Source organism: Gymnodraco acuticeps, unplaced genomic scaffold (genome assembly GCF_902827175.1).
Source record: "Gymnodraco acuticeps unplaced genomic scaffold, fGymAcu1.1, whole genome shotgun sequence".
Classification (NCBI taxonomy): Eukaryota; Metazoa; Chordata; class Actinopteri; order Perciformes; family Bathydraconidae; genus Gymnodraco; species Gymnodraco acuticeps.
In genome coordinates, this window is record NW_022990125.1 from 1 (window position 1) to 61,824 (window position 61,824).

Genomic DNA, 61,824 nt, shown 5'->3' on the forward strand with positions numbered 1-61,824 from the left:
CCAAAAAAGTACTCTTTCTCAGCGTACCACTGAAACTGGTTTACCCTAACCCATGGAACAGGAAAATAAGGTCTGCATATGAAATGTGTGCCTATCTAAACAAATCCAATAGTAGGCTTACTAGCTTCTACAGGCTAAAGCAACTACAATCTCTCACCAGCTAAATACCTCGACAGTTAAATGCCATTTTACGTTTCATTACTATACGATACAGTATTTATTATCATTATAGTATTACTATTTCGGCGATTAGATAAATATCAATTATATTTGATGCAACTTTAGTTACATTTCCATGACTTTTCCAAAACTTTGGGAAAATATTGTTTTCCATAACTTTTCCAAGGCCTGGAATTAGCATTTTGAATTTCCCATGACTTTTCCAGATTTTTAATGAAGTAAGAACCCTGTACTGTGACTCAGCTTAAGTAGCCTTAGACTGAAATCACAAGGGGAACTCAGCACCTTGCTAGAAGGTTAGTGTCCTACTAAGGAGATGCGTTCAAGATAAATAAGGGCTTTTCATAGATCTACAAAGGTTCATCTTTTAGGTCCCCAAGGTGTTTGATGTCCACAGCTAGTTGTTCAGGTGAAAAAGGAATTATTCCAGTGTTGCCTCTCAACCAAATACATAAATCCTATTTATTTTCCCTGTGTGTCTTGAGACTAGCTCCGCAATGCTTTGTCTTTCAATAAAACAGAGACACATTGTCATCAGTGAAATTAAAATGTCCTCCAATTCATTGTTTACATTAATTCCAGTTGTGAGGAAGCTGGAAGAAAGATGGCTGTCATGCAGGGCCCAACAATAAGCTCTGCCTTTAGGAAATCTGGGGGGGATTAGTTTATATTCTGCTCTCTAATGAATGGTAATGAGGTAGGGGGTGAGGAAGGGAAGACTGATACTGTAGACATAATACCCATAATCCCTTCTTAACAGTAGAAACTGAAACTGAGCCAGTTTTCCGGGCCTTTACAATGGCTTCACTGCTATAGCATAACATCAGACCAATGCATGGTCATCGAGACTTATGTATCCGTTTAGTTTGAAACATTACAGTTTATTTGTATAGCTAGATATTCCCACTGTCTTTATAAAGACTAAAGGATAAGTCTGATTTTACACTGAAAGCCTTTTTTTTTTTTTTTCTGAAAACAAATATTCTGGTTAGTACTGAATGATTATTCTTAAAGGTTATTGAAGGATTTTTACATAAACTACTTACAAATAAATCTGTATTTTTAGTGGTTGTCAGGAATGCATCGATATAGATCAATGGCCAAAGAACAGGTTGTATGTGTATGTTTTTGGAAGACATACCACCTGTTTATGAAAATCGTAATCGGTTCTAGGCTCATTTTGAATATTACACTAGCAACACTTATTGCGGGATTGCTGGTGTCTTTCACCTGCAGTTTCAAGTCCGAGACCCCTCCTCTCTGCCTTACCCGCCTGGGTGTAATCCTTGCTGGGACTTTTTTAAAGGGACTGAGTGCAATTTCAAGTCTAATGCAATCACATCAGCAGCCAGCCACGTTACATAAAACACTATTTATGGCGGTCTGGGTCTCTTTTTCTCTATATCTCTTTCCTCTCTGAACATTTTGGCATAGTTCCTATCTTATACTTTATTTTAAAGTTGGCTCCGCGCCAGTAGCTGAATTCCAGCTATTTCTTAGGAGAGACAGAGGTCCTAGCCCTGGCCTAGCACTTTTAAGTAAAACATCACGTCCTTACAAGTGGACTTCTAAAGCTGTCCCTTGAAAAGCAATCTCACGTTTGAGGCGAGGTTTGCATATTCAGCACTCTAGCAAGGAGCAATATGAAGTGATAAAGAATCACTACAGAGTGATGTGAGAGTGGCATGAATGTGCATGGTGTATTGCTGTGCTGTTGTTCCTCCTTCCAAAGGCTCCTTGTTACTGAGGAGAAGAAATGGGTCAGAATAGTGTCAAGTTCATTCTGGCGTATTCTGTGACGGCTTGGCAGAAGAGAAGAAGACATGAACCGAGAGCTGAGAAGAGAAGACTGCTATGTTGCTAAAATAGCTGGTGACAAAAAGGGGAAATCTCTGTGGAAACCTGAAAATATCAAAAGGTAGCTTATTTTGAGCCGAAGGTGGAGAAACATGGGGGCACCCCTTACCTTGCCCCAAATTACACATGAAGCAAGAACAGAGAGGAGAAAGAGATCAGAAACACAATCACAACTATACATTAAAATCAAGCAAGATGCACAACTGCAGGAGAGAAGCAAGGCTGGGCAAAGATTCACATGAAGGTTCGGGCGGTAATCAAACCAAACATGTGACCTCTAATTCGAGACTTTCTAAGAAGCTTTTTCTACACATCGCATTTTGAAGGCCTGGACATAATTTAAGATACTATCACCCTCGTCCTGAATGAGGAAAGGGTGAGGTCAAGTAGATAGCGATTGTATTTGTGTGTAGGAATACGCAAGATAAGAGCGATGCCTCCAGGAAGCCAGTGAGGCTGATAGGGCGAAGCAGTCCGCTATTAATATTTGATTGGAGCCTAGTGATGGCTCGGGGACACAGAGAGGACTGTGGAGTCCCAGTGGGCCACAGAAACAAGGACACTGCCACAACTTCTGATTCCTTAGCTCAATGCTAGACTGTCATGTGAGGTCTTTTTTTGTTGTTGCTTTAGGCCAGCAATCATTCCTGCAAACCCAGTAAAAACGCATTATGTTGGGACGGGTTCACATATCTAAAATGTCCAAATATGTGCAGTGTTAAAAATACCTAAATCAAAAAAGTGGATGACAATGTTCTGAAACTTTTCTTTGGTTTACTAGCACACGCCTAAAAAATATAGTCTATTTTCCAAAACTGCTAGAGAAGCTACCTGCTAAGGATGACTAAAGATACCATGTGGTCTTGAGAGGTGCCGGACCAAGGAAACAGTAAATAAACATTAGATTTGTCAGGGGTGCAAAAAAAAGAAAAGACAAATGTGCTAATACAAGTAGCTATAACGCCTTAATATGGCAATGGCATCTCAGCGTTTAAAGTAAAAACAAATGGCTTAATGCAGCACTTTATATGCTATCCCAACGGTTCTATAATATGCGCTATGTCTGAACATAAGAGAGTTAGGTTATAAGGTACATTTAAAGTTCACAAGATGTTTAAAACAGTGAATACATCTAGTGGGAACATATGTATAAATGATGAGCTACATGTACAGTATGTGGCCTGGATGAGAGTTCATAGCTCAGTCAGTTGGCTACTATGGGTTATATCTCCACTGCAATACATTTAAATAGTAAAACAACAGCTTCAATAGTTGTGGACATCATGAGAGCCAGCCCAGCCTGCATCTCCCACAGTGTTCACCATGCCTCGCCCCCCCCCCCCCACTCGCTGGAGTGCATGCACCAGTTCAGTGCCCCATGCAGCATTCACTGACAGCTCGTGGGCAGCTCCATCCTTAAAGTGACAAGGGTGAACTTTCCAGTGTCATTGTCAGACAGAGAAAAGAAGAGAGGGGAAGAGGAGTGAGGGGGAAGTGCAATATGAAGAATGATGGAAAGTGAGACTGATGCTGGTGGAGTTATAGAAAAGTGACTTGCTAGAAAACTGTTACCAGAGAGGACAGCTTATAGGAAAAACAATGGGGTAAAAGTGGAGTGTTCATGTGACAGAGGTGAAGTGGGAGGAAGAAAGTTAGCAGAAAAAAAGCGAGACAGGAGAGCAGTTCTGTTAGGTCGAGGCCATGCTCTGTGGCTGCGTTGGGATGAATATGGGTGGGTCAGCGAGCCTATCAGATCGCAGACAGGAGGTGACACGTGTGCTGATGTGGAAAACGACAGCAGTAGTTGGGCTTCCATACATCAACATCGATTGGGCAAATGGAAAGTGAAATATTCACTAAAAAATTATCAAAGATGAATCACTGATTTATTTAAGTGGAAGAGCTTTTGCTAAAAATAGCAACCTGGTCACATTTGTTATATTTAGTTTAAAGGAGGTCTGAAATGATGGCTTTATCTATGATTAATTCCTACTGTCACTTTTATTGCATATTTTATAATTAGTTGTCCATCAGCCAACAGCTGAACAACACAAATCCTAGTTGACACTTTTCCCTTTATGATATTTTTAACATGTAACAATCCTCAACTTGTCTGAACTAAGCAACTGGAAAAACACTAGTTGAAATTAACTTTTTTATGATTTATCAAAAGGTTGTGTAAAGCCTGCTATATAGTCAAATGGAACCATAGCTAATGCTGCAGGTGATAAGTGAATGGAAGATGTGGTTAGTGAGGTGGTCATGCGCTGAGCCCCCCGTGCTGAGGAAGAAGAGGCAGAAAAGGGGGGAAATGGAAGGACCATAAAGTGTGAACGACAGGAACAGAGAAGGGTTAGAGGCGTGGCATGCCCTGTGTGCTCCACCGTGCTACCTTGTTCCATCAGGCCTGCGGCGGTGCCGGCAGCTGCAGCCACTGCTGCTGCTGCCACGGTGACCGAGGCTGGAGTGGTGGTCTGCCTGCTGCCCACTGTTAAGAGTCCAATAGCCAGTCAGTTGCAGAGCAGGGAGGAAAGGAAGGTCAGAAAGAGTTGGATGAGAAACAGGGGGAAAATGGAAAAATGGTGGAGTGAAATTTAGAAAGGGAGGGTTTGAGTCAGAGACAAAGCAGGTAGGTGGCAGGGTGAGGAAAAATGTAAAAAAGGTGAGGCGGAGACAAACATAATTTATGAGTTCATTAGGGGGGTTAATTAATTCGTATACACAACTAGAGACACAAAATCTGTCACGTATGAATCTGCTGCTGATAGAAGGATCACCAGAGAAAAATGTCAAGGAAAAACACAAATCTCAAATTAATTTGAGAAGCTTTGACGCTTGCATTTTGTCTCAAAGCATCCCTGGAAACAGTGTTAGAGTTAGGATGATGACAGTGATGAAGTTGCAGGACTTGGTCAATGTTGGTACATGTTAGATTTGTAGAGCTTGTTCACCTCTACAACAGTCAGAAATATGTTAAATGCATAACAGGCGGTCGTACTTTGTATTGAAATTAAAACATATTGTAGAAATAATAGTAAACTTTAATTTAAACCATGACCTTATCCTGATACATTTTGAATGCTACAAGATATAAACATGTGGATGGACATAGAAGCTCCCCTGTGTCAGCACAGGGACACTGATACACTGCTCTGTATAATGTATGATTCATGATGAGAGTACAGTAACTCGTTTATGTGCTAATGTAGTGTTATTAAGTTATGTATTTGTCACCTATTGACCTCACACTTCATAAGAGGAAAGAGAGAAAGGAGAACAAATGTGTTTAAGAACTTGACACAGCAGGGCCACACACCTGTGTGTGTGTGTGTGTGTGTGTGTGTGTGTGTGTGTGTGTGTGTGCGTGTGTGTGTGTGTGTGGTGTGTGTGTGTGTGTGTGTGTGTGTGTGTGTGTGTGTGTGTGTGTGGCCTAGCATTACTATACTTGTGGGGACCTAAATCTGTTTACACAGTCACGTAGGACTCCTCTCCCTTATGGGACAAATTGGAGGTTCCCATGAGGGTATCATTAATTTTAGGTTGAAGACTTGGTTAGGTTTAGGATTAGGGTTAGGGTTCAGGGTAAGGGTTTAGGGTTAAGGTTAAAGCGAGTAAGGGTTAGGTATGTGTTGGTTATGGTTAAGGTTAGGATAAGGTCTCCAGGAAATGCATGTAAGTCAATGTCAATGTCCCACTGACGTGATGTATACATTGGTATGTGTGTTGTGGGGGGGTGGTGTGTGTCCTCAAATTGAGAAAGTGCTGAATCAATAGAAAACTGTCTCCCCAGCTGTAACATCTCCACATCATAAAAGGTTCCGTAAGTAGAAGCTAAAAAGGTTAAGCGTGCTCTAGTTCTGTTAATATCATGAAGGATCTTCTCTTGCTGTGATCTCACTGAACAGGATATGCTCTAAATGAGACCAAAATAAATGTATTTAACAGCTATATTTTTTAATATACCATTTTGAATAAGTTGTACAAGACTATGCTTTGTATTATAACGGTCTAGTACCTCTAACCTGGATTACAAAGACACCAAAGGGAAACACTGAAGTTGCACTGAGATGAACTTTACATAAATATATATTTTACGGATCTATTGACCAAGGGAGACAATCGGTCTGTTACTAAATGTCTAATGTTACCAGTGTTTACGAGGCACATGCCACCATTTGGGCAGACATCAAGGATATTCTTGACATATATTTGAATATATGCTTATATTCAACAATCTTTCTTAGTACTTAATGTGTATTAACATATAACTGGCATGCAGCAAATACAATCCCAAAATGTTGCATGCGTAAATAACCTTTATATTGATGGATGTTGGTCCACTGATATAAATGGTAGAACAGTTCTACAAGATTGTGTTCAGGCAACACTTACCAGAGAAATTTCGAGAAACCAGCATGGTAGTAAGAATGGCCCCCTGAGAAGAAAACAAAAAAAAGTTCAAATGTAAACACTTTAACTAGTAACATAATCATTTTGAAGAATGTATGTGAATAGTTTTTAAGAATATGCCACATTTTTATATATCTTTCTATTCAAAGAATACTGTATGTTCCTGCATCATGGTCCCTATTTTAAATATCTTACATTCTTTTCCTTTTTCTCGTTTGCTCGGCAGTTAAATGTCTTACACTGCTAGTCCATGTTTTTCTAAAAATGACAAGACACAGACAACTGGTACATGCCAATGGCAGGTTGGTTGCATGTTGGTCACCCATTTGCTGGTATTTGAGCCATGCCAAGACTGGCCAAAAGCAGCATGGTAACAATGGTCTGCTCCAATGGCTGAGGTGTTGTATTTGCACACTGTCAGCAATAAATTGGTGAAGAAGGGAAACCAGGAATTGAGGATAAGTCTGGATCTAGACCACCTTTTTTAATAACTTTAAGCATATGCCATCTTCATAAAAAAAAAATATATATATGTTTTAAACAACAGGCCATGAATTTGTAGATCACCTTCTGGCAGTAACGCTTAAAGAATGAAGTAGAAATAAAAGAATAAAGTTATCCTTTTTATCCTGAGCTTATCAGAGCAGAAGTGGAAGATGTGGGGGAGACTGAGCAGCAATACAAACCTTGAGTTTCCTCTGGCGTTGAATTTCTTCAGGCACTCCACGTTCTCCTGCTGTGCATTCATCGACGCCACTGTGGACCGTTGCTGGGAGAAGGAAGAAAGAGAAAGAGGAGGAGAGAATGAGGCGGAAACACAGGAGGAAAGTTCATAAAAAGAAGAAGAAAGAAAACGACAAGATGAAATCAGTCACAAGTCTTTTCAATGCGTGCAGTAGATGTGTGAAAAATAATTGCTGTCTGATTGTCCATCTCCAGCAGGGGACACTTACGCAGACCCACGGGTGCTTGAGGGCCTCCTGAGCAGTGATCCTCTTGGCTGGGTTGATGGTCAGCATCTGGTTGATCAAGTTTTTGGCCTCAGGTGTAACTGTGTCCCACTCCGGGGAAGGGAACTACAAAGAGAAGCAGAACCACGTCTTCAAATTCAATGTGGAGCTGAAACGATCTGTTGAACAATCCATTCTTTGATGGACAGAATTAATCATTATTTTGATCATTAAATCCTAATTTGTCATCAAAGATGCCAGATATATGCCGGTTCTAAATGTGCAGGATTTCTCTGCATAATATCATTTCATATGAAATATCTTTGAGTATTGGACTATTGGTCCGAAAAAAATAGCAATCTGAAGACAAGACTTTGGGCACTGGGAAAATGTATCCAATCAAATCAATAAAGACACTGATGCTGGTTACTACTGTTAATCAGAGAATTTCAATGGTGCTGGAATCTGGCAAAACAACAATTTTACAATAACTAAACCAAAAGGTTTACATGAAAATGTTCATTATTACTGTAATAATATCGTTATTATCCAGCTGCTTTTGAAATATTCACAATTACGAACAGCACTTTTAATGTTCATTTTTTAGATGCAAGTTTAAATCTTTTCACCCTCCAAACATTGAAAGACAATCGAAATAAGTCCTTTGGCACTTCTAGATGTTGAAATTCTGTTTGATCTAACATAGGTAATTGCAGAACCATTCAAGCTTGCATTTAAAAGTCAAGAACGCTCCCCTTGGTTTGCTATTTCTTAGACTTTGTTGTCACCCAAGTCATCAAATCTGAATCAGTTACTGAATGTGCATGTTTTTGTTTTTAAATCATATATTAAACATGCAAATACAAGCGAACCAATCAGAGCAGACTGGTCTCTGGTTTCAGACAGAGGGTGAAAAGAGGTTCTTTGCAGCAGTATGAGAAAAATAGAGACCTTTTTGAACATTAAAGCGTGTAAACATGTAACAGTAGAGCAGAGTCCTGCTTCGCGGGTGTTATTTTTTCAAACGCTTTTTTCTGGGTTCGGTTCTGGGTAAAACAAAGATGATTGCATAATAAATATATTTATATATAATAAATATATTTAAATAATAATAATTTAGTTTAATGTTTAAATCCTCAGACCTCTCCCCGCGGGGCCGCGCATAATTATAACCTCTGCAGCGCATCAATCTGCTGCTGAGCACGCCACATTCGAAATGGCTGAGGTGAAGGTGGAACTCGGAGAATACAGCATTTTCAATAACACTTCCTCAAGAGCGAAATCCATCCAATTGATAGTCCATGCTTTGAACATGACAGCCACTGTGCCCCCCTGTGTATGTTTTTCAACAACATCTAAAACCTAGTCCAAGCTCGGCCCCGGACAATTTCTTTTGGAATTCTGATCCCATACTGTTGTGTTCAGGCACAAATGTCGAAGTCTGTTCCCTGAGCCCAGAATCCCTGCCAGAGAATCAGTCCGCCTGTCTCTCTCCATTTGACATGAACTTAAATATGATCTAAGGTGAGCCTCCCTCTCTTGCAACCCCTGAAATATGAATGAGGCGACTGAGTTATGTAAGCACATCCAAAAACGAACGGGGGCAGTGGGAGGAGAGGGTATTACAGCAGGAGGGGAGAAATAAGAGAGCAAGAGAGGAGAGGAGACTCACATCGTAAGCCCCCGCCTTGATCTGCTGGTACAGCTTGTGCTGGTCCTCGTCCCAGAAAGGAGGGTAACCCACCAGCAGGATGTAGAGGATCACCCCTGAGACATGAGCAGAAACATATAGGGACACAAACACACACACACACACACAGAGAAAACGTGTTAGAAAATGTGCTTCAGTATGTTATTTTGTGTGTACAATTATCAATGAAATACCATAGTGTATGTAAAGTGTGTTTCTCTGTACAACTCACCGCAGGCCCAGATGTCCACAGGTTTGCCATATGCCTCCTTCCTCAAAACCTCAGGGGACAGATACCCCGGTGTGCCAGCAAATCCTGCAGATAACACACACACACACAAAATGGATTGATTGTGACTCAAGGCACCATACAGTATGTGCTATCCTTAGATAAGCTTGTTTAGAAAGCAAGATAGTCTTCCTGTTACCATGACCTATTCATCCATACAGTGGACTGAGATCTAACAAGAAGATTCAAAGCTCGAAGATCTTCTTGACTTACTGCACCTTGCTTGACCTTTATGATCAGAGTTTGACATCCTTAAAAAAAGGAAAAGTGCACATATCCTTAGGGGAAGTGAACAAAGAGCATTAATGAATGACCATCGTTGGTACCAGATCGAAATGGGTTCACCTCTTATACCAAAGTTCTGATAAAGTGTTTTCTCCGAAGACAAACTGGGCCATTTTGTTGTAAAAAGGACGGAGGTCTGATTTCAGTACAATACAAGCTAGGGTGTCACCAGCAATGTCAGTTCGAATGTATAAACTAAGTGTACATTTTCTAAGGAATGCATCCTAACATCACAACTTAAAGCATGAATAACAATTTATCATAACTATATACTATATACTCAGGCTGGACCCTCTATTACTCCATTACCCTTTATTATATGTAGGTCTTTGTTCCTTTACCAAGTATTTAACATACATTCGTAAGCCTAACCTCTGACAGGAAGTGAACTAATTAACTGAGCTTTAAGTAACTCCTGTATCTTCTGTACCTACCAAACCAGGCCTGCTGATCCCCCTGCACCTCAATGGCCAGGCCAAAGTCGGCCAGCTTCACTGCGGCATTCTTACATTTGCTGGCTAGGAGCAGGTTCTCTGGCTAAAGTGGGAAGAAGGAGATAAAGGAGATCACCAAACATTTTTGAAAGGAAGGTTGGGGGCAAAACAAATTAACACTGTCCAAATGGGGGAAGATAGCTGTTCATGCACAATGTTTGTAATTGGGTTAATTAAGTTATTATCATCACACACATAAAAAACATACATACACACATGGACATAGATGTCACTTAAATTACTTGTTTGAACACATAAAATAAAAGTTAAACCAATGCATTTTTGGCCTAACTTTTAATGTACTCTTTAGCTCACAAAAAGCTGCAGTGCTTTCTTGTCCTAGCCTCATGTGGTGTGCTGTGGTCTATAGGCTCCATCTCTATGGCCCAGATAATGCGTTCAGCCTCATTATTCTCTGTCAGAAGAGGGCTCTAATAATGGGCTGCTATTCCCACTGGCCCTGCTCATTTTGTCTCTCGACATCTCTCTCAACTCTCACTTAATCATTGCCTCTGTTACTGCAGCTGGTAATCTCTAATGACAAATAAAGCATTCTGGTGGAAAATATTAACACAAAATAATAAGTGTTAATAAGTTCTTTGACTCTTCCCATTACCATACCATTACGTTCAGCCTTTGTTTAACAGAAACTGCCAGACATGGTTATCATCTGCAATCCCTGATTGTGTTTTGCACCCTTTTTAAATGCTACTACCTATTTTTTATCAACAGTAACACCTGCATTCATTGCACTTATACTGATGTGCATTTAAATTCATGTCTAATAATTTAAGTCCACAATATGTGTTACTTGTAAGAGGGACTTTACTGCACACCTTCTGATTCCTTCTCTCCCCTCTTTTCCCTCAGCTAATTTGTGGTGCCAGCCCGTCTTAGTCAATTACTTAGTAGGTTTGCTAAGAAATTCTTAGTTGACGAACACTGATATGTTGATTTAAACAAACTCAAAATATTCTTGGAAATAATTAATTCTGCATTAGAAATTATTACAATGACTAATAGACTAAAGAAATCTTGGTCGAGGATAGCATCGCCGATTTGCAAGAATATATTGCATGCGCTTATAGCATTTGAGCCCATGTATAAAAGAAAGGGAAATAAGTGATAGAGACTTAAGTTAGCAAACCGGTAATCCTGAGGTTCAGCAACCTTGCGTCATAATGTTCTCTGAGCTCCACCATTTGGCTAGGCTTTGCCCCTTTCTGAACGAGGGAGGTAGAACTTGCCAACACTGCAGCCGTAAGATAATCAGCGGAAACTAATGTGGGTGGAAATTCTGATGAAGCATGCACTTCCATCGTAAAGGTGCATAAACGCAACCCAATACGTGCACATCACCATGACTTTTTGATACAAGCGCTCCATCTCTTGAGCACACACATACACTCAGACATGCCCACACAGAGAAGCTGATGACAAGGTTTGGGTGAAAGGCAGAAAGATGGAAGGTTACATAGGAAAGAGAAAGCTGTTTTCGAGAGCAGTTCATGCGTGGGTGTTTTATATGAAATGATTCTCCTCTTTCTTTCATTCCGTTCATTTATATGTCGGTAGAGGATTTGGCGCTGCTGTGGTTTTCCTACTAAATCCTTTAAATAAGTGGAAGAGATGTGTGTGTGTGTCTAGATTAAAGACAGGGATATATTTTCTTTTACAATGTTTACACACTATTGCGAACCAGATACCTTTAAGAAATGCCTTAAAAAAACTATTTTGGAGTTTTTCTATAACATTTCATCTGATATGTTGCTTAACACTAGTAGCATCATGAGATGTTGGAAACCTTATGATTCAAATCCCAGCTCTAACTTAATTAGTGTGTCTATTAATGGAACTTTCATTACATCCATTACTTGTGTAGACTCAAAATAATGACCTTCCTGAGAAATACTATTTGCTGTACTTTCTAAACATTGTAGAGCTAGCACACATGTGTTTGCTGTGTGTTGTCATCTTATTTATCATAACGCAATTTCTAACTCAAGCGATCTTGTCACCCAGGCTGTCCTCAGTCATCACACTGTGACCTATTGCATGAAATGCTCTCCGACGCTTGGGTATGAAACCAGATAGGCGTGTCGGCTAAAAAAAGAATTGGCCACAACAGTTCTGATAAACACAACACGGCTTTGCTGGAATGCTTGGACTGACATTTGCATAAAGGAGGTCTACTCAACAAAGGGCATCATGCAAAACCAGATGTGAAATACAAGCATGCACATATACTGAGACATGGCGGCGAGAGGACTGGAGAAAGGTTGTTTTGTATCCGTTTGGAAACAGATTCACACATAGTTCACTATATTTGAGGAGCTGCTTTGTTATTGGGAAATGTTTCCACAACAAAAAGCAATAAGCCACATTTAAAACACTAACAGACTTAAAGAGCCTGTGACACGAGTTCCCCCCATCATCCAAACCCATCAATTTGAGTAAATATTGTCCCCTTGAAAACCGTTACTGAACTGATTTTGGATATTTGTACTTTGATAACCATTAATCTGCCCTTCAATGTTGACCATGTTGATTCTTCAAGTCCCGCCAAATTATGTGTGACGTCATTGCGGGCACAGCGCTCCAGCTGCACCGTTCAGGATCCCAGCATCTGCATGTAAACACACAGCAGCAAGCGATGACAGCGATGACAGTTTAATTTTGAACGTGTCTGAGAGCTCATATGAGGCTGAAGGATCAGTTTATGTTGTATCTGTTAGAAGTTTAGGAATTAGGTGCGTCAATATGGGCGATCATACGGTCATGTAGCCAGTGGGACTAAAAATCATCCCGGGACTCTCGACCGGCCCACTTCGGTACCGCTAGTAAGTTGTCAACGGGGGGATGTCAGGGGCGGCGGGTGCTGTAGATAGTAAATGTAAATATGTAAATATTTGTGTCACTGCATCCTGGTAAAATACAAATATAATGCAATGTCTGTGTCTTTGACATTAGCGCTGCCAGCCACCTGTGCCCTGTACTACGAAGCCAGTTCAACAGACCCTGGATATGTTTGAGTAACAAACAAACTAACAACGACAAACTAACAAACGAGATCTCGCTAAGCGGTCCTACGACGCTGGTTATCAACTCGGTAAATCAAGCCAGGGTTTCTCTCTCCAGCTGAGAGCGCGTTCACGTCTAAGACACGAGTGGATCTGACTTTAATTACATTTGACTCGAGTGTTTCGTCAACATAATGTGTTGCTTAAAATAATACTTCTCTTCTGCATACAGTATGTGACACTGTGAGTGTTGCACGGGCAGATACGGCTGGAGAAGCTGACTCAGATAAGGAAATATATGATATATTATGATATTATATGATCGATGATCTGATTGATGATGTAATATGAATGATAAGTGCGACACGTCGGCGTCTTCTCTGCATACGGCAGTTTAAACTGTATTTCCTTTATCCTGTAATATGACTTGAGAGATGTAAACTCCGCACACTGAGCTTTGATTGGTCAGCAGGCGGTGCTTTCACTGAGTTGATCTCTTTTCTATAGACGCCGGAGGCGGGCAGCGTCAGGTAAAAAAAGTTATTTAGCCTTCCCAAACCTGAGCCTCACGCGCCGCCTATGGGGGATGTGCTAGTGACTTATCCGACCGGCCCACTTCGGTACCGGCCCATCGGGATTCGTCCCGATGGCCAGTCCGCCACTGCACCCAGCCCAGGTAAACTGTCAACGGGGGGAGCCTCGCTGCGGGGAAACAGTGGACCTAGTGTCCCGATCGGAGTGGGAATAATAATAATAATAATCCGTGCATTTTATCCATTAATTTCCCCAACATTGTGGTAAAAAACCACACGTTTAATCCATGTTGGTGTACTACAACTACAAAAAGCATCGGTTTGTTTTCTCATCAGGAAATGCAGACCGGCTCAAACAAACGATTTTTAATCATCATCCTCACGATCATTTAATGTATCATATGTTCGCCGAATTGACATGAAAGCACTAATAAATGTAGTTTCATCCACTTGAGTTTACAACTACAAAAATAATCGATTTGTTTTTATATCACATCCCACGGGAGGAAATTCAGTAGCTCTCACTACCGATTTGTAATCCTAATGTAATCATCATCTTCACCACGATCATTTATGTTTATGTTCGCCGAATTGACATGAAAGCACTGACAAATATGAATATACTGTAGTCAACTTCATTAAAACGTTATTAACGTGCCTAAACTCAGTAATTCACCATTTCTACGCATGACAACACACTTTGTCCGTGTTTGGCTCTCTCGCCGCACAGTGAAGCGTTCCCGCATTGACGTCACTTCCGGCTTCCCCCAAAACTTCAAAATGAGTCGAAGGAATTTCCCCGCGATGTTCGAAATTATTGATATTTATCGGAACGGTATCGCACCTTCTTTTTTAAACTGACGGTTCGAGATTACTAGTAGCCCAATATTTCATTGCACAACAGTTGTTGGGATGCTGTCACAGGCTCTTTAAACAAAACAATCTTTTGGTTTCTAGTGAATAAACAGTCAACACAAATAAATACAACTATGAAGCAATCCTAACTTGTTACCAGTTCAAAATGTTTTCCAACCCTATAAAGAGTGTTTTATGTCTAATATAAGTCACCACATGGCAGATTACAGAAAATGAGCTGTCCCATTTGAAACACTGACAGTCCAATCAAAACCCAAGAGGGTGTGTAATGTTCAATATGCAACACAATTCTCTGACAGAAAGTAAATTGACCAGAGGTTAGATTAAGTATCCTCCTAAATCATCTTGGATTGATCAATCAACAAAAGAAATGGGCCGGCTATGCAATGACAAGAACCTTTTCTAGAAAGGGAACAGAGCAGCTGCATTGGTCAGTTAGTAACAAGATTGCATGCCTGAAATCTCCACAGACTGGGGTGGAAGTGGTGTTCACAGAACAGATAGAGAAGGTGACTGCACAGACTGGAGGCTGGGTATGGCCGGGCAGAGCCAGACAAAAGGTCACCGGTAGTATTTGACAGTCTCATGTTGATCGCCACAAAGCTGTAGGGACCGTGAGTGGGGAGAGCAGCTTAGGCCAGACTCTAAATGGCTTTCTTACCGCCCAACCAACTATTGTGTATGCCTACATTGTATTATATAAGGTTACAAAAGGAGACATTGTATTTCGGAATTCAGGGGGAAGGAGATGATTCATCCCTCTCGATGTCCTGAGGCTTTGTAAGTGACACACAAACATTACAGACATTCACATGTTTTTTTACATTACAAATATTAAAGCACACTCCCAAGGGACAGCAGGATGACCCCCATCACTCACCTTCAGGTCCCGGTGCACCACGCCCATTTGATGGCAGTGAAGCACTGCCTCCAAGATCTGCTGGATGCAATGACTGCATGCAAACACCAAGGGGGGCGCATGTTAGTCTGAGCAGCGCTACAATCCCGTGCACAGGCCAAGGGCGGGGAGGGTAAATTGGGGGGGGTTATGATGGAGGAGTGGGTAAGGGGTACAACAGGATTTGAAAGGGCTCTTATGTTGCCAGCTGTGACACTCTCAGATTTGATTAGCTACAGCCAAACCACAGCTAAGCACACACCCAGGACTACACAAGGCAATCAGGGTTCAATAGCTTCTAAAAAGTGACATTGCTAACAACTGTGGCCCAAATATAAGGCTTACTTTAAAGTACATTTTATGTATCACCAATTTATGATGTGAATCCAATATAAAGCTTAAAAAAAATGGGCCGTTATCTTGTTTGAGCTACTGTGTTTAGCATGGAGCCTATAGTGCAGAAGATGTCATTAATGGCTTTGACTTTTTGGGGGGTTCGCTGTAGACCTGGGTTTGACTTGGTTGGCCTGGAAGTGCATAGCTGTTTTGTCTTTTATACTCTATTCTTCGTAGATGAGGATATCCAGGGACACACTCATCTCTGACAGATATTTCACTGGATTCTAGATGCCCCACCTCCCTGCATGTTGTAGTCTGCAGGCATTAGGTGATGACAGAGGGTGTGAGAAGGTGGGAAGGAGTGAGTCATTGTGCAATTAATAACATTTAAAAGATGTGTCTGGGATGAATGCCATGTCCACTGGCCTCTGCTGACAAGAGCTGTCATTCTGATGTCAGATACCGGACACTAAAAATTAAAAGTTAAAAACTAAGAGTGATGCGGAGTAATGACGGAGTCTTTGCAGATATTTGAGCGGGGAACAAAAGCCCCTATGTGGCGTTGTGTGTGTGGACAGAAGCTTGTGTGTTTCCTGTGCACTGACAAAGTTCAGAGTGAGGGGGGTTGTGTTTCACAGTTTTGTATTTCCGAATATGAGTTGCAGCTTAAGAGAAGCTTATGGATGATAGAAAAAAATACGCTCTCTTGATCTTTCCACCTACACTTTTAGAAATGATGTGTAATGCCTATTTTCTGCAATAGTGTGGAAAATGAAGGATATCTTTAGAGGTAGAATTAGATGAGCCTTGTGGGGGAGGAGGTTATTACAAGTCATTTGCTCAATGACTTTCACAACTTAAACGTAAATACAATATTGAGTTTTTACTCACTTCACGGATGATTCAGGCAATGAAGACGTGCCATAGTTAATACTTATACATACTTATTACTTTGATTACTGCTTTGAAAATGATGCGCAGTCATTGATTAGCACCTTATCACAAAAATACCCTTGCCGTTTGGCAGTGTCTTTTAAATTTAAACACTAGGCTAAGCACTTATTTTTGAAGTTGTAAATAATCTTGTGTTTTTTTTACAGACAGAAATAGGTCTAAACATGGAAAACTGCCAGAATGCTGCTCTAGGCGGGCATCGCCTGTGTGTGACTGACAGGCCATTACTATGGTTTGGATTATTTACGTTGTCTTTTTGATTTCGTCTGCATCCAATATAAAGGCCCTTCCATTCTGGCACCTGGACTAACAGCTATCTAAGGTTATCTCACAATCTAACCATTTAAACGTTGAAATAACAAGTAAACTAGCTGCCTAACAATTAACTTGAGCAGTCTCAAAGGCTGACTTACAGTAGTCGTTTTCAATTAAGGAAGAGTCTGGACTGTCAGTCTGCTAGATTTTATAACATAAGAGAAAGCCAAGAACATGGAGAGAAATAGAGAGAAAGGAGAGCAAGAAGAGAACGGAGGAGCGAAGAGAGAGAGGAGAGAGGAGAGAGAGAGAGAAGGGAGGAGACTGAGAGCAGAGAGAGAGAAAGAGAGAGGAGAGGAGAGGAGATAGAGAGAGGAGGAGGAGAGAGAGATGAGAGAGAGAGAGAGAGGAGAGCACACGAGAGAGAAAGGAGAGCGAGAGAGGAGAGAGAGAGAGAGAGATGAGAGAAAGGAGAGAGCAAGAGAGAGAAAATGTAGACTGGCATGGCTGTAAAGTTCAGGACTATAAATTGAGAATCCTGTGCTCTTGGTTTCTAAAGGTCTCACCAATAAATATATACTTGGCAAGTGGTCATGTCTACAGTGTGTGTGGGTGTGTGTGTGTGTGTGTGTGTGTGTTGTTGTGGGTGTGTGGTGTGTGTGTGGTGTGGTGTGTTGTGTGTATTTGTCACGTTGCATGTAGTGGGGCTAATGGGACTTCCATCTATGGAAATGGAGTGTATGGTCTCTTGCACCCTCACTCACACATGTGCCTGTGTGTAGGTATGCAGTGCAGATCAGTGTGTGTGTGTGTGTTGTCTATCCTTCCCCCACTTTGTCAGCTGTTGAGCTCTGTAACCAGCAGGGGTGAAATCCTGTGTGTGTGTGTGTGTGTGTGTGTGTGTGTGTGTGTGTGTGTGTGTGTGTGTGATTGTGTGTGTGTGTGTGTGTGTGGTGTGTGTGTGTGTGTGTGTGTGTGTGTGTGTTGGAAGGAAGTTGGCCATGCTGCAATCAATATTTAAAAGATAAATTCTGTTGTATTCCTGTTCACTCTATATAACAAGTAGGCTTTTATCCACACTGTGTATACATGTTTTTACTTTGTAAGTATGCAATCTGCTATATAAAGTGTTTGTTTCTGTTTCAGTTTGTTGCTTTACAGTATTTCCTTCAAAGAGAAACAGAATAATAAGGTCTCCAGATCACAGCCACTATGGGACTTTTGATAACGTTTTTAACATTGATGTTCTTGAAAAAACTTGACAGAATGACAAAAAATGCACCTATCATATTTCTTGAATTGTAAATTTTTTAGCAAACTCATAGCTGTGTTATAGTTCTTAAAGTCTGTTTGTCTGAGGTTGTTCTATACGTGCGGAATTATTAGCAGCACACACGTGAAATGTGTTCAGTGACAAATCGTGAAATGACCTGATGTAGCGGTTGCAGATTTTGTGTGAGTATTAGTTATCTCTCATATAATACGTATACAAATACCTGCCAACTAAAAGTAAAGAATTACATAAATGCTTCAGAGCTCATTCGAACGTTGGTTTTATTATATTCTGTAGTCGCTGAACATAGATTTTACTTATGCTTTCTTTCGAGATCAGTGTGACCAATACACTACGTTATATTTAATAAAATCAGATATCAAAATGTGTCCAACTGCTACTGTAATTCTGTCTAAAGAATGGAGAAAAGTTAAAATCCTAGAAATCTATTCTTAGGTTAATTCAGGGCCAAAGATAAAGCTTAACAATACATCAAAAAACACCTCGGAGATGCTTATAAGATAATATTCCCATAAAAAGATTTGTTTTATAGGTAGCGCACTTTGTTTGTCTTCTCAAAAACAGCTCTATAAAGATACTGTTGATGTTAATATTAGACTGTATTGAAAATAGAGAGATCAATACAATACATTAATAACTCGGAGCAAGAGAGGAGGCGGGAGAACAAAACAAAAAAGAAGAAATCAATAAAGACAACAATAAATATAACTGTGGCTTCTTTTAACTAGCCTGGTGGGAGAAATTGATGGCTGTAAGGGCATGTGTTAACACTGGATATGTATTACACCTGTGTGTGTGTGTGTGTGTGTGTGTGTGTGTGTGTGTGTGTGTGTGTGTGTGTGTGTGTGTGTGTGTGTGTGTGTGTGTGTGTGTGTGTGTGTGTGTGTGTGTGTGTGTGTGTGTGTGTGTGTGTGTGTGTGTGTGTGTGTGTGTGTACAAGGCTCATTGATTGATTGATCTAGTTGTCAGTGCAACAGGAGTTTGTTATAATGTAGTGAAAATGATGGGCGGAGGGCATATGGAGCAGGGGGACGGGTGGATCAGGCCAGGATCCTTCAATTAAAATAATAACATATCAAACAATAAAACAGCAAAAAAGGAAATACAAGTAGCATAACAAGAAGACAAGTCGGACAGGCGGGACATTAGACACGACACGAACAAACGAGACGGAGGAGGGGGAGGGGAGGGAGGAGGAAGTAATTAAGGAGGAAAGGAAAGGACAGGGACGGAGGAGGGAAAGAAGTCGGGATGCAGATGCTCCTCACATATACTAACCTTCAGGTCCCTGTGCACCTATGTCATGTTGGTGAATGTGATGGACACTGTCTAGAATCTGATGGATACAGTGACTGTGAAGACAAAACAGAGTGGAGGAGGGGTGGAGGGGGGGGTGAAGGTGGAGAAAAATAGGATGCCAGGTGAACAGAAGTGACGGCCAATGCAAGGTGAATGAGACAAAGATAAAGAACAGAGGTTTGCAGTTGGTTGGATTAGTGGAGAAGGGACATTGTTCAGAATAAATGAGAAGGAGAAGAAGAGGTGAGGTACGATTGATGCAGATAGAGATGTTGGAAGGGAGGGGGTATATGCGGGTGGAGGAGACAAAAACATTTGGTTTTGCTTTTTAGACATGATGAGAAAACAAGAGCAGCCACAGCAGAAACATCTGCCAGACAAAAATCACCACTGACAAAGGAAGAGAGGAGAGGAGTAAGAGGAGAGGACAAAAACCAAAAGAAAAAAGGTGAGAGGGAAGATAGGATGCGTTTGAAGAGCAGAGAGAGATCATCATTTATGAAATAAATAGAACGCGTATAGGATGACACTGAATCATAATCGACTAGTGGGCTGATGCCAGGCTATTTTTCCATCACTGAAAGGAAAGCACATCACCCTGTGCATAGCGAGGGATACATGTACCTCTATTGTGAGTGTGTGAACATTTAGGCTTGGTGCAATGAGAGATTGTAATGTTCACAATATGTGACTAATAGCAAAGAGACGGGCAGCCTGCAGGATCCACGCCCACAGTGTCTAGTTAGTGGGTGGACTGAGAGAGAGGTATACTGTGTATGTGCATGCTTGCTCAGTACACAAATGCAGAGGAAAATATGAAATGTAACCAAAGGTATATGCGAATTATAGGCCTTAAACCTGTGAGGAAGCATTGACTGTATTATTTTTTTATCTTAAACTCTAATCTTTATATAAAGTCCCTCTGGAGGGAACGTTGAGCTTTTAGCCCTTACAGACCATTTACATGCACAAAAACCTATATAACACACACGATGCTAGGTCCCCAGCGCGTGCACTACGCTCTGCATCAGCCAAACGACTCGCTGCACCCTCGCTGCGAGGGGGACCCAAGTTCCCATCAGCAAAAACCACGTGGGTTTGCTACCTGGCTCCAAAATGGTGGAATGATCTCCCCATTGACATCAGGACAGCAGATAGCTTACACATCTTCCGGAGCAGACTGAAAACTCATCTCTTTCGACTCCAGCTTCGAGCGATAGAATTACTAACAGAGCACTTATATACTAATAAAGGACTGGCTTATCTAAAGCCAGTTGAGTAGCACTTGAAATGTTTTGCTCTATGAAACCTGATGTACTTATATGATTCTGTTTTCTTCAAGGTTGTATCTTCTTGGTCGAACGCACTTATTGTAAGTCGCTTTGGATAAAAGCGTCAGCTAAATGCAATGTAATGTAATGTTATATTTTTAGGACCCTACAACTTCATACTGCAGTCCAAACGGAGACGAAAGGAAAGTAAGAAACCTTTAAAGTGGAAGCTCAATGCTCAGAAGTAAAGGAAGCAACTGTGAACAAACACATTCACGTAACTGACCAGATGGTTCACTTAAAGCATCGTTTTGCTCAACAGACGATAGTAAAGCTTCACCCGCTTGACATGCAGGCCCTTTGCCCTTAATTACAGTGCCAGCCGATTTATTTAACTTCAGAATTAAAAAGAAAATCATGGAAGGGTGGATCCTTTTACATTTTTCACAAGATGTTATAGTTTATTAATAATAAATAATACATTAAAAACACAATAGGATAAAGTACAACCACTTCCTTATTCATCGTTCAGGTTTTCAACAAGAGCCAAGAGAGCAGATGTCATATATCATGTCATGTATATATGACATAGATGTAGTAATTTGTTATCGTTAATGTATTAATGTTTGGTCTCGTTTCCCTCGTGTGCCTTCAATATCCCACTGTCCAAAAGATGATGTCATTCCAAAGGACTCTTTGGTCTGTCTATGAACTCTTTGTAGGTCAGAGGGAAAACAGTGACTCGACAGAGAAATCAAATACAGAGCCAGTCTACCTTCAGGCCACTTTCACTCCCTGTATGAGTATCCTTTAAATGGTAAAATACTCACTTTAATGAAATAAATCATGTCCAAGCTTGTGTTTGATAACAAAATAATCGCAATGAAGATCGAGCAAGGTAGAGAGGTTGTCAGTGAAAATATGATAGGAGGAAAATGTAAGTATGTACAGACAACGAGAACATCTTTTAAAAATACTCCCATTGAAACAAAAAAAATCAGATCCATGGCAGCATCTAGTGTAACTAACTTTATGTTTTAGTCTGTCTGTTCCCTAGGGAAAAGTCCTTGATTCCGCAGCAGGTGTAATTCCCTTCTACTCAAAATGGCCCCCATCCAATCAAACACTTCTGAGGAGAAACTCTGACAGGGGGCAACAAGGTGTGATGCAGCACAGTTTCGTGCTGTGTGTGTGACACTAATTACTGTCGCTAATTAAAGTCCCAGTTCTTGCTCGTTTCCAAGGGAGTGAGGTAGGGAGATGGGGGAAGGATTGGCCTGGATGACTGGCATGCATTGTGTGTGTGTGTGTGTGTGTGTGCAGAATGAAAACAGAAAGGGTTATAGTGTGGCTGGGAATGATAGCGATCATTATGGGGTTTAGATTAGTTGTTAGTGCTGTAGCATGCCGTACGGTAGGTACATGGCAAGCTTACACACACTCACATACCGTGGGGCAAAAAAGTATTTAGTCAGCCACCAATTGTGCAAGTTCTCCCACTTAAAAAGATGAGAGGCCTGTAATTTGCATTCTAGGTACTCTTCAACTATGAGAGACAGAATGAGAACAAAAAAAAAATCCAGAAAATCACCTCTTCACAAGGTTTTCACACACTGTTGCTGGTATTTTGGCCCATTCCTCCATGCAGATCTCCTCTAGAGCAGTGGTGTTTTGGGGCTGTCGCTGGGCAACACGGACTTTCAACTCCCTCTAAAGATTTTCTATGGGGTTGTGATCTGGAGACTGGCTAGGCCACTCCAGGACCTTGAAATGCTTCTTACGAAGCCACTCCTTCGTTGCCCGGGCGGTGTGTTTGGGATCATTGTCATGCTGAAAGACCCAGCCAGATTTCATCTTCAATGCCCTTGCTGATGGAAGGAGGTTGTCACTCAAAATCTCACGATACATGGCCCCATTCATTCTTTCCTTTACACAGATCAGTCGTCCTGGTCCCTTTGCAGAAAAACAGCCCCAAAGCATGATGGGCTTCAGATGGGCTTGGACATGTACTGTGTGTACAAACTTCCGATGGGCCTGGACATGTACTGGCTTAAGCAGGGGGACACGTCTGGCGCTGCAGGATTTGAGTCCCTGACGGCGTAGTGTGTTACTGATGGTAGCCTTTGTTACTTTGGTCCCAGCTCTCTGCAGGTCATTGACGAGGTCCCCCCGTGTGGTTCTGGGATTTTTGCTCACCGTTCTTGTGATCATTTTGACCCCACGGGGTGAGATCTTGCGTGGAGCCCCAGATCGAGGGAGATTATCAGTGGTCTTGTATGTCTTCCATTTTCTAATAATTGCTCCCACAGTTGATTTCTTCACACCAAGCTGCTTACCTATTGCAGATTCAGTCTTCCCAGCCTGCTGCAGGTCTACAATTTTGTTTCTGGTGTCTTTTGACAGCTCTTTGGTCTTGGCCATAGTGGAGTTTGGAGTGTGACTGTTTGAGGTTGTGGACAGGTGTATTTTATACTGATAACGAGTTCAAACAAGTGCCATTAATACAGTTAACGAGTGGAGGACAGAGGAGGCTCTTAAAGAAGAAGTTACAGGTCTGTGAGAGCCAGAAATCTTGTTTGTTTGTAGGTGACCAAATACTTATTTTACCGAGGAATTTACCAATTAATTCATTAAAAATCCTACAATGTGATTTCCTGGATTCTTTCCCCCCATTCTGTCTCTCATAATTGAAGTGTACCTAGGATGAAAATTACAGGCCTCATCTTTTTAAGTGGGAGAACTTGCACAATTGGTGGCTGACTAAATACTTTTTTGCCCCACTGTACATGTACAGAGACAAAATACTAAAACTCTGCTCTCCAAAATAAAATCACAATGTGGCTACAAAAAATTGAAACTTGTCTAGACTCTAAATAAAACCCATGAATACTCCATCAAGCATGCGTGTCTGAAACCAAAGGCATCAGAGACTCTTGGCATCAGGATAAGAGACACTTTTTCTGCAAGCTGTTCAGGACTACGAAATACTCAGTTTGGAAACAAACAACCCTCCAAAATCCCTGATAATCAGCTAATGGAAATCCTTTAACTTAAAAGGTGACGTCAACAATTATGGAGACACATTGAATGTTGATTATTAAACTCAATACCCAAACAAATACCCCACATCAACTCCAACTGTTTTTCTTTTTATACCGCCATGACCCTTGCCTTGTGTGGCTGCCTGGGTGTTTGTTTCTTGGCGATTATATCATTCTATATTGCTGATTTGATGGTGTGCCCCGGGTAACACACTGAATTAAGGGAAAGCTTGCCACTCTCAGAATAAAAAATTATATCATTGAACATTTTAGCTACAAAGGGATAGATTCTGAAGAGGCAATGTGCCTCTGAATAGGACATAGAGGTACAGAAAAAGATAGATACTATTAATCAAAACTTTTGCATTCGATTTATAGCAAGCTGACAAAAGAAGAGCACGAGCGGTACGACTAATTTGTATAATAGTAATAATATAACAAACAAGACTACGAAACCACTGTTGTGCAATAACACTTATGTGCAATTTGATAAATAATCTACTTCGAATGTAGCTTGTACAGCTGAATAAATGATCCTTTTATTTTCATTTTATATTTTTTCTAATAGTGTTCTATTTGTATTTGTGTGTCTCTATCTTAACTTTTGCTGTAACAATGTACATTTCCCCTCTGTGGGACTAATAAAGGTATTCCGATTGTATTTAATGGAACAGAATAATTAGACAAATGTAGTTTTTGGACTAAATTGTGCTCCACAGCTCAAATGTACAACCCTGGCTTGGGATCACTTTTTACCCAAGAATATAAAAGTCTGGACAAAACCAGAAACTAATCATATTCAAATGCTGATATGTAAGGCTTCACTCAAAGCATTTTAGACATTTTAAATACAAACTGGTTAAAAATGCCAGTTATAGACACCACTTTGCTTAAATTACCAAAGTTCTCTCATTGTGAAGTTAAAAGTGAAACTGCTTTGGATTAGAGACAAGAGTTAAAGGTGACATGTCATGCTTTTCCAGTTATTACCCGTCCCCTTGTGTGTTATGAAGGTTTTTATGCATGTAAATGGTCTGCAGAGTCAAAACCCTCAAAGTACACCATGTAGCGAGTAAAACTCTAACACAGAAAATACCTCCCCAAAACCCCTCGTTGGAGATACGTCACTGTCCATTTGATTCTTCCGGGTACATCATGATGTCATGTCGTCCCCGGAACGAAATGGACCAATCCGTGGAGCCGTTACGTTACGTCCGCGGAGCCGTTACGTTAAGCCCCCGCTGATTGGTCCAAATTGACCAATCCACGGACTTCCTCACACACTCAGTGCAAGCAGCTCTGCTGATTTCTCCTCCCTGGCTGCAGGCTGATAACAGACAGTTGGGATCACAGCGAAATTCTCTCCGCAGACCCATTCTCACAGCGTTTATCAACCTTTTTCTTACTCAATATCAAGCCACACCTATTGTTTTTACTTCGGCTGTGACTTTGTGTGTGCTCAGCTGTGTTTCGCTGTGTATCGCTAAACAAGGAAATCACACCTCCACGGAGCTCAGCGCGATTCACAACATCCCGACTGGTCCCGACCAATCGGAGCACACTGGGCTCACAGGGAGGGGGGGGGGGCAAGAGCTGCAACAAGCCGTTTAGTGGAGAGAGTGAATACTGCTGAATACACAGACTTTACAGAGATGCTGTATGAGAAACCAATGTGATTTTGGAACATTAAACAATGTAAATCTATTCTAGTATACCTCAACAATGGAATTATGATCAGTGGAAATGGCCATGACATGGGACCTTTAAAGACCATTTACTGTGCCGTCGGCCTCAGCACTACCAGACTATTCAGTGTCTTTGTTATGTTGCTGAATGGACTTACACCCACACTGTCAAGTATCTCTCTCACTCTTCTCTCAGTCTATTGTCTGTACATCCACCCCCCCCACACTACTCGATTTCCTCTTGGTTGAAGTGAACTGTGTGTGTTGATAAGACCAAAGTGGTGGGAGTGATGTTAGAAGCATGTGTGGTGGTGGAGGGTGAAAGAGAAAGGAAAGAAAAGAGCTGAATGAACATTAAGAAAAGAGAAAGATATGTTGAAACTGTCCACATAGTGATACAGTAGGGTTTTAGAGTTTTCTGTAAAATGCTCCAATAACTTTTTTTCTTGATAGATACATACTTGGGATAAAGAGTTCGAAAACAGCATTTTGAAACCTTGTTCAAATCAGAACCCTACTTAATTTTAGCAGTGATTCTTGCTGTAGCACATTTTACAAAAATATAAACTCATGACAATTCTCACTACAAGATGTAAGGAAATAATGAAAGTTGTGATGCACTTTCAAATTGAACGAGGCACTAACTCAGATTCTTAACTTCCATTCAATTATTTTGAAATTTGGCCGAAATCTACATTGACCGCACCTGGATGATTTTTCGCTGATTTATAGAAAAAGCCAAATTGGTCAAACCTTGGATTGGGCATTAGGTTCGCTGCTGTGTCGATGTGAGAGTACTTTGGCATTGACATAAAGAAAAAAGCTAAGGACAGAAAGAATAGTGAAAAGAGGAGAAGGAGAAACAAGAGGTAAAGTGGAAAGGAAAAAGGGCGCAGAAAGGCAACAGAAGCAAAAGATGACAGTTAAAATAAGAGACGCAAAGAGGGAAAACAAAAGGAATGAAACAAAAAAACACATTCAGAGTAGGGATGTGCGGAGCAGGAAACGGGAGAACAAGTAAAAAGGAAAGCTAGAAGAAGAATAGCGAAGAGTACAGAAAGAGTAAAGCAGTCAGAAAAGAAAAGGAGAAATAAGTCAACATTGAAAAAAAAAAGACGAGAAGACAACAGAAGACAGAGAACATTGTAGGTCAAGGAAGACACACACGCACACAAACACACACACGGCCGTAATCCTACCTTGCGTCAGCCTCGCTGTAATACTCTCTGGCTACGATGTCCTCAAACAGTTCACCTCCGGTCACCCTGCACACACACACACACACACACACACACACACATTAATAATAGGATGCGTTGATTGTTAGGAGGAGGGGGGGTATTAATGCAGCACCCCCCTTCCCCCAATCCTCCCCCTTAACACATTGTTACCATGGAAACTAGAGGATGTGCCAAGAGATGGATGTGGAGGGCGTGTGTGGTGGTGGGGGGGGGAGATATGCAACAGAGAGACTTATATAATTGTGTTTTGAGGCAAAGGTGGGGAATCAGGGTGGAGGAGGAAGGAGGAAAGGGGGCAGAAGATGAGCAAGCTGAGAGGAGAGGATAACAAAAAGTAAAGAGGAAAGGAAAAGAGAGGAGATGAGAGAGGCCGACTTACAAGTCAAACAGGAGGTAGTGGAAGCCCTCCTCTGATATACTGTCATGAAGACGAACTGTAGGAGGAATACAAAACGATTGACAGATGAATGAATGTCTCTTCATCTTTTAATTGTGTGAGTACAGTTTGAACACTATATACTTTATTTTTAATTGCCCCTGGCTTTGCTTGTTTACTTTAAGGTAAACGGTAATATATGGGTTTGATTAGATGTTTGTGGGAACAGGTGCAAGAAAAGAGAGACACGTCCTCACCAATGTTGGAGTGTTTCAACAGGCGACAAATCCGAGCTTCTCTTTCCAACTTTTGGTGATCTAAAGGGACACAGAGATAAAAAGACAGAGAAAGGGAAATCATTAGGCTTCATTCTTAAATGTGACTTGGAAAAACATCATTTGTTTTTCTAGTCATTGTGGCAGACAACATGGGACAAAATGTCTAAACACTGGCATATGCATATCAAAGATGGATTCAAGAAATCCTCTGTTGTGACACACATATTGAACTACTGCATGTACACAATCAAATAAAAGTAAGACAGTCATTAAATCCATGTATTGAAATTGAGAAACCCTGAATTTGTTTGCATGTAACTGCCTTATCTAGGTTACTGGAGTAGTGTAAAACCATGTGAGATTGCATATCCCGCATGTGCGTAGGTACATGTGCGTTGTTGTGAAAGAAAAATATTTATACACTTATACAAAAATTCTTCACAGCACTGCTAGAGGTTAGATTCATAGAAAAACCAGGAGATGGACAAACATTTTTTTGCAAAACACATTTTAATTGATACTTTTCACTTTTTAAACTATTTTAAACACACTGTACCATGCTAAAAAGATGTTCCCGGTGACCTACATACTTTAACATTCCTTCTAAAAAATACAAATAAGCAAATAAGTTAACGTTCCAACATTATTATTTTATTATTCGTTGTGAGTCAGATGTCTCATATGAAAATGATGCATGTGTTTAGATCATAGCCAGCCATGATCTTAGCCCACACACACGTCACACACCCGTACTTGCTGACATGCAGAGCAGAGATCAGTAACATAGGAATAAATACATGTTCATCCCGACTCATCTACAAGTTGCATGGGCTTAAAAACAGACAAATGTACACATACACATACCGTACATGCATGCACACAAATAAACTAGCAACACAGAAGCGCACATGTTCACGCTGGCATTGAGCAGTGACAGTGAAGTGTAAGCCCAGTGATTACAGTCACAGAAGAACAGAGGAGCGAGGCGGAGAAAGGAGTGGAGGAGTGTAAAATGGGGACAGAGGAGGAGGAAGGAGGGAGGAAAGAAAAGGGCCGATTAATATGCATAAAGCTTGGTTACTCCATTTCTGTTTAAAGAATAAGAGATTGCCGATTGCTGCTGTTTTTTCACCGACCACCATCACCGACTGTTACTTGATTTATTTTCTCTTACGTTATTGATTTGTTCTTACATTTTTAATCTTGTTATGGGAGGAGGCTATGGAGAGGCTTTTGTATTGGTTTGTTTCTTTGTTACAAACTGCATTTCAGACACCTCTAATGGGAGGGCAGCAGTTTAATCTAAATACATGATGGAATAAGATGTTTAAATGATGGCCCCAAATAGTGCTTTTGTCCAAAAAGGACCACATCTTTACAATTGAATCACTAAGCACCAAGCACATGCTTTCCCAGACTGAAAACATGTCACAAGTGGAAGCATCGCATTTCATTCTGTCAGTGGCATCTGCTGACATTACTTTGCAAGTACAGAATTGGCTCAGAGTAAGCGCAATGGTTCATCTTAGCTTAGTCTACCAGATGGCCGGACTGGGCCTTTGTTACCTACAGGTCTGCGTAGGACTGCATGACTGAGGAGGAGTAGAGCTAAATATTGATTTAAGGGCAACAAGGAGCCTCATGCATCAAAATGATATTGAATGTTTCTGATATTATTTTGGGATTTTCGGTTTAGAGAAAATATAAGAGAGCAGAAAGCGAGTGTTTGCAACTAGTGTTGTATGTTCTGGCTAATAGCCAACCCTCATTAACGGATAATTCACGGTTAACCGTCAAGATAAATGTCTTGTAGGCTGGGGGGGCTGTGATCAAAGTGCCGAACAAGCCGTAGCTGCACCTATAAACCAAAGCACAAACAGTTTCATATAAAATCCAGCTGTAGTAAAGGCAAGAAAAAAGGCAACAAGGTCCCCAATTCACCTGCCCGGGAGATGTATTTTGAGTGGATTGACGTGACAACATGCAGCTACTTTCCTAGTCAAATGTAGTTTAGCTGCCAAGTTGTCAGCTGCATGTCTGCCTTGCATATTGTTACTCTGTTAGCGTATTGTAAACCCCGCAACCCGCGTTAAGGTAACAACGTAGAGTACGAGGTCAGTAGTAACGTTATAGCCGTGAAGGTAGCAGTGAAGCGTCTTTACAGTATGTTTGTCGTATCAAGTCCCTGTTTTTCTTGCTTGTCCTTTCTGATTAAAGTGAAGGATAACCACCAAAGTAAGCAACAACTGGGTCAAGGATTTCTTAAGATGGGTTGGAAGAAGCTGCTCTAACAAGTTTTAGTTTTATCCAATTAAGGTTTCTACACTGAAATGCTTTAAAAGTCGTAAAATGTGTCTGGGGGTATCATTATTGTAAATGATTACGCTGCTTAGTTGAATACTTGAATCTGATCGGTCGAGTCGGACATTTCAGAGGTTGTTTATACTCTATAACAAAGCGCTAAGCAAAATAACGTCCGTTGCTAAGGAGGATCAAGGGAGAGAAGAAAAGAGGTTAAAGGACAGAGCGGCATGTTAGTGGAAAATAACTTGTTAGTGGAAAAGAAACTGAACAGACTTGGACAGTTACAGTAAACATTGATCAGTGCTGCTGTTGATTTTAAGTTATGTTGTTGTTGCCGCAGTTAGTAGTATTGTTTCTATCTATCGTTTTCAAAACAATAAAATCATTTTCGATTAATATGCGAGTCAAGTTGTTGGTTTAGACAAGATAATGTGCAACGATTATTATTATTGAAAAAATAACACCCTGGTTGCTGCATATTATCCCTTACAGTACATATAGCATAGACATGTATACATCGTTTTTCTATAAATCACATCTTGAAAAAGTGAAAATTAAAAACCAGATACTGATCCTATACTTGTGATGGAGTAGGCTAAATAACAAATGCCAAAAGGGGAGAGGGGAGAAACAGGAGGGATAATGAGGACTGGTCCGGAGGGGAAGTGGGGATAAGAGGACAGCAGGTGACAGTTTGCAGAAAAGAACATTAAGAACTGAGAATTCACTGAGTGAGATAACCCAAGGACAGCATCTAGTGATGTCTTTTAGAATCTATGTGTTGAGGGAGCTGAGAGAAGAGGAACGCATTTGGGTTAATCGTCACCAGTGAGGACCCAAGTCTCACGAGGGAAGGAGATGTAAAAAGACAGCCAGATATAATCGTCCTTTGTTCAGAACATCTGACTCAACATTAGTATTGCCCTTGCCAGTTGGGGAATGTTGAGTATGAAATGCATTGTGATCAGGTCATCAGGCTGCCTTCTGTTGTCATCTGCATTAAAACAGTAAAGGCAGGACAGAGCGGGATATAGTATCATTATGCTGCCTCTGAATTTAAAATTGAAATTGACTATGGGCAGGTGGGGAATCATTCAGTGGGAATCAAGCATTAGAATAATAAGAAAAACTCAAAGCCTATTTTAGGCAATCCTCGTATTTAAACTTTTAAAAAATGTGGAAAGCCTAGGTTATAAAGTCCTTTTTACTCAGTGAAATAAGAAAATAAATGGAGCGGTAGAAAAAGCAACAAGTGGAAAAAAGGCATTTTAAATTATGGGAACTTTCTTTTTTTTTGGTCTATAACTTTCAGTTTTAGCAGCAAAAAAAGAAAGAATGATTACCAAATCAGGATTTACTTATGTGTAATAATAACAGATAATGAGATTTGACTTTATAATAATGCTTAAGATTGAATGTGCAGTACACTGAGTTGACTACATCTGTCCTGGTTATTTGACATTGGCACAAAGCTTGCTGGGCGAAACCAGGCCAGATAACTGCTACTGCATTGCAGGTGAATCTCAAACATCACACACACATACAGTAGACACACACACACACACACACACACAGACAAACATACACACATAAACACACACACACCTATCTCTCATCATGATGAATTACAAGCCCATTCAGCAACCTCTGGCAGCCCCTGTCCAGAGATCACTGCCAACAAACAAGCGCTGTGATTGGCTGGAAACCTTGCCCAACAGACCTGTCCTACATTCCTGTTTATATGTCTTGAATTGGAATGTACCTTTTTTTTTGCGGCTGCATGGGGCTAGTTTGAGGGGAAATTGAGAAAACTGGCTGTGTGTGTTGGAAAGTAATCATATTACAAAGTAAACCTAAATCTTTTCTTGTAGGTGCAGTGTGTTACAGTCTTAACTCCTATGCTATGGTTGTCTGGATATCTGACTGTGTGTGTGTGTGTGTGTGTGTGTGTGTGTGTGTGTGTGTGTGTGTGTGTGTGTGTGTGTGTGTGTGTGTGTGTGTGTGTGTGTGTGTGTGTGTGTGTGTGTGTGTGTGTGTGTGTGTGTGTGTGTGTGTGTGTGTGTGTGTGTGTGTGTGTGTGTGTGTGTCAGAGAGAAAGAGTCAGATGAGAGTCCCGTGCTTAAGGCATGTAGGCACACAGGCGCATGTCCCTCAGCTGCCGCCAAGTGCCTAGGGTGCCTTCTTTCGCATGACCCCCTCGGCTTCCACCTCCGTCTGCCAGTCAGAAGGAAACGCTCCTCTTAAGTTGCTGCATCCAGGGCTCTAAGATCAGCGACCTTACCTGCTGCCCTGAGAAACGGCACAACAACAAACGCAACCTAGACCAAATCCCACTTCAGAAGTAGAAGGGCACGTCATCGCGGCGGACATAAAACCTGGCTGGAGCCCATGTCAGATAGGTCATGGAGCTATGAATAGGACCTGGAGTAGAAGGAGTATGCAGCAGCTCTGCAGGCTCTAACGTTGCACTGCTGTTTCACAGAACATGGTTCATCCATTAGTGAGGAGCGCAGCGCGCGCCTCGCGCACCTCCCAGCCAGGACAGATCAGAGCTGTTGTCAGATGCAGAGGCAGGGAGATGAAGCTGCGCCTCAGAAACGTGGTGGTAAAGCTGCGAGAAGCTGCACTCCCTGATGAAGCAGCTCAAGTGAAATGTATAGGTCCAATGATAGCACAATATTTAGGTGAATTCTTTATTTTAGTGTGTGTAGCTTTGTCAGCCAATTGAAGGGATTAAGTTTACCTCCTGCCTATAGTGGTAGAATAATCTAGGATGAGTTTAATCTCATTAAAAAATATGACAAGATTAACTGCTGCCAAAGATGATGGAACACAGCATGCAAATAAATCTTGTTTACGTTTTCTTTTTTTATATATAAAGTGCAGTTTTGATATATGTGTTGTTTTTTTCACAATGTGGTTGTGGACGATCATGCATTCCTACATTTAAAAAAGTTGGGACTAACTGTGTTCAACTGCTGAGCAAGTAGGGTACAGGATGTTTTTTCACTGAAAACAGCTGCCTGCTGCTGGCTGAAAATAATATTAAGAGACTGATCAGGGTGAACCAAAAAAAGGTTGTTTGATAATAATCTGTAGGCAATGCATCTCCTTTTACATTATCACGTTATACTTTGCTATTAGAAATTGTCGATTACAGTTATTTTGGAGTTAGGGTTATATTTTTGATCAGAGATAAGACGGAGTGAAAACAGCAGAAGAACTCTGGTCTGGTTTGTATCCTCTAAGACAGGGGTTCTCAAAGTGTGGCCCGCGGGCCAATGGCAGCCCTCGGAAATGTTTCTGGCGGCCCGCGATAGTTAATGTGACACGCTGAAATGCATGCGTTATATTTTAATCCTCCATGGTTGTATCTAGTAAGAATTAGAATGGAATCCCTCTGGAGTCGGTGCGCATAATTTTACGTAATTAATCATATATTTTCGATTATAAGGAGTAGAAACATGATTCAGATATCCGCGGAATCGCTGGAAGAGTAGGTTTCCAGCGGTATCTCCTGTGAGACTGTAACCAGGGCACAGCAGCCAATATGGCCGCTCAAAGCAGCTTGACTTTACACTGTGTGGGATTGGTGGATTTGTGTGTCCGTCAAGGAAATCTCGGCCGCCAGCCATCATGGTCTGAAATGACCAATGGACATCGAGAAATCATATATGTGTGTGTGTGTGTGTTTTATATACAGTGTAATTCAAATATTTCACTGCTTTTGTGATCCTAGGACTTTGGTAACCAAATCTAAAACACCAAAACAATTCGATCACATGAGTAAATTTGTGTTTTCACAAGAGTTTTGAAGATTTTCCGAAAATCGGATGTCAAATTTTAAGCTTTTGAGCTACTTATCTCATCAAACAGTGCTCCAAGGTGAGTAATATGCATATATAGCAAGACCAGAGATTGTCCTGAACATTTTGATATGTAACACATGGGGTGCCATGTTAGAAGAAATACATTTAAAAAGGTGATTTAAGAAAACACCTTTAATACCCTTAAGACTCCAGAGGGTTAAGAATGGTAAAACTGCGCCCCCTGGGTTGTCATTCCTAAATTATGAATGACAGCTTGTGGAAAGTTTGCTAGACTACTGGTTGCATGGCAACTAGGCATCTCGCGAGTTGCGGTAATTGGTTAGTACAATAAAGAAAGGATTTGTTTTGGAATTATTTTGTGTTCCGTTTTTTCTTGGGTGGCCCTCAATCCAATATTGGGTACCTAAATTGGCCCTCACTCATCAAAACTTTGAGAACCCCTGCTCTAAGAGATCTTAATGTCTGAAAAACTGAAAATGTGTACATTAGTACGTCACTGCACATCATTTTATGAGTGAGGCAAGCTAGTTTTCAGCTGTTCAGTTTTCATAATATCCGCTGCAGCTCTTAATGGTATGTTGAAATTAGGTCTCCATGATATATAAAAATTTGATTTATATTTTCTGAAATAAGAAAAAAATATAGGAAATGTTTCTACGGGGAAATTAATGTGCCATGGAAATTATCCTGCCTCTGTTCCACATCATATCACCACAACATAGGGAGTATACTTTTACAAACGCCCGGCACACAGTACTGATATCCTAAAAAGTGTTTAATAAAAAAAGCATTATGGACAAAAGAAAATGTTGACTGACAAATCATGCAGTGCTGATTGAGACACTTGTGAGAGACAAACAGATATGCCCAAACATTTCAGGTTGCTGCCCTCTGCTAATGCCGGTTAAAATGCCTGCTTCACCACACTCGACATTCTCACACACGTGCGGTGGCCCAATATGTGTGTGTGTGTGTGTGTGTGTGTGTGTGTGTGTGTGTGTGTGTGTGTGTGCGTGCGTGCGTGTGCGTGTGCGAAGGCAGGGTAATCGTCAAGTGTCAGTGTGGTGCCACCTGGCAGGGCCTCAGGACTAAAGCTCCAGTTACGGGGGGAGGGGCAGCAGGAGATTATACGGGGCAAGTAGTGATGGTGGGAAGAGCCACAGCAACCACTGTGGGCCAGATTGGTCTTCATGGTCATGGAATGTAGCCTTGGCTTTGGCTTAAACCGTTACTGGCTGCACAGCATGTGAAACTAATTAAGGTGCTTTAAAGATATATTTTAACAGAGCAAACCATTACGATTATATGGTTAAATATTGTGTGACGTGAAGCATCCAGAGTTATCTAAAATAAGTGTAACGGTGGAGGGAGCTTAACTTTATATTCAATTCACAAGCAATCACTATTAAAGAAGTCATAGTTGAGAGCCTTTAGGGCAGGGTTTCTCAAAGTTTTGATGAGTGAGGGCCAATTTAGGTACCCAATATTGGATTGAGGGCCGCCCAAGAAAAAACGGAACACAAAATAATTCCAAAACAAATCCTTTCTTTATTGTACTAACCAATTACCGCAACTCGCGAGATGCCTAGTTGCCATGCAACCAGTAGTCTAGCAAACTTTCCACAAGCTGTCATTCATAATTTAGGAATGACAACCCAGGGGGCGCAGTTTTAACATTCTTAACTAACATGGCACCCCATGTGTTAAATATCAAAATGTTCAGGACAACCTCTGGTCTTGCTATATATGCATATTGCTCACCTTAGAGCACTGTTTGATGAGATAAGTAGCTCAAAAGCTTAAAATGTGACATCTGATTTTTGGAAAATCTTCAAAACTCTTGTGAAAACACAAATGTACTCATGTGATCGAATTGTTTTGGTGTTTTAGATTTGGTTACCAAAGTCTTAGGATCACAAAAGCAGTGAAATATTTGAATTACACTGTATATAAATGTGTTATTCATGTCTAAAATGAAAAAAATTAAATTCAAATTTTGAGTAAAATAGGTGTTTATCACTCTACTTTCACCACAGCAGGGACTGAGATACATTAGGACTGAATAATAACTTCATATTACATACCAAGGTTCATGTGATGTGTACAAATACAAATTGAGCATTCAACCTTTTTTTTTTCAACCAACAATTTATTATAAATATGTTTTTTTCAACCAACTATTTATATAAATATAAGAAACTGGAAAATCTCACTATTTACAATATTGAACATCAGAACTTTCAACCAACTATTCATTATAAATGTCAAGACAGTGTCAAGGTCTTTGTCTGTCTTCCAAGACAGTGGGTCTGGCTGCTGTGAAGATGGGGTGATGGTGCATGGGCTGCCGTGTAGGTGGGGTGTACAAGTGCTATACGAGACCTCCACGAGACCTCCTTGCTGGCTGGGTTGAAGGTGATGGCTGTGGTGGAGCCTTTTTGCTGAGGTGTATTTTGACCTGGTGGCAGCCGCAGATGGAGGGGGAGGCAGCTGTAGTGATGCTGGTCTGCTGGTCCTTGGTGGTGATGACTCTGGTGAAGGCCCTTGAGCCACAGTAGATCTTGACCTGGGGGCCGGCACAGATGGATGTTGTCGCTGCTGGATAAACGCCGCCTGTGTAGGACAATAATTACAACTAATTTCATTGAAATAAAGTTCAAGTAAAATGTTGCTCAAGCACAAATAACAATGCACACATACAAATAAAGTTTGGGAGGTTGCAGAAGGAGTCTCTCTCGATCTCTCTCTCTCTCTCTCGCACACAGGTATTTCCAGTTACTTTACATTCAGTATAAAATCACAGACACACATATACATAGGCTACATCTGATTACAAAGTCTCATCTGTACAGGACGGTAAAATAATAACAGGCACACATATAAATAAATCTATGACAGTCTCATCTGTACAGAACATTATGATAAAATAATCGATGGCAAAAACATGTCTATAGCCACTTCTAAATGTCTCCGTTGTGGGATGAATAAATGATTAATTTAATCATCTACACATGTAATCTCACTTTTACACACCAAAATAACGTTAACACAGAGTAAACGTTTGCTAATGGAGAGTCTATTTTGTCCCAATAAAAAGTTCATGACATGAAATATATATCAATAAACCTATTGTTCATTTTTGCGGTATTCCCCACACATTGCCAGTACACCATTACTATAATATTTACACTTACCCATGTCCAAATGGATCCTTGTTGTTGTCTTTGTATTCTTCTTCTTCAGAAGAGTCGAAGACTTCAGGTTCTGAGGCTCTATCTTCATTGCTGCTAGCGAAAAAAATCTCTAGCGAAGTCGGCAACTGTAAAGTTTTTTTTAGCCATTTTCTCTGTCTCTCTCTCTCTCCTCACAGACGTAAACTGATGGGAGACAGGTGGTTTATGTTTTTTTTACTTGGTGGGTAGGCCCTTAGTGATTTCTCGATGTCCATTGGTCATTTCAGACCATGATGGCTGCCGGCCGAGATTTCCTTGATGGACACACAAATCCACCAATCCCACACAGTGTAAAGTCAAGCTGCTTTGAGCGGCCATATTGGCTGCTGTGCCCTGGTTACAGTCTCACAGGATATACCACTGGAAAGCTACTCTTCCAGCGATTCCGCGGATATCTGAATCATGTTTCTACTCCTTATAATCGAAAATATATGATTAATTACGTAAAATTATGCGCACCTCCAGAGGGTTAAATTCCATTCTAATTCTTACTAGATACAACCATGGAGGATTAAAATATAACGCATGCATTTCAGCGTGTCACATTAACTATCGCGGGCCGCCAGAAACATTTCCGAGGGCCGCCATTGGCCCGCGGGCCGCACTTTGAGAACCCCTGCATTAGGGCTTTCGCGCCGGGGGCTAGCGGGTGTCTGTGGTCTCGCGCTGACGGCTACTGGCCTAGCAGCAGGATCCATCTCCACACAATCGGAGGACTGGGGGCCCGCACCGAGGGCTAAAGGCATAGCAGCGGAGATCCACGTATCGCCGGCTGGCTTCAGACGAGGCAAGCTAGCTGAACAACTAGCTCTGCCGGAGGACTGTGGGTCCACGCCGATGGCTAGCAGCCTAGCAACAGAGAACCACAAACCAACAGCTAGCTCTGTCTGCTCCACTGTCAACAACAGCACCGAGGTAAAGCCTAGAAATCCGGTATTTAAAAAACACTGTTACACAAAAATGCCGAAGGGACTATTCAGTGGACATTTAAATTCGCACTATATCTGAGGAAATGTCCCTCACCATGATTTGCCTATTTCGACAACCCACCGCTAAGGTGGATTTCTATGACCAGGTAAAACTCATGCTGAATTGCTGTGACTCCAACAAAGAGCTAATCATTTTCAGGAGACTTTAACATAAACTGGAATGACAAACAAAATAGAAAGAACTTAAAACGGATCACGGATAAACACAACTTAATACAACTAATAGATCAACCGACTAGAATAACCAAAACCTCTAAGACTATGATAGATTTATTATTTACTAATAAAGCTGACAGAATAGTTCAGAATAGTTCCTGACTGGTCTTTCTGACCATAATCGTATTCTTTTTACCAGGAAACTCACAAAAAAAAGGTTGATGGCTACAGCTAAAACCCCTGCCTTGGGTTCTCGCTTCATCCCCAAAAACCTGCAACAACGTTTTATGGATGCAGTGAAAATGATTGATTGGGGGGACACTCTGTCCTCTGAAGACATTGGTGAAAACAGTAATCTGTTTATATCTCAAATTAATGATACAATGTCTTCCTTCTCAAGGAGAGGGTGCCTTAGGGACAGGAAGGAACATCATCTTCCCTGGCTGAATCTACAATGCAGGAATTTAATTAAATCTAGAGACCAACTATTAAAGCAGAGCTTGAAATCCAGACTACCCACTGATAGACAGAAATTCACTCATGCTCGTAACAAGGTAACACAAACAATAAGACAGGCCAAAGCGAACTTCTTCATCAATATAATTGAAGGTGCGAAAGGTAACCGTAAAAATTATAGACCTATCAGCATCTTCCCCTGTGTCTCTAAGATAGCTGAGAAATGGGTGTCAAAACGAATCACCAAACATTTAGACAAAGGCTTCGCTCCACTCCACCCAATGCAGTTTGGTTTTCGTTCTCACCACTCCACTGAGACAGCTAATTGTGTCTTTGTGGAAAAGGTTAAATGTATGTTGGACACGAGCCCATATGTAGGTGCTGTCTTCCTTGATCTCAGGAAGGCTTTTGACACTGTTGACCACCAAGTGCTCCTTAGAAATTTGACTCATTTCAATTTTTCGGCAATTTCTATATATTGGTCTTACTTATCGAACAGAAAACAGTGTGTTTTGGTCAACGGTACCAAATCCCCCTACCTTGTTGGGGTTCCACAAGGTTCCATTCTTGGACCATTACTGTTTTCTCTGTACATTAATGACTTGCCTAATGTATGTCCTGAGTTGAATGTGCAAATGTATGCCGATGATGTGGTCATCTTTATACATGGGAAGAACACTGAAATGATCTCATCTCTCAAAAGCTTTGGACAAGGTTCAACACTGGCTGAACAACATTTGCTTACAGTTAAACGTAAAAAAACAGTATGCATGATGTTCAGTAAACGACCAGTCAAAATCGAAGGATCCAACGTGTTTTTAAACGGAGCGGAAATAGAACTAGTCTCCCACTTCCAGTATCTTGACTTGGAGTCATAATGGACTCGAACTTGACTTTTAAGAAACATATTAAGAAAGTATCCAATACCATTAAATTCAACTTGCAAATTAGACCTTTCTTAACTGTCAATGCTGCAAAGTCATACCTCCACTGTATGATTCTATCCCACATTTAATACTGTTTTACAAACTGGTCGTTTGCTTGTGCCACAAACCTGAAACCAATAGAACAGCTGTACAAGAGAGCTATCAAGGTTTTTGACAGAAAGCCAAATTCATACCACCACTGTACCATCCTTGAAAAACACAATTTCTTGAGTTTTGACAATTTGAAGTCTTTTAAAAGTATGTGTTTTTTTAATAAATGTGTACATGGACTGCCATGGTCAGAAACCAGAGGAGACTGTGAAGTCCACCGTAGACGGACCACTTTTGGACAAAATGTCCTCTCCATTAAAGGCAGCTCATTCTGGAATAGCCTCCCAACTGAAATACGGGATTGTCCCACTCTCAATAGCTTTAAAGGTCAACTCAAAGAATGGTTGAGAAACAAAACAGACGTGCAATCACCGCTAACTGCACTTTAATACAGGGGTATCTCCTCTTGCACTTGATGTAGCTCTTGCATCTTCTCTTGCACTTTATATGTCGTAGCTGCTATATTGTACTGCCATGTCATAAATACTTGTGTATGCTGCTCTTGCTCTTTTGCACTTTTTGCATATCATGTATTTTGTTTTTGCTATGTTTGTAAAATGTAATTTTCTTAAATGTTTTATGTGAGGGACTGCGGATGAAAATTAGCTCAAAATTAAATCTGGCACTGTTACGCTTGACACATTTTAATGTTTTCAGTGTTCATTATTGTGCATTGTCCCTGCCAAATAAACGATTAAATGAAATGTTTTCATATATATGATCCGGACTTTCCTTTAAAAGATTTTTTAAGGCAACCCATGCTTTTGAAAGGGGGATAAAGAGAGGATATCACATGGCAAAGTGTCCCAGGCCGGATGCAAACCTGGGTCCGCCAGTTCTACCAATTGAGCTATACGGCCGCCCTGCCGAGTATATTTCTGTCGATCAACTATTCAATTACATAACAAAGTGTTAAGGCTACAGTCAGAAGTTCATAGAACACCGCTTACTTTCCTTCGTTCATTAATCAGGGACAACATTAACAGTAAAAACTGCGTTTCTACGACTGTGTCACAAGCTTGTGTAACTTCCCTTTCTCTTCCTTTGCTCATACACAAACCCCAAAGTGATAAAAGCGTTGTCCTATGCAGCGCCACATGAAAGGGTAATAGATCTTATATAACTCAGGGTTCATACACTTTTTCACCAATGATTTTCAATGACTTTTCCATGACCTTTACCTCATTTTCCATGACCAAAAAAAAATTACCACTGAAAATTGTTTATTTTAACATGGAACAGGAACATAAGGTCTGCATATGAAACATGTTGTGCCTATCTAAAACAAATCAAATAGTAGGCTTACTAGCTTCTACACGCTGAAGCAACTGTAGTCAGGGATGCAAACTCATCAGGTATGAAAAAGGTGACAAGAATCCGAGCCCCCCGACCCCATGGAATATGGGCTTTAAAGTAAGGAATAACAGGATTTTAGCAGTCAGAACAACTAAAGCAGCAGGTAATAATAACAGAAACGCTAAAGAGTCACATCTAATAGAAATATATAAAAGTATTTATTTTAATTGTGTAGCAGTCAGTTTATCATTTTGGCAGCACTGTTGAGCATTTTGAAAATGTATTGTCATGCCTCTGTGCAAGGCTTAGTCTTTCTATCTTTATAGCCACTGGTGTAAAGTAACTAAATTCATAAACTCAAGTACTATACTTGGGTACAATTTTGAGATACTTGTACTTTATTAAGTATTTCAATGTTTTGCTACTTTGTTCTTCTTCTCCTCTACAATTCAGAGGTACATGGTATACTTTTCCTCCACTACATGTATTTAATCCCTTTAGTTACTTCACAGATCTGGATGAATGATGTGAAATCTAACCAAGTGTTAAATCAGACTTTAGTTCCACCTGGAGTAAATCCACAAGCAACCCTGCAGTATACAAAGTCATTCAGACTAGCTGCACCTTTACCAGCTTTGAGAATACTTTCATGATCAATCATTATAAAACATATCATATATATTATTCTGAAATGGACCAATCTGCACAATGACTACTTTTACTGTCGCTACTTTCACTATATTTTGATGATAATACTTTTCTACTTTTACTTGAGGAACATTTTGAATGCAGGACTTTTACTGTAACAGAGTATTCCTACACTCTGGTACTTCTACTTTTACTAGGTACAAGATCTGAGTACTTCTACTTTCACTCAAGTACAAGACCTGAGTACTTCTACTTTTACTACAAGATCTGAGTACTTCTACTTTTACTCAAGTACAAGATCTGAGTACTTCTACTTTTACTCAAGTACAAGATCTGAGTACTTCTACTTTTACTCAAGTACAAGATCTGAGTACTTCTACTTTTACTCAAGTACAAGATCTGAGAAAACTCAACTAGACGTGTTTGGAGGAGAAAGAATGCTGAGTTGCATCCAAAGAACACCATATCTACTGTGAAACATGGGGGTGGAAACATCATGCTTTGGGGCTGTTTTTCTGCAAAGGGACCAGGACGACTGATCCGTGAAAAGGAAAGAATGAATGGGGCCATGTATCGTGAGATTTTGAGTGACAACCTCCTTCCATCAACAAGGGCATTGAAGATGAAACGTGGCTGGGTCTTTCAGCATGACAATGATCCCAAACACACCGCCCGGGCAACGAAGGAGTGGCTTTGTAAGAAGCATTTCAAGGCAAGGCAAGGCAAGGCAAGGCAAGGCAAGGCAAGTCAAGTCAAGGCAAGGCAAGGCAAGGCTATTTATATAGCACTTTTCAACACAAGGCAATTCAAAGTGCTTTACAAAAAATGAAAGAGATTAAGAAAATGGCATTTAAAATCAGTCATTAAAAAGAAAAGCTAATAAAATCAACATTAAAAGAAAAAAGACATGGATAAAAGTTACAGTGCAGTCAATTAAACATTAAAAGAAAAAAGTACATGGATCAAAGTTACAGTGCAGTCTAAGATATGAATAGTTCAATTAAAAGCAGCGACAAAAAGAAAAGTCTTCAGCCTGGATTTAAAAGTAGTCAGAGTTGCAGCGGACCTGCAGGTTTCTGGGAGTTTGTTCCAGATATTTGGAGCATAATAACTGAACGCTGCTTTACCATGTTTAGTTCTGACTCTGGGGACAGAAAGCTGACCAGTCCCTGAAGACCTGAGAGATCTGGGTGGTTCATAATTTAGCAGGAGGTCAGAAATGTATTTTGGGCCTAAACCATTCAGTGCTTTATCAACCGGCAGCAGTATTTTGAAATCTATTCTTTGACACACAGGAAGCCAGTGTAAAGACTTCAGAACAGGAGTGATGTGATCCACTTTCTTAGTGTTAGTGAGGACTCGAGCAGCGGCGTTCTGAATCAGCTGCAGCTTCCTAATAGATTTTTTAGTGAGACCTGTGAAGACACCATTGCAGTAGTCGAGTCTACTGAAGATAAAAGCATGGACAAGTTTTTCCAAATCCTGCTGTGACATTAGTCTTTTAATCCTAGATATATTCTTTAGGTGATAGTAGGCTGATTTAGTAACAGTTTTAATGTGACTGTTGAAACTCAGGTCAGAGTCCATGACTACACCTAGATTTCTGGCTGTATCTGTTGTTTTGAACATTGCAGACTGAAGCTCAGCGCTAACTTTTATACGTTCTGACTTGGCTCCAAAAACCATTACCTCAGTTTTATCTTTGTTTAATTGGAGAAAGTTCTGACACATGCAGTCATTGATTTGTTCAATGCACTTACTCAGTGTTTGAATTGGAGCATAGTCTCCTGGTGAAATTGTTACGTACATTTGTGTGTCATCTGCATAGCTATGGTAACTTATTTTGTTGTTCTTCATTATCTGAGCCAGTGGTAGCATGTAGATGTTAAAGAGAAGAGGCCCCAAGATGGAGCCTTGAGGAACCCCACATGTCATATTTGTCAACTCAGATGTGTATTTACCTATAGAAACAAAGTTGTTTCTGTCCTTTAAGTAGGATTCAAACCAATTTAGAACTGTTTCCAAAAGTCCCACATTTCAAGGTCCTGGAGTGGCCTAGCCAGTCTCCAGATCTCAACCCCAAAGAAAATCTTTGGAGAGAGTTGAAAGTCCGTATTGCACAGCGACAGCCCCAAAACATCACTGCTCTAGAGGAGATCTGCATGGAGGAATGGGCCAAAATACCAGCAACAGTGTGTGAAAACCTTGTGAAGACTTACAGAAAACGTTTGACCTCTGTCATTGCCAACAAAGGGTATATAACAAAGTATTGAGATTAACTTTTGTTATTGACCAAATACTTATTTTCCACCATAATTTGCAAATAAATTCTTTAAAAATCAGATGTGATTTTCTGGATTTTTTTTTCTCATTTTGTCTCTCATAGTTGAGGTATACCTAGGATGAAAATTACAGGCCTCTCTCATCTTTTTAAGTGGGAGAACTTGCACAATTGGTGGCTGACTAAATACTTTTTTGCCCCACTGTACATTTCCATGACTTTTCCAAAACTTTTCCAGGGCCTGAAATTTGCATTTTGAATTTCCATGACTTTTCCAGGTTTTCAATGACCGTATGAACCCTGATAACTGTCGACGCTGTAGGTGTGGAGGTGACTACTGAGACAGAGAAACTATGAACAAATGAGTCATTCTCATATGGTTATACATACTTACTTGAAGTAAGTGAAATTCAACTTTTGTTTGGGACCCCACTTTACAGGAACACAGCACATTGGTTTCGGCGCCAATATATGTTGAAGGGCCCTATTATGATTTTGGGGGTTTTCCCTTTCCTGTAGTGGTTTAGGTTTTTGTGCATGTAAATGGTCTGCAAAGGCTAAAATACCAAAGTTCCCTCAAGAGGGAGTTTCTCTCCAACACTCCTCCCCCTGCCTAAAATGCCTCCATTGGACTCATTTGTTGACTTCTGTAGTATAGTGACATCACTATGTAACACTTGCTTCTATTGGTTAGCGCTCCAACACATAGGGTATAGGCTAAGCGCCGGGACTTCTCTAAGCAGTTGACCAATCTCAACAGAGCCAGCCAGCTAACCAATCAGAGCAGACTGGACTCTGGTTTCAGACAGAGGGTGAAACGAGGTGCTGCAGCACAGGCAGTATGAGAAAAATAAAAGAGCTTTTTGAACATTAAAGTGTGTCACAGTAGAGGCACAAAATACAATTATAAAAACTCAAAGCTTAGCATAATACGGCTCCTTTAAGTTCTGAAGGAATTGAAAACACCTTGGATGGAGAAGAACGGGGATGTGCTTACCTCTTGCGGATAACTTTTTGGTGTTGATTATTTTGGCGGCATACTCCTGTCCTGTACACAGCTTAACACACCTGCGCACCCACTGAAAAGGCTCCCCTGTAAATACACAGAAAAAAAACATTTACTAATCTTTGTTAATTTCTGTATGTTAAGAATATATATGTGATTCCCTAATTGCATTATTCACCTTCTTTTGATACAAGGGCAACACCAGCACGCCTGCAAGTTCTTGACGAACGACACAGAGAGCTCAACTTAACTCTTCATAAGATTTTGCTGAACATTTTTTTCATAGCTGGCATTTTTTTTCAGCCAAATGTAGAAGAGACCTGATGCGACTTGCTCGAGTTAACTGCGGCTAGCTCCATTAAAAGACTATGCTGCCAGGATTTGTCTTCCTAATAGGCTCCCATGAGGCTCCCCATACACAGTCAGCATAACATAAATAACATGCACACATGCGGCGTGTGAGAGACAGGGCTAAAATGGGCTCTTAAACACAATCCCTGCATTAGTGAATAGGTATTTTACCTTGAAGAGCCTGTCACGAAGCACACATGTTGCACCAGTCCCACAACCAAAGCATGATGACTTACCTCATGTAAACTTTAGTATGTGATTCCGTGATCTAATTTTGCATCTGCTGCCGTGTGAAGAAACTACACCTCAAAAGTTTAAAGGAAATTGTGACTGGAAAGACTGAATGTGGATGGATTTGGCCATAAGAAGGTCACATGTCATCAGCCTCAACACAAAAATATCTCCCTTTAAAAACCAGAGAGCAGGTGACAGAGAGGCTTCATAGCCTGACCTGTTAAGTGAGATCTGCCCAGTCTTGCTACCACAGTTTACAGTGAAAAGGTGGACTGGTGCCACTGGTCTGCCTCCACACTGAGGCAGTTAAAGACAACCAACAAGGTCAGGGTCAAAGGTGAACGCTGCGAGACCAGCTTACCTGAGACCTTAATAAGCAGACAGTGGGGGAAATGTCTATGGGGAGACACAAAACCCAGCAGACTTCACAGGGAATTTCAATACAGTTTAGGCGCCCGATAAAAACAACTGAATTCAAAATGCTACATCTCATGGTAAGGATTGTCTGGGTAGTTTAGTTCCAGCAGATCAACACGCTTACAGAGAGCTCTTCTAGAGTAACCAGATGTAGCTAAACAGGACCCAAAGGCAAGAAACTCTCTGAAACACGGTTGTGTATAAAGCACTGCATGACCAACACCAGCAACACACACACTCAACCAAATAACTGACACCAAACTCCACAGCTGTGCCTGGAAAGTTCCCAATGTGAGGTAAGTGATCAGGGCTAAATATGCTAACACACATACAGTTAAATAGGGCAACACGTCATGATTCATTGCTTTTAGAAAGTCTGGTTTGACACACAGAAGAGTAGACTTGGAGTGTATTGTAACGGGATTACTCCGAGCTTCTGGTGTACAGTTACAGTTTCACATGTTGCCTGTGGTGTTGAGGACGTACTGTGGATTAGGATTTGTAAAGTTACACTCAAAAGCTTCAAGTGTAACCGAGGCAAAAAAGAATACCAAAATCAGAGAAAAGTTTTGAATAACTTGTTTGAGCGTCTATATTTCGTAATGAGTAACTATGACAGAAATCCACATTCAAGCTTGAAACTGTTTGTTTTATTGTGAAAATATTCCAGAATGCATGGTTTAAACAGGATGTTTTGAAATATATTTTAATTATAATTCATTCAAATTATGTTTTGTCATTTTATATGCCTGCATATGTAGAGTATAAGAATGTGTTTGATTATGAACTTTATAAGATCTTGTGTTAAAACATTGAAGTAGAACCATACCAGTGTTAAAGGTCATGGCCATTTCTACCGATCATAATTCCATTGTTGAGGTATACCAAAATAGATTTATATTGTGCAATTTTCCAAACTCAAATTGGTTTCTCATACAGCATCTCTGTATAGTATGTGTATTCATGTGTATTCACCGGTATTCACTCTCTGTCCTAAACGGCTTGTTGGAGATCCTGCTTTAATTTAGTATCGCTCTTACATTTCAGATGTAAGTTACAACATTATGTAGCCAGCTAGCTGAAAACACCAACAGTAGCACACAACATTAAATGCCAAGATATACACCATACATATTTGTCAAGTCAATAGACCTTTTATTTCTACCTTAGTAATTGAATGTTTATTTTGTAAACCTCGCCATAGTTGGTTTAATTGCTAAACGTGTTATGTTACAAATATCTTACCTTCCTATAGGTTGCAACACGAAAGAACCAAGTCCCAGCACCTATTATGTGCATGGTACACCACCCAGGACTAGAGCCAAACCGTCTCAACCCATACACCCTGCAGAACCTCCATTCGATTATGGACCTTTGAGGCATAGAACGGAAGAAGAGTAAGTTATTCTTACTGTAAGGGAAACTTCTGCAGCAATGGAGAGTCAGGACTCAGAGAGACACGAGGAGAGTTGGAGCTTTGATGCCAAACAATGATGTTTATTACAAGTCAACGGCCGGAGAATTCATATCACAAGTCACAGCAGCAAAAGGTTCTGACTGCACGGGTGGGTTGTCATGTCAATTCTGCCTAGCCTCTCTCTCTCTCGATAGACCTTTTAACTAGTTTACAGAGAGTTAATGAGCATATTGGGGGAGGCGTAAACATCTGTGGAGCTTAGAAAGCCAGCGTTCTCACAGTCGTAAACCATTTCGTGACCGAGAGTTGAACTGGTTTATCAAGATAGCTGGAGCCTCCCATTCCTTAAGAGAGATAACAGAGCCAGGGTTTGGTCGTAAACGTCAACAGGCAATAAGGTTAAATATCTTAGGAGTAAGGAAGAATTATTCTTTGACACTTAGGAGTAAGACAGAAATATTCCCTTACATTATTCTACTTACCTGTAATAAACTACTACTGTGTTTGATGAAAAATTAAATCATGGTTTGCTATATATGAATGATATGTTATAGGAGCAAATAATTCAGGGAAGAAAGGCTACTAAGTATTTCCATCAATCTTCATTTTTAGAAATGTACAAAATGAACATGTGTAAATATACATATATATACACTGTACATCATCCATTCCTCCCCTTATAGGCGTTTTTGGCATCTTGCCTATCGCAGCTTTGTAAGACGGTGCTGGGGCTTTTTAGGAAGAGGCATCAGAGTGGTCATCCCGTCATGTGTTGTCCGCCGGATACGCCAGGAGTTCCTGACGAAATCAAATGCAAATCACAAAATATTAGAGAAACTTTAGTTGTTTTAGGTTCGTTAGCTTAACAGCTAGATTAATATGCTAACCTACGTTTGCTAGTTGTTCAGTGTAACATGCCAACCTACTATGAACAACAGCTAGTGGTTCATATTAGGCTAGCAAGAACATGTTTACAATTGCAATCTTATACGGGTAGTAGTCTGCTACGTTCGGTCATTCATTTTGGTGGCATAAAAACAATGTTTTCCCTAGCAAACCCATGTCTAGCTCTTGGTAGCCTTCTTTTTTAGCTCGGTAGCATACACGCTAGGAACGCCAACTATAATGTAATTAAGTTTCGCGACTGACCGTATGGTAAATCACCCGGAGTATACTGTCTATGAGTATTTCGTGTGTGAATGCAGACATTCTCCTGCTATGAGATACATGTAAGGCCATTTGCTGACATTGGAGTTGATATATGGAAACGCTAGCAACTTAGTTAGAACTGTGTCAATGGCTTAGCAGCCCGAAAAACGTTTACCCATTTAAACAATCGTGGTAGATACCTTGTTTGTTTTAAACATCATAAATACACAAACAACAATGAATACTTACAGGTTGTGTACCCGAATCTCCCGCTGGTCCAAACAAAGTAGGAACAGCATCATTCTTCAGTGCCCTACGCTGTACATATCCGGCATGAATCGCTGAAAGGTTTGTGAAGCTTTGGTCCGTGAAATGCCGCGCACAAAGTAAAATACCGGCTCGAACATCTGAATGAACAGTGTTAAAAAGACATTTCAACCAATGACTTCGTCGTGGTTCTGCCCTCGGTAAGGCATGCATTGAAGATTTCCCCTCACAATACAGGAAACAGACCCTCGTCGGCATGACTGGATATAGTTTTGAACTGAACCTGAGCTTCCAACAGTATGTTCTGCTGGCAGAGGGTGTGGCCTCTGTGTCACACGTCACGTCAGAGAACCCAGGAAGAAACAAATGGAAAATGAGAAATCTCCAACGAGGCGTTTTGGGGCAGCATAGACAGGTCTTTTCTGTGTTAAGAGTTTTACTCGCTACAGGGTGTACTTTGAGGGTTTTTGACTCTGCAGACCGTTTACATGCATAAAAAGCTTCATAACACACAAGGGGACAATAACCGGAAAAGCATGACATGGGCCCTTTAACTTAATCTTATTTCATCAACATTGGAGCCAGCCCTTTCTTCGAGGCTTGCTGTGGTGTTTGTATTTAAGTACGGCAGACATCACATAAATGGGATAAACATACTAGAGCAGGGGTCGGCAACAGGCGGACCGCGGTCCGGATCCGGACCCAGACGCCGACCTATACGGACCCGGACCTATAATCAATACATTAATAGGGGATTTCAATTTAGACGGGACGATTCTATTTTAACCGCTGCCGACAGGGGGCGAAAGAGACGAGTGAGCGATACAGGGAGAGAAACACAGAAGAAGAGACGAGAGCGCAGCAGAGAGCGGAGAGGAAAGTGAGTGAAGAGAATAATTAGCGATTGACGGAGAGAAGACGGAGAGGAGAGTGAACAGGCGTGTTAGCGGCAGACAGGGAGAGACAAATAATTACACATGGCGCTCTCCAAGAAAAGAAAAGTGGACGGTGAGAACAGAGCTTTTAACCCTGAGTGGACAGACTCATTCATGTTCATCCTGCCCACTGGGAGCACAGAACCAGTGTGTCTCATTTGTGCAGAGACCTTGGCGCTAAAGCAGGGCCGGCCCTGACCAATTTGCTGCCCTAGTCAAGATTTTAGCTGGCCCCCCATTTATAACTATAATGATCATATCAAGGTGTGCCTTTACCTCACTGAGCTGAGGTTCAGAGCCGCTCAGTCTTTCAGGAGAGAGCTCTCCAAAGCTCTCCCCCCGCGACTGCTTACACAGTAAATGCCAATGTTAATAAAAGCACACAGAAGCTGTGTACGTTTTTTAGGAGTTTGATTTATTTTAAAGTAACACAAATACAAAATTAAAACCTATAATTGCACACTAAAACCATTATTTCAAAAAAAGAACAATTTCACATAAACCTCTGGTTTTTACTGGGGCTGGGGCAGTTCAACTTGATTTGGGGGGGGTGTGTGCCATAGTTTATGGGCGCTGTACGCAATATAGGCGTAGTTCTGTTACTATAAGATAATAAATGTACTTTATTGATCCAAAATCGGGAAATGTTGTTGTTATGAAATAAAATAAAAAATAAAAATATTTTTTTTAATTTCTAACTTTTTTTTCCCCCCCAATTTTCGGCGCCCCCTATGGGTTGATGCACCCTTAGCATTCGCCTATACTGCCTATGCCGAGGGCCGGCCCTGCGCTAAAGTGCCAAAACGCCACTATGAAAGTGCCAAAACGCCACTATTAGCGCCATTGCCATCATTGGACATATTTGCGATGGCCCTATAGCCAAAAATCTTCCTCTAACAGTGTGCCAAATTTCATGTTTTTATCATCAAAAGCACAATTCTTTCAGATATTTCACATATCTGCTGGACTATATGAGACAAAACACAAAGTGTTTGACCAAACATTCCCTCTCAAGTCAGAACTGAGGTCACAAAAAATAAGCAGTCTCAGAGCCCAATATGATCAGTCCACCAGGATCAAAATTAAAAATAAATATCGTTCCAGGGCAGGATAACCGAGGCTAACCAATGAGCACCTGCATGTGTATGAGAATGGCACTGACACCATTTCAGCCCAGATTTAAACTCCTGGCAGGACAAGCTCAAGCTCAATTCTCGCACTGAATAAAAAAAAGTGAGTGAGGGACTGCAATATAAGAGGGAAAGAAAGAGAAACTTTAAAACTGTTAAGTCATGATGTGAAACGGTTAACAAAGAAAAAGGGAAACTCAAGCTGCTGCTACACTTTATTTATCTAAAATTAAGCACTTATAAGATGCACATATTTTCAAAAGCTATTTTATTTTTAAATGCAGCCCGAGAGGAACATTACACATATCCACAGTATTTACTGTATATCTGTAGAGTTCAATGTTAATTGACAATAAATATTGTTGTTTATGAATTGTACTTTCTTTATTTGATTGGCAGTCAATTGTTGATTACATGCAGACTTGATAAAGCTACAGGTCACTTCAATATATATCACACTAATTCATAAAGCAACTTAGACATTTCGATGTTCCGGACCTTTGCATGGGGAGATTTTTTCTAACTGGACCTCGTTGAATTTTAGTTGAATGGCACTAGAGTATGCTTAAATGTCACAAGTCCCGTTAAGAAATCGACACCATTAGAGAGTGAGGGCGCAACAATTAGTTCTGTTCAGATGTTGGATTATTATTACAAAGTCACAGTGAGCGTTATCATGAGGATTTCAAGCCTCTCACACATGCGCTCTTTCCTTCAGGCTTGGTGTGACAGGATGAACAGATGAGTCTCTCTCTTACAAAGAGAGCTTCAAAGCCAGCGCATTGACTGAAGTGTATTGTGTACAATTAATCGCAATTTAGCGAAATCACAAAATCGTTGCCCAAAAAAAAAGGAAGAAAAAACGTATATATATATATAGTCTCATTGGCTTTGAGGTTTTTTGAGACATTTAGTCTAATATGATTTAAAAACAGAGACAAAGTGGAAAATGTAAAAATGTTTCTGAAAGCAGCATGATCTGGTTAAAAAAATGCCCCAGTATCAAACAATCACCCATGTAGACTTGAATGGTGGCTCTGAAATACATGTGGTAGCACCTTATTAAAAACAGCAGCAGGAGCAAGTACAGTAAATTCAAATGGTGACCCAGTATCACAACAAAAAACATCTGCATAAATGTCTGAATTCAGTACTGCCTAACTTCCCTTGCTGCTTACCATCAGGGGCGGACTGGCCATTGGGAATACCGGGAGTTTCCCCGGTGGGCCGGTGCTGTGCGTGGGCCGGAGGGCCCAACAAATATTTTATTTTATTTTTTAAAATAAAAAAATATATTTTATTTTTTTATTTTTTTTATTTTCCTAAATCCTACCGGCCCACATTTGTAAGTGTTCCGGGGTGTGGCCCACACCCCACTGGGCTGGGCTGGGCTGGGCCGTTTTGATAGGCTATCAGTTTCACTTTCACACATCAGCTCCGTAGCAGCTGTCACTGAGCAGTGAACGATCAGGAGTGAGTGACTGAGAGACCTAGCTGGCAGTTGCTTACAGATGGATAAACAAGCTCCAAAGCGTAAAAGCGTTTTTGTATAGTTTGTGTATACAGTGTATACAGTATTGTGGCAAGCCCTGGGTTCAGAGGGAGGGGCTTGCATATTGGGAGGGGGGGGGTTGGCAGGGAAACGGGGTTCAGGGGGAGTGGCTGTACCCGTAGGATAGAAAACGGGGAAGTGACGTCTGACTCAGAGGTTGTGCGGCTGTGGAGAAGAACGTGTTGCCCACATTCTGTTACTGAGTTTAGGCTAGTTAGCTAGCAGGTTTATTGTTTTGGGTGCAGTCACTTTTGCCTCCACTTGCTGTTCAAATAAATGTTGAAAGAAAAAGTAAATCTGTTTACAGTTCTGTTTCACATGGGTGTTGAGATAGAAATATCCATATATTTAGTCCGTAATTTTGCTCTCAAAGTGCACCAAATTGACGCATTTAACTTCAACATTTAAAAAAAAAAAATCTTCCCGGGGGAGCTTGCCCCCGGACCCCCCTAGAGGAGGTAAGGCCTACCACCTGCCCACACCCCCTGTTAAATTGTCTCACCCACATTAAGGATGCTTCCTATGCCCATGTTTTATTCCATGCGTCAAGTCAGGCAAATTGGGTCCAAATGTTATTGCATCAATGATCTGTTAACATTAAAATCACTAAATATATGCTGTAACTATTTTTGCTCTAGGCAACTCAAGGGCTCAGGTAATGTGATTACTATATGAATAATTGTCCAAAATAACATTAAATGCATAGGGTTTTTTGCATTAAATGCATAGGGTTTTTTGTTTTTTGTTTTTCGTCACCAGCCGGCCGATACATGCTGCGCATTAAGTGGGCCTGTCTGTCAATTAATCCCTGGGCCACTTTTTCCTCCCAGTCCGCCCCTGCTTACCATCCATAAATTATGTATGTTCCAAATAACATAGTTTCAATATCTAATATTGCAATGTCATTACAAATATGAGTCCTAAAACCCGGGTTATTAGTTAGCATTTTACCACTTCCGGTTCCCTCGTCTCAAACAAGTTTATGGTTAGATGCCTGCTAACTGTTGCTAACCAGTGGCTAAATGAGAGTTCTTAATGTCATCAAGTCAAACACGAGTCCGTTTACAGTTTAGCGGTAGTGATGCAAGAGCCATGCGACCACGATGTAGTCTGTTTATAGTCTAATGTTAGCTTTTTACTACAAATGTGTTTCAATATGTGGAGATTACACTGCTGAACAACGTGCAAGTATCCAGAATGCAGCGGCTCGTCTGGTCTTCAACCTTCCTAAATTCTCCCACACCACTCCGCTCCTCCGCTCCCTTCACTGGCTTCCGGTAACTGCTAGAATCCACTTCAAGACACTGGTACTTGCTTACCATGCTGCGAATGGATCTGGCCCTTCCTACATCCAGGACATGGTTAAACCGTACACCCCAGCGCGTGCACTACGCTCTGCATCAGCCAAACGACTCGTTGCGCCCTCGCTGCGAGGGGGACCCAAGTTCCCATCGGCGAAAACACGTGGGTTTGCTGTCCTGGCTCCAGGATATGGAGGACGGAACATGACTTAAGTATAAATAAATAAATGTATGACGAAATACAGGAATAAATAAATAAATACGTAAATAAATAAATAAATACAGGAATAAATAAATACAGGAATAAATATATGACGAAATAAATACAGAAATAAATAAATGTTGAAATGAATACACAAATAAATAAATAAAAGAATAAATGCATAAATAAATGCATAAATAAATATGGAAATAAATACATCAATGTATAAATAAAAGTCGAAAATAAAACAGAACACACGTTATTATATATCTTTCATTTATTTCTACATTTACGCGACATACATTTATTTATTTATTTATTTATGTATTTATGTGTCCGTATGCTAATGAGGTGGGCGGTCCTAACCTCAGTCTGAAGCAGGATTGGTTACAGGAGTGTGTGATCATTTCTGGCAGAGGGCTCTACTACTAACGCCTGGATAACCGCGCTGATTCGAATGCAGGAGCTTTACTGTTTAGCCCTTATCTTTATACATCCATGGTTTATCCACAGTTGTAAGGTTTATTTATGGATATTGATTTAAGAGCCATTGGAGATCATTTACGATCATTAGCGGACCATTTAGAGAACGGAGAACCAAAAGACTATGTCCAGTTTCGTGTGGAACGATGTATAGAGGACTTGGCTCAGCTCGACATGATGTGACTTGCCACGAATCTATTGCTTCTGCCTGGCTCCAACAATTGGCGAATCCTGCTTCAGACTGAGGTTAGGACCGCCCACCTCATTAGCATACGGACACATAAATACATAAATAAATAAATGTATGTCGCGTAAATGTAGAAATAAATGAAAGATATATAATAACGTGTGTTCTGTTTTATTTTCGACTTTTATTTATACATTGATGTATTTATTTCCATATTTATTTATGCATTTATTTATGCATTTATTCTTTTATTTATTTATTTGTGTATTCATTTCAACATTTATTTATTTCTGTATTTATTTCGTCATTTATTTATTCCTGTATTTATTTATTCCTGTATTTATTTATTTATTTACGTATTTATTTATTTATTCCTGTATTTCTTCATACATTTATTTATTTATACTTAAGTCATGTTCCGTCCTCCATACCAGGATGGTGGAATGAGCTCCCCATTGACATCAGGACGGCAGATAGCTTGCACATCTTCCGGCGCAAACTGAAAACTCATCTCTTTCGACTCCACTTCGAGCGTTAGAACTATTAACGAAGCACTTTTATACTAATAAAGGACTGGCTTACCTAAAGCCAGTTGAGTAGCACTTGAAATGTTTGGCTCTATGAAACCTGATGTACTTATATGATTCTGTTTTCTTCAAGGTTGTGTCTTCCTGGTCGAATGTACTTATTGTAAGTCGCTTTGGATAAAAGCGTCAGCTAAATGCAATGTAATGTAATGTAATGTAAAAGTATAATCTTGTGTTTGCTACAAAGTTTATTTTACGTAATATTGCAAAATAAATGTTTTTGAAAAGATACCTTAAAAATTCTAACTTTCAAAAGAGAACAAATAGTCTGACTATTGGTTATGTGGCTTTTGATCATATTCTAGGTCAGTGGTTCCCAAACGGTGTGCCGCGGCACACTGGTGTGCCGCGAGTCAAGTCCGGGTGTGCCGTGGGATTTTGTGACAACCATACGTTATTATTGCAATATACAACTACACAAAAATAATTATTTTTTAATTTACTATATCAGTACTTTGTAGGTTTATATGTACGTAATCTGCGCGACTTGCAAGTCCACATCTCCACTTGCAGTGCTGCATAAACATGGCTGAGTCAGCGATAACTTTCGAGGGGTGGAGGTATGCCCATTATTTTGAGTTCGTCCGAAGAATAGACAGGAATGTGACGGTGAGGTGCAAACTGTGTCCAGGCCAGAAGCTGTTATCCACTGCTGTAAACACCACGTCAAACCTCAACAAACACCTGCAAAGAACACATGCTAAGGTGAAGCTACCGCACACGCTATTTGTTGTCTGTTCTTCTTCTCTGTCTTCCGGTTGTTGCCTGTTTTGAATGACAAATACACACTACCGCCGCCTGCTGGTAAAGAAAGTTATTGCCACTCACGCATGCGCAGTTCGTACGTGCTCGGCGAGTAAAGTAACGAGTTACTTTATGTAGATAGTAACGAAGTAGTGTAATATATTACTTTTTTTTAAAGTAATATGTAATATATTTTTAAAAATTAGTAACGACCCCATCTCTGGAGTTGGCGTTCTCTACTCTGATTTACATGAAGAACAACAGGAGGTCACGGCTCTCTGTTGAACAGGACTTGCGAGTGGCCCTCTCCTCAGTGCCACCAAGGATTACAAAATTCTGTGCGCCCCAACAGGCACATGTATCTCACTAATTTGTAAGTCGGCAAAAATATTTACAATAGCACATGTTTCAATGCTGATTGCTGAAATGTTACATTTATAATTTGTAGTTCAGGACCATGGACAATGCAGCTTCCTTGCATTGACAGTTCTCTATGCTGAATTTCTGCTGAGTTTCCTTTGCCTCATTTTTAATGTTGTGACCTGTCTAGTTTAAATGAGTGTGTTGCTGCTTTGATGAAGCATAATTTGATAAAGTTTCAAATTAATTTCTGAAATATTTCGTTAATAAATATTTCATGAGTAATATAGTTGTCTTTGTCACATTTTATTTGGCATTAGTAAATAATTAAGCACATTTACAGATATTTTACATGATATGAGTGATAACACGTGTTATAAGGGCTATTTTGCACAACAGGTGTGCCTTGAGATTTTTACTTGTCCTTTGGTGTGCCTTGGGCACAAAAAGTTTGGGAACCACTGTTCTAGGTTACTAGTTGGCTTGTCAATCTAATAATTTATAAAGAAAAACGTAATCCAGGACTATAAACAATATGTACTGTTGGTAAATTAGCCTATTTCCAATCATTTATTAAAATGACATGGAGATTCTAATCTTCATTCCATGAAACCCACATGAATATAACAGACACCGTAATATTTTGGTTGCAGTTATCAGATATGGCTGACTTAATGGCATGGGGCCAGTCAGAAAATAACAAGAGATATGCATAATAATCAAAGAACACAGGCTAGATGCTAACACTCTTCAGCATCACTGTAAACATCTATAATGTTGCAATATGAAGATTTAAACTGTAAGGCCTCCAGTGCTTCATGGAAAGTTTTGGTGACCCCACCTTCTGACTTCATGTTCATTTTTTTTTTTTTTAAATAATTATCCAATATAATGTTTGGGAAGCTCATACATTACTTTTAAGATGCACTAAACTGGTTTTGTTTTTCATCTACTAAAAAGGTATTTGTATATTACTGTTGACTTTATATTCAAACTTTTTTATCTCATGTCACCACTCTTAATTTTTTGCATTACAGATATTCGTTGATGATGATTATCTAATGACAGCACAACTTCAAAAAGTGTATATCGTTTTTTGAAATGCAATATTTGGTCCTTGCATGAGGAGTCATTTGTTGTCTGTGTTGAGTCATTACATACCACTAAAAACAATGTGCATACAGTTAACATATTATCTGCAACCATGCTGCATAGGAGCTGCTAAGTTTCTGCAATTAAGGTGTTACTTGTGTTTATACAAAATGTGTCCATATAGATGCCATTCATTCAGAGCTTTACATAAATGAACATATAAAGAAGAAGATTGCATTAAAAATGTAATATTAAGCCCACTAGACTTAACGTTTTTGAAGCTTTGCAGATGACATTAATGTATTCTTCAAGAGGATATCTGATCAAACTAGTGAAAAACTGTCATCTTTGCAAACATAAAACATAACTTTTTCTGCACAACAGTTCATCTGTGGTTTAAAAAGTTGCAGCACATTTCTGACACCCCACGTGTTTCTAAATTGTAACGGGAGGCTGATGTAACGGCAAATTCTGACGTTACTGTTGCATTTTACTTTGGATTTTGGGAAACATGCATGACAAAATATTCAGAGAAGAACAAGCGTGTTAGAAAGAGACTTCCACTCACACATGGAGCGAGAGTAGCATATTTTCAGACCTGTCACACCGAAAAAGCACACACTCAAACGCACACACACTGGTCTGCAGAGTCGCACAGCTCTGCACTGCCTGTAAACCAGCCTTCCTAACGCTGCTCCATTTACACCACACAACACCCGCAGAAACAAGCAAAACTAACACATTAAAACCGGATACTCACTTCCCCAGCTCCTCGTACAGTTGACATTCGTCAGTGAATCGCGTACAGGTTGTCGTGGCCATGTCTCTCTTCTATCTTTTGCTCTTTTACTTTCTCAACTCCGGAAAAATGCGGGGTTTCTTGCACTAAATTAGCGTTTAAAATACAGCTCCACCCAGCAGCTAGACGGCCGTTGGAGCGGTGAAATGCCTTGTCTGAGGTGCCGAGTGAAGGAGGGTTAGATACGGAAAGACGAAGCGACCAGGGTGGGTGCTCTCTCTCCTTCTGAATCCACTATCTGACAGCCACAGCGCTCAAAGAGACGCGTCATCAAGCCACCTGGTCAACGGGAAGCGACTTCCGGCTGCAATTTCCAGAATAAAACTGAGCTTTGATATTTAAAGGTAGGGTAGGTAAGAATGGAGAAACCAGCTCGAGTAAGCTAGAATTTGAAAATACACAACCGGAGAAAATCTGCCACTTCCTTACAGAGCCCCTCCTCCAACACACACGAACGCAGTGGATAGAGCCTTGGTTTTGGGATCAGGGGGTCACAGGTTCAAACCCCACTGCGTCAGCATGTCGTTGTGTCCCTGAGACACTTCACCCCAAATTGCTCCTGTGGGGATTGTCCACAGTATTGAGTATGTAAGTCGCTGTGGATAAAAGCGTCGTAAAATGTCAATCTAAAGCTTTTCATCATGGCTGCTGAGCTGAGATTGGACCATCCCTGTAAAAGGTCAATATGAGACCCAAGACCTGAGTTGAAATTAAAAATAGAATTACCATGTACATCTAAATTTAATCCATTTATTATGAATTTGAAATGGGGGACCCTGATGTAAACAAGACGAAAGTCTTTCTCTGGTCTGCATCCCCTTAACAATTGTATGTTTTGAGCTGTACTGTACTGTACCCAATATACAAGCTGTTAATACGCTTTTCAATCAATCAATCAACGCGCACATGACCAAGGAGGGCACGAGATAAGTTTGTGCACGAGATGGAAGGCTGACAGGCAGGTTGGTTATCTGCCGAGGCAGATAATTGGACTTGCTTTTTACAGCGCCACGGCTTCCACGGATGAAATATTTGTATATATTTATTGTCAAAGCATTACATTTATTCATTGCTATCGGAATGTTAAGAGCATTCCATGGAATATAACAAAAAGTGTTTCTGAAGTGAATGATCTACCCTACCTTTAAATGTTGTTTATAATAAAAGGGACTTTATTGACGAAGCAGGTCATATAAGCTGTTTCCGTTTTGTTCAATTGATAACTATGACAATGTAATTGAAATTGAGCCTCTTTGTAAATCATTATAAATGCAGACTCTGAACTTGCGATTAGTTAGCAGGTTAGTAAGGCTAGGCTATAGCAATGAAAACTGAGGAAAAAAACATACACTACATGGAAAAAGTCATCTGCAATAATTAAAATATTCTGATTCATTCATTCATTGAATGATTGTGTTTATTTTCAGGTATTCAATTATTTTCTTTTTCGTCTATTCCTATGACATATTTGTTGTTGTTATACTTTAACATAATCACAATTATATAGTAGCCTATATTAAAATGAAGAACATATAACATGTATTTTATTATTGCATTGTGCCATCACTGACTTGAAGGGTTTGCCCAGCTTTTCTGACCAAAAACATTAACCATACATCAATTTACTTTATTTTGAAAGCAAAATCACCAGATTTCCGGTCTTGTGCTGATTAATGTTCCCATCTTGACACAGTCAGCTTGATTTGGTGACAGCAGCTTCACTGCTGCGCGACATTTGAGGTGATTTCTGTCGCCCCCTTGTGGGCAAATTGTGTAACAGCAAGTCGCGGCACTGTAATCGAACCCACCTCCCGCCGGCACTGTGCGTATTTCCAAATAGGGACAAATATGAGACAGCCGGTTTCTGCCTTCAACCATGCGTGTTGTATGTATATATTTTGCATGATACGTAATACAACTCAAAAGGGCTTTTATTAAGACCTCTCCTCCTATGAATTACACTGTACACTGAGAGTGTACGATGACGTTATTTGCTTAACATCATAGGAATTAAAATATTTTTAAAAAAGTCAATAAAGCATACATGTCAGATACAATCATGTTCTGTTGCACGACAACTTTTGTGCTCCACCTTTAATTAGAACGATTAAAAGATGTTCTTCTCTCTTTAGTTGAACAACAATGAAATAAACTTCAATCAAGTTCTTACTGGGAAGAGACGTTATGACCACATCACACCCATTTTGGCAGACCTTCATTGGCTTCCTGTCAGTTACAGGATCCAGTTCAAGTACTTACTTGTTGTTTTTAAATCATTGCATGGACTGGCACCACATTACCGGTCTGAGTTGTTGCACCGCCATGCTCCAGCTAGAGCAGAGGTGCCCAACCTTTTTTGAACCGAGAGCTACTTTTAAAGTTGCCAGTCTGCCGAGATCTACCAGTCCAAATAGAGAGGCGTAGCCATTACTGACAGCCTACTACCAGGTAAATACACACTTCTACTTGTATAAAACTGACCTTTGTACGATTAATACTTCATAAAATACTGCAGATCCTTTATCGTACCTCTTTCTAATCTACACACAAGTATTTAACTGAAGTTACACAACAGTGTTGTTGATACAGAGTTGGAGTTTATTCACACGTCAGTGGGTAATGTTTTCAAGAAACATTGAACAGTGCTGCCACATATGACACAGGAAAAAAAGAAAAGACTCTGAACCTTTTCTTTGCAATTATATACAAATAGTGTTGCTACAAAAGTATAAATTAGGCTTACTAATAAGACAACTCAGATCTGAAGCTACACAGGAATCTGCTGCAACAGTGCAATAAAAAAGACAAAATGAATAGAATCAAACCCTTTTTTTGTTGCATTTTAGTAGATTATAAAAAGAAATGCCTTTTAAAATAGGATGCAAGCAACACTAGTTTCTTAACCTGAATTGATAATAGACTATAATCAATTTAAGTTTGCATTCTTATACCATTTTGTACAATAATTATAATGAATAAGTTCAAACAAACTCAAACTTACAGCTGATTAATAACGGTATCTAACTTGATTTTGTATCATATAAAAAACCTGTTGAAATGCTACTGTTATTTTTATTACGCATCGGCAGCCTCCAGGAATGCTTCTTTCACAACTTCGCCGTCTTTGAAAGACTTCATGTGTTTCGCAAGAACGTGACTGACACGATAAGATGCTATGGTAGCAGCCTTGCTCTTGTTGTTGGGCCTGGTGGAAATGGACTGCTGTGCATTTAGCTGTCCTTTCAGGCCCCTCCCCTTTTGGAGCGTAGGGCAGAATTAGGAGGGAATTCCGTCTCGTAGCGTTTGTGCACTGTTTTGAAATGCCGCTCCTAAATTACCCTTCTTCGATAAAGCCACGCTCGCATTGCAGATGAGACAGATGGACTTTGAATTGGAATAGATACAAAAATAATCATCCTCCCACTCGGAGTGAAAATTATATATGCTTTGCTTCTGCCATAATTGCGGTCTTGTGTGTGCGGACTGTCACTCCTGTTGACACGGACAACGTTAGCGAACTAGTGCACTGCCCACTGCTCACCAGCCACGCCCCGACACATGGGGTCACGCCGGCCAATCACAAAGCTTTGATGCGTTCATGTGCATTATTCTGGCACAGGAAGATTATGTTACAGGACATTAACGATAAAACAGAATATTGTTGTTCTATTTTTAGACACATCTCGCGATCGACTGGGAATCTCCCCGCGATCGACCGGTCGATCGCGATCGACTGGTTGGGCACCCCTGAGCTAGAGCATTGCGCTCAGCTCAGCAGAATATGTTGGTGGTTCCTCGGAGCAGGAAAAAAACCAGAGGTGACAGGGCCTTCAGTGTTGCAGCTCCCAGACTGTGGAACAGCCTCC

General features: G+C 40.5%; 1 pseudogene; it reads right to left on the reverse strand.

Annotated features, from left to right (window-relative positions):
* Positions 1–49: 49 nt before the first annotated feature.
* LOC117546440 lies at positions 50–58,188 on the reverse strand (annotated as a pseudogene).
* Between the last annotated feature and the right edge of the window lie 3,636 nt (positions 58,189–61,824).